The 72,089-nt window shown below is 35.9% G+C and overlaps 1 protein-coding gene across 2 annotated transcripts; it reads left to right on the top strand.

Moving 5' to 3' along the window:
• Window positions 1-13,287: 13,287 nt before the first annotated feature.
• Window positions 13,288-45,759, top strand: LOC140169643 (BDNF/NT-3 growth factors receptor-like). Of its 2 annotated transcripts, none has more exons than XM_072192922.1 (10): window positions 13,288-13,635; window positions 15,947-16,021; window positions 18,963-19,034; window positions 20,190-20,258; window positions 22,693-22,835; window positions 28,462-28,728; window positions 31,598-31,924; window positions 39,545-39,693; window positions 43,133-43,365; window positions 45,057-45,759. In XM_072192922.1, the coding sequence occupies exons 1-9, from the start codon at window positions 13,415-13,417 to the stop codon at window positions 43,346-43,348; spliced, it is 1,539 nt and encodes a 512-aa protein (XP_072049023.1). In that variant the 5' UTR covers window positions 13,288-13,414; the 3' UTR covers window positions 43,349-43,365; window positions 45,057-45,759. The 2 variants fall into 2 exon arrangements, with proteins under 2 accessions (XP_072049023.1, XP_072049024.1); XM_072192923.1 differs by having other exon boundaries at window positions 43,133-43,390.
• The last annotated feature ends 26,330 nt before the right edge of the window (window positions 45,760-72,089 follow it).

Here is a 72,089-nt window from a genome sequence, read left to right as displayed (position 1 = left end):
TGGCGTTGTCGTAATACTTGCCTTACTAAGCGTATCATGCATCTGTGCCATCTGGTTTCGGCGACGACGTTTAGTGTCCACAACATCAACACGTTCAAGTCCAGGAATTGAAATGACCAACCTCGCTGGCCCTATGTATTATCGTGACCCTGCTACTGGTAACTCACCATGGACATTTGGACCGACAAACTCAAGCACGTTGGTTCCCAACTATGGTGGAATTCAGGCATTGTACAATTCCCAGTATCAGCAGGTAAGAACATTAATGTAAAATTTGTTTCTCTTTTTAAAACGTCCTTCCATATTTCTTACAATCTTTATTAGCTATCCCTCTCTCTCCCTTCCCTCTCTCCACCCTCTCTCTACAACTCGTTCTTTCTTTTTGCGTTCGTTCTCCTTACTGTTTTGTTCTCTCTCTTTCTCTCTCTTTAACTCCCCCCTCTCAACTATGTCTCTCTCTCTCTCTTTAAATACGAAATATCATCGCCCAACATCGCTCAAAAAATAAAAGGTGCTCCTATACAAATTCAAATTTCCAATTTGAAACGAAACGAAACAATTGATTAATTTGTGTTTTTATTTATTTGTTTATTTGTTTATGTATTTATTTATGTATTTATGTAAATATTTATGTATTTATTTATTTCAGAATGACACCTATATCTACTGAACCGTATCATTAGAGCACTTGTTGTTGAGGACAATGGCATAAATTCTTGAATTGTTTCAATTAGGCATCTATGCCATTATTACGTCACGCAGACTCTAATGGTAGCCAGTTTTGTATAAAAAAAAAAGAAACTACTGAATTTATTTATTTTTTGTTTAGTTAAGTTCTTTTTTTTTCATTTTTATTTGATTTAATTTGATCTCCAATGACTTGATGTTTGGAATATCAAATTAATTTTTGATTCCCCGCTTTGAAGACTTTAGCTAAATACAGGGTGTCCCAGAATGATCTATACCGTGTTTGAACAAAATATCAAAAATATATAGTCAACAGTGTATCTAATTTTAATAAGTGCAATACAATGCCACACATGTCTCCTACTTATTCTGTGACTTTCATGGAAATAGCTTGATTCGTTTTGGGGTGACATTGCTATTACTGAAAATGGACAAAAACTGCATGTGTGTAATTTACAGTGCAAAGGCATCATAACACATGGATCCTTTATCACCATCATCCAGCTGCACTGTGCAATATATTGGAGAAATCGTACATTCTTTGATAGGAAATACACCAAATTTGGCCCAGATGTAGAGCTTACAATACTAAATAATTCTCGATATGGGATTAAGTGAAACATTTCAAAATGACATCAGATATTTAGGTTGAAAAACATACTTTTTATGTGATTTTTACCACAATTACAGAGGACATAACTTCCTCAAGGATCCTCCAAAGTAAATTTTAATCTTCTTCGTTACGTAGCTGTGGGTTTGCCATATATTGTGGACATAAATGCATGCTGTGACTCTAAGGACGAACCTTCTCAAGTGATGAAACTCACACACCTCAATAATTGTCTTCAAAACTGCCGCCAAAGAAAGAATAGTTTAATGGTCACACAAGCGTAGCAAAATCCTTTATTCCATACAATGATTGCTTCGTACATCATAAATAAACGATAGATATCGACTATTTAGTAGAAGTAAGAACAGGACACAGCAATATACTGCATAACAGTACTTTGTGCTGAACGGTTGGTAATTTTACAGATTTTCAAAATAGGTTGCTTTGTCAAAACTTGGAATTCACCATTTTTACGCAATCCTCTCTAACTTCTACTCGAAACGTCTAATTTTTAAAATTTAAAAAATCTGAGAAAGTTAAATATATGTAGAACTTAAAATGCAAAACAATGTGACCAATAGAACTGCCGTTCATACCTAAACAATACCATCTTTCTCGGTATAAATCATTCTGGGACACCCTGTACATACACGTCGTAGAATGAAGTAACTTTAGCATGCAGAGATGCAACTTTCAGCTACATACAACTTGTTACGAAATGAGTTATCATTTTTTGTTTCAGAAATGTTCAACATAATTACATGCTTTATGAACTTCGTATTTTCTACTTCCTGATATTCTTATATTGTGCTAACAATTAACAGAACTTGAACCGCTGATATCTAGAGTTTAAGGGTACACGAGGTATTGTTGGTCGAAGCAACATAAAAAATCGATTTTCATTATCTAGATCACTATATTATTGAAAAGTAATGTTTTGCAAAAGTTCATTCTGCAAATCATATACTTTGCAAACTTGCTTAATTTATTGTTGTTAATGAGTTATGTACGCTTTACAAAAGTGTTGTTGTTTCAGCCCTCTTTACAACGTAACTCAAGAACCGCAGCACCTATAAATGTATAATATTTTAATTCTTCTACACACTCGCTATGAATTGAGCAATACAGTTTTGCCAAAGCTCACTACCATTCGTAAGATGCTGTGAACTACCAAATCACAACAGTTTAAAATAATTAATAACCTATTATGTATGTATTTATTTATTTATTTATTTATTTATTTATTTATTTATTTATTTATTTATTTATTTATTTTTGTATTTATTTATTTATTTATTTATTTACGGGGGTATTTATTAATTAATTAATGTATTTATTTATTTATTTATTTATTTATTTATTTATTTATTTATTTATTTATTTATTTATTTGGTGTTTTTGGTCATGTCTTAATGAACATTATTTAAAATGTTCTTGTATGAAAGAATTGGGATGGTAGCTCCCCATATCAAAATGGAAATCAAAGCAGTAAAATATTGTGTCTGTTTATAAATGCTATTTGGAATAAATGAGAAACCCTGCTAAAGTTACCTTATTTTACTGCAAGTAACAATCAATGTATAAAGTATGTAAATGCAGCTGCACAGTGTTATCATTCTAAGTCATTTCTTTAGGACAATGATGTAATATTGTTTGAGCTGTTGAAACCTTGCAAACAGGTTTTGTAAACTGGTGACGGTAAATTGTATATGACTAAGTACTAGTAGACTAACAAAATACTTAAAGTAATTTGTTGTTTGACGTTTTTAAGCAATCTCAACAAGACTTGAATTACAAACTAATAAATCGTGGTGATTTAACGTGCACATCACCGTAGAACTATACATTTCGGCAAGATTTAATCAGCTGCCAATGAGCTACATCAGAATTATGTGCTGCAACAAGGGCACGACCATATCACAGCTTTTCGCTATAAAGATATAGAGCTATCTTCACCCAAAATAGCAGATAGAGCGTGTATACCGTAAACATTTGCCTAATGGCGCACATGGGCTCCTTTGCCTTAGGGTAAATTTCACGTACTACAGTAGAGAGCTCCTGCCTCTGATAATCCCAACAAGAATTAATGGTATGTGCCCTTATTTGCTTGTGGATTTTTCAGGGTAAGACACCGTTGGTTCTTACCTAAAATTCCAGTTTTATAAGGTACCCATAAGCCCCATATGGTGTATCTTTACGGTATGTATTTAATAGATAGGTGGGTGGTGTGGGATTTCAATGCTTAGCCATTAGTGAATTATCTCAGGAGAAAACTGGAACAATGCTAACCGCGTATCTTTAAAAGTTAATACCCATTTTTGTATTCCCATGGCCTGATTACGATTTTTTGCTTTAAACAGCATAAATTACTCGTATTTTCTTAGGGCTAATCAGGGGCTATCGATATTGTTTAAACATAATTATAGACAAGTAAATGATTTAATCAGCATGTTGATTAAAGAGATAACATGCATTTAAACAACATTTGTTGTTGTTTTCGGCGGAAACCCTATTTTACTCAAAGATTGATTAAAGGTGAACCTCATTGAAAATAAAGTTATATATCAATGGAAAGCTTATGATGTCAGGAAGCAGAAAAGAATATTTTTTATTTGCCTAACGTACCAGGCTAGACATAATCTCCATGCAAAGATTGGATATTGGCACCCCCTAAATTACAAAACGAAATCGTTCAAATTGGGCGCTTTCGTTGATGACGTCAGCCCGGGGACACACAGTTACTTCCGGGTTTGATTGTAAACACAATGTCCATGCATTACTGTGGCATGCATCGGGCCAATGCACGAATTCAGTCATTGTCAACTTACTTTACATGAAAAATATCTTCAATAAAATAAGAATAACATGAAGGAAACATCATGATCAAATCAAGAATGAAGTTCCTGAATAAAGTGTGTGGATTTAAAAATGGGAAAAGTGCTGAACGGGGTGATTTGGGATAGGCCAAGCCATCCACGATATCACTGATATGCCGATAGGGAATATTACAGTTACGAAGAGCAAAGATTCGCCGAAGAACCGGAATTAAAACAGATTGCAAAAAAATAACTGCTAGTGCTACCAGTTCAGATCGTCACACCAAGTTGAGATAAACTTATCTCAATGAGAAAATGAAGGAATAGAATAAGGTACATGTACAGGATTTTTTAATTATTTCTTAGCTTTACAACCGGTCATGTATGATAGGCGAACTCGTGAGATACATAGTTCACCACGTAAACTTGTATGGCTCAATCAGTTTGTGAATAAGGACATCGTATAAGTTCCTTGTACTATGAGATACATACGGGATGAACTCAGTGCGTGACTGACCGAGACTCAGTCGCCGAGTCCGGCGCCGAGTGTGCAGTATCCGCGACTGTACTGTACTTGCAGACAAAATGACCGATTTTATATTCACATTCTGATATTTCCAACTTATTGCTACTTCATCAGCAAAATTTATTCCTGTAAATGTTCCAAATATAAGATAACGATTGATCAAATATGCTGAAACACACGCAAGCAGGACGAAGCGAGTCGCTGTGTTTGTGCATAAACCCTGGAACCACCTGTCGGGTCCCTTCTTCAGCAGCAATTTACGCATCATATGCGGTAATCCATAAAACATGAATGGTTCACTTTTCAGTACCGTATACTGATTGTACTATCATTAAAGAATCGTGACACAAGTGACAATATTTTAGTTTTATTCAGATTTCAGAATTCCATCAAATAATGGTCTATCAAGCCCAAATTGTATTTATTTTATAATAAAATATCTGTTTCTTTCAATCGTGATTGTGTGGAAAGAATGTATTACCGCAATGCGCTAAATATGAAAACCAAGTTTATATGGGCTGGATTTGATGAAATCGACGGCTTTTTTATTAATTTTTTGATTACTGAAAGACGATATTTTTTTTTTAATCAGATATTTTAAAATGAATCAAGAATAGGGAATGTCACAAACAAACTTGTATTTAATTTTGATTTTGATTTAAACTTTTGATTCAAACACAAGGAATTAATTCCTACCTCGGAATTTTCAGATGGTACTCCATCTTTCATCAGCGAGTGAGTGACTGTATCACTCGCTGATGAAAGATGGAGTAGCCTACCATCTGAAAATTCCGAGGTAGGAATTAATTCCTTGTGTTTGGATCAAAAGTTTAAATCAAAATCATGATTTATACCAACACAGATACATTCATGAAAGTATTTAATTTGTTATTCGATCATGTTTATTCAGTCCATGACATGAACGGCAGCATGAGCAGCAAGCATTTGCGCATGGAATTGATCCCAGCGCGAAATTCAAACTCAATTACCTAATTATACCCAGCTAGTTATGACTGATTTTGTCAAAATTTACGGAAAATTTACGTGTTGACAATAATTCTATTATTTCTAATATATATAGAAGGAACCAGCAACTTGAAGATTCCTCTAATTTCAAGCTTTATTGTGAAAATCAGACTTGCCGGGCAGCTTGCAAAGTACAGGAAGCAAGTCTTGTTTACATGTTTCCGAGCAGGATCACGTGACTGCGAACCCTGAGCTTACGTCACGAGCATTCCCAAGGTCATAGACGATTGATTTGGGTGCTTTTTGGGCGCCTTAAAAAAGACCAAAAATTCATTCGTTTTTTTAATTTTTCAGCTTTATTGGCCATTAAAAAATCGGAAAAATAGTTTTAGTATCCTGACATCATAAGCTTTCCATTGATATATAACTTTATTTTCAATGAGGTTCACCTTTAAAGAGTACAATAAAATGGTCGAAGACATTGCGTGGTGGCTGTCGACCAATGATCATAACAATTGCCGGAATATCTACTTCAATTTCCATCTATATTTTTCAGTTGTGTAGCCAGGAAGCCTAGGATAATACAGAGTGAGTGAGTGAGTGAGTGAGTGAGTGAGTGGTGAGTGAGTGAGTGAGTGAGTTAGCGAGTGAGTGAGTGAATGAGTGGACGTGGGTGAGTCGTTGAATGAGTGAGCTAGCGAGTGAGTGAATTAGTATGTTTGGGGTGGAAGGAGTAAGTGCGCCCGGGTAAGTGAGTGACGGAGGGAGTAAGTGAATGAGTTATGTAGGAATCAAACCCAGGGGAGCTGTGTCACTTAAAGTTATATACCACTGATAGGCTTGAGCGATGCATGGAAATAAGAAAAGGAGATATTATTTGTGTTATGCCATCTGAAAGAGAGAAAATAGTTTTTAAAAAAATTGGTTTTGAGATTTTATGCTTCAAATGGCATGTTTTCGCTCATTATTTCGAACGTGTTGTGTTGGCGTAATTCTTGGGTTCCGAGGGCGAGGGATTTTTTGCCAGGGTGTCAAAACAAGAAAATCACAGGCTAACTTAGGTTGTATTTTTTGTTGTCATTTGGTCTAAATCACAGAGTTTCATTTACGATTGTTGTCTTCTAACTGTGTAAACCGTGTAGAAAGCAATAAGGCTAGCTTCAGACTCCATATTGTACGTACAATATTGTATGTACAATACTTTTCGTGACGTCAAAAAGTATTACACGTGCAATAAATATACGTGCCACGACGAGTTGAATCAGATTAAATAACGCGCTATAACCCTGACGTTCATTGTTTGCTAAATCCAAGCGAGGTCACCAGAAAATCTATGCAAGAGAAATTTCTACTGCTGCTGATGAAAAATCCTAGAGTGCGTTTGGAGGTTTTTTCTGCACTTTACCAGTAGGCCTAATAATAAATTCATAAAACAATAAAAATCAAATAAAGATTTAGGGCAAATGTTTTTACTCACTGCTCATCTGATCCACTTTCCCAGGAAACTAAATACCGATACTCCTTAGTTTTTCCCTGACTTTCCAGACATAATTATGAGTAAACATCAAATTTAATGTTTACAAAACAATCAAATATATATACATTCTTTTGCATTTTGTACATAAATATTGATATCAATAATGTAGGCCTACAAACATTAAAAAAGGGGGCCTAAGAGTATGTCTAATTTTAATCATATACTAATTCCGCCATGCCCAAACATATCTTATTATGAAATCGTGTAATGGAACCCAAATTCCAATCAAAATAAAAACAAATTTGTTATCAAATACACTAGGCCTATACATTGTATTATAGGAATTTAATAGATGGTTCATTTTAATAAATAAATAGATTAACACGGGTAATGGACAAGAGAAATATTTGGCAATACCGGATTTACCAGAGAGCCAGTGGATAAAGAAATTAATTAAAATTAAAACAAATTAAATGAGAAAATGAAAGCAAGGATATTTGGCGAAGTATTGTTTTAGAATTCGAAGGAGTCCTAAATGTTATCCTGGCCCCAGGACACTGATTAATGTAAATTCGACCCATAGTTATTTTATCTACTTTTGCCAGCATTCAACCTGTTCAATGTGATTTATGCCTATTTTTAACAAAATTCCGAAATCTGACGTATCAACGTTGTATCGTGCACAAATTATGATTCGAGACTATTTCATTTGACACGGTTGTATGGATTTCAGAAGATCGGTCCTATAATAGATATCGATTAGAGAATTACAGCAAGAGGCTTTGAGGATGCCGTAATCCTCTTGACCATCAACCAATCAGAGAGACATATTTCAGAAATATATTCGTAGGATGAAACTCTTTCAACTCTGAAATATATATTTCAAGTAATCTCGTTTCACACGTTGGCTTGCAATAAAGCCATGAAGGGGCGGTAATGTTAATATACGATTTCAGTCAAATATTGGTGCAAATATACGATTTCGGTCAACTATTTGGCTATCCTTTGCCCAAAATTATGAAATGTTTATTAGTAACAACAACTCTTAGGACGGTTTTCGAGTAATTTTAGCGAAATAATGAGGTTAAATAAAAGAAAACCCACTTACAATTTTGGACGCTTAACTGTGGTGTTCTAGGGGAATTAAAATATCACAATTAACATGTTTAATTCAAAATCGTTGTCCTACAAGCACATGTTCAGATTGTGTGAACATTACAAATACAAACAATAAGGTTGAAAAATAAATAGCCATTTAAAAATGATTTTAAAAGATCGTCTATTTTATAGCTTTATGACACTGAATAGGCCAAATATCTGCCTCTGACGAAAAAAAATGTTTTCCATGCTGATTTGTTTTTGTAACAAGTACCGTATGTCATTTCAAAAGAAAGAAAAAAAGGCGGATATTACTTTTTAAAAACTCAACGCATTACTATATATTAATACGCCTATAATTAATGAATGAAAAAGTATAGAAGGCGTTGCATCCGGTTCTGATGAGGGGGAGGGGCACAAGCCGTTTTCGGCAGTTTTCCTATGGGATTTTCTAATATTTCAGATCAATGGGGGGCTTCCGTGCCCCTAACGCTACGGTTACTGCATTAACACGTTTATGGATGTATTGTGATGATCATAAGTAGGACTATCATAACATGCCTCAACGATATCAATATGTAAAAAGGTGTTGCAAATTCATAACACAGCGTGTTATAATGTAACGAATACTATGCCAAAACTTTAAAAATTAACAAAAATATCAGTATCAATAAAATCAGAACCAGAATAAATACAAAGGCATACAAATAATACTTTTAAACTTTCTAAATCAATATATGACTAAATATCAGTATAAATGAATCTCTAAATCAATTAATCAATCACTTATCAATCAATCAATAAATAAATAAATAAATAAATAAATAAATAAATAAATAAATAAATAAATAGGTCTAAATAGATAAATCTATAAATAAATAAATAAGATCTGAATGTGCCATTTATATTATTATTACAATTTTAATATTATTAATATTAGTATTAATACGACGTATTATAAACTTTAAAAAGGTGCCCATTGATTATATAATAGTTCAAGTACAGTTGAATCATGGTAGGTATTATGATACCTACCATGGTTGAATACAAGAAGACATGTTCCTCATTCCGTGCACTCACTAAATTTAGAACTCTTAGAAATTTGGCAACTCCGTATCAATTAAGCAACCTATGATTGTAGCAAAATATATATATTTTCCCGGTACATACTATTTATTGCACGTGTAATACTTGTCGACGTCACGAAAAGTATTGTACATACAATATTGTACGTACAATACGGAGTCTGAAGCGCGTTTTAGTGGTTTTTAACATTAACTACATGGTTGCTGTTCCTGAAGAATGGATTGTATTCAATCACCCGTTTGTTATTGTGTTGTAATCCTGGCTTTGCCATGCACTTACTCGTATATATAATAATCTTAATTTGATAATAAAGTGTATGGTAATCTTAGTTTAATAGTATACACATTTTAACTGTCTATGATTGTGATGGTCGAAATATAATCACAAGGTGAAAGATGGATTGTTCCATTCCACGAGCCGGAACATCTTTCACCGTGTGATTATATTTCGACCATTACGCGAATGTAAGACAGATACTATTTGTTTTATATCACTAGTACATAAATTATATTACTAAAATACTATTTAAGGTCAAATACATTAATTCATCAACATAACACCATATTTTGCCGTGATATACTTCACAATTTGGGGTCCACCCCACAACTAAATCGGCGAGTCTACGGCGCAGCACGATTATGGTAAAAACTATCACACGGAGACGCTGATGGTAAAAATGATAAATGGCAATCAACCAATGAACTGTCTAGAATGTATTTATGAGTGATATAATAGCATATATTTTAAAGTAGTAGCTTAGGGTAATAAAGGCGTCATCAGCGATTTCACCTTGCAAGTGATAAGAACAAACACGACCTACTAAAAGGTCACATTTTGGTACTGTTTAGAAACGTGATCAGTATAAACAATAAGCTAATTAAAGACACAATTCATTTTAATATTCTGAATTTAGCGGTTAATGATGCTTTTTCTTCAAACATGAAGTAGCATTCGATGCAAGTTATGTTCGAATTTGTGTATGTTTTTATTACTTTTTCTGTGTCTAAATTTCATTTCAAAGCTAAATTTGGCCAACAACATATTGATTAAGAAGAAAATCTCGTTATAACATTTATAACTATCCATTCATGCATCAATGTTTCCAATAAACTTGGCGTCTTCTGCCTGTAAGTATGCAGTCGTTCTAATTGAATCCATTTCTATGGTGTAGCTTGCGTATTGAAGGTCTAAAGTGAAGTATTGATGTATCTTTCCACATGAACAACAGGCCTATACAGTAGTGAGTCATAAAAAAAATCCGACCGACCGACCCACATATATGGTAGTAATTGTATTTAAACACCTTAGAAAACCTAAGCAGCTGGTCTTATCATGCGCGTATTTTTTTTTGGGGGGGGCTTTGTGGGCGCCAGCCCCCCGGAGTCAAAGCAGGGGGCGGCCAAAACGAAGGGGCGGCGGAAGAAAAAGGGGCAGCAAAAGCAGGGGCGGCAAAAACGAAGGGGCGGCAAAACGAATTAGCAAAGATAAAAAGGGCGTAAAAAATTGAAAAAGTATAAAAGAATTTGAAAAAATGGTGCTAGTCCTATACATCGAAAAAAAATGGGGTCAACCTTTTCGGGCTGTTGGGGAAGGGGCGGTAAAATTGAATTTTCTTCAGCCCCCGGGATAGGAGCGGCCACGGTACGCCACTGCTTATTAGACTTCAGTCCCCCTTGGATTAACTTATTGGTTGCAGTTAGACTATACAAGACTAAAATGTTCTAATATTCTTAAATGTTTGTGGACCAATATCTTTTCAATTGACATTAGTGTGTGTTTCAATCAATGTTAGTACAAATTGATTTGTAATTCATTAATTTTTTAGAAAGTTGGTCCACAGACATACAGGCTGAGTCAAAAAGAAGTCTACTCATGTTTGAGGGGATGTAACTCGAGATCTGTAAGGAATCTGCTAAAAATGAAAATACCACTGGAAAGAGCAAATGCTACACGTCTAAATAAAAGAATTGTTGCAATTGCTCGCAGCAAACTTAAGTTATACTCATTTGAATACAACCACCCATGTTTTATTGAAGGGTTCCCGTCCATTTTGAGATCAACTAACAAGGTAAAGTAAAAGAAATCATACTGGTTATTTTGGCAGTTCTACAGGAGATTATAAATTCATAATGCATGAATTTCACTCTGCTGAGCCAGAAACACATCAAATGTGGCTGATTCCATTTAGGGAGTGTTCATAAATACTGGGGGTGAAAAAATTGGAACCTCGGACATCAAAAATGTTTGATCCCCCCTAAAAAAGGGTGGATTTTTTTTGATGCCACCTTTTTATGGTCTAATTTTGTTTTGATCCCTCCCTTCATGTCCTAAAAAGATACCAAAAAGATACGTCATTAATAGTGGCATAGAGATCTTTTTGACATTGGGGTTGGAGAAAATGTCTTGAAGTCCAGTTAAACTGGTGCTGGAATGAATTTGCGCGAAGCGCAAAACAAATAGCACTTTTTAGTTTGAAATGGCCAAATATGTGGTTAATTTTGGTCAGAAACCCATCTACAGGCGTCCACATGGGGGAGGATTTTATAGACCATTCCCCCTATCAAAATAATGGGGGAATTTCCCCCCCCCCCCCCCCATCCCCCGCGATCAACGCCTTTGGTCATATTAGATATTATATACTTCATTAATATATTCTTGTTCATTGATTGGTTAAAAGTGGATCACATGACCAAAAATAGTTCTACCATCAATACTCCTATCCGTAAATAGTACCTCTAAGCCGTAAATAGTATTTTCAATGTCCCGGATGAGCCGTAAATAGTACCTCCAAGCCGTAAATAGTACTTTTGACCATGCGTTCCGCGTGCGCGCATTCGATGCGACGGAACAGTTCACGCACGCGAAACTGCCATAGCGTCATTTCGCGCTGCTGTAATTGGTTAGCCCGATTTTAGGCTATTCGATTTTTTGAAGGGTAGGTTGTGCTTAAATTGGTCGTGCTGTTCACTCAGGATAGAAGCGGGAGAGTCAAAACGTAAAATGATTTTCTTTTAACAAATCAATGAACAAAGAACATATTAATGCAGTATATAAAACAAATATATACTGCCTTTATTCGAAGTTCTGGTTAAAACTATGGTCCCTCGTTGAGATCAATTAATACTATTTTCCTTCGGGGCTGCGCCCCTCAGGAAAATAGTACTATTGATCTCACCTCGGGCCCATAGTTTTAACCAGAACTTCTCATGGCAGTATATATTTGTATAACATTACCGTTTGGAGTTATTACTCATTGGAGTCATAGTGTTACACCCAAATTGTAAAGTGCGCACATTTTGTTGATTAAGTACACAATTGAATACTTAATATTCATGCGCAAACATTTTGGAATGTACATGCCTTCTCGTACATTTTACCCCGGACTTTTACCCTCAAATTTTTGATCCCCCCCCCCTATTAAGGACTGATTTTTTTATCCCCCTTTTGAGGACCCAACATTTTTTTGATCCCTCCACCATATTTTCCAACCCCCACCAAAGTATTTATGAACACTGCCTTAGGTGCGAGTTTGGACATGTCTAATGTCTAAATTCACCGCTTAACAAGAGATATCCGCAATATCTGAAGCAATAACATTGACTTGCTCTGCTTAAATTAGTTCAGTTACATTTTTAGCAAGCAATATTGACTGACTGAGGGATACATTGGTTTGTGTTTTTAGTGTGTTCGTGTTTGGAGGTGTGTCAATCAAGGTCGGAACAATTTATGTTGTTACACATGTACGACGAAGATAGTAACATTGTGCATTTTGTCTACAATAGGAACAACACCATCCTCCGATTTTATGTGAAATCGTGAAATAAGCTTTGAGAAGAACGTTGTGGAATAAAATCATTTAAAACCTTTTACCAGATACAATTTTGGAGGATACATTTTTAATTTTGATTGATTTTTGATTTGGATACATTTCAATAAAATGCGACTTGCATGCATCTTTCAATATTATTATAACACGCGATATACATTGTATTTTGCTACGTGAGATGGTTAGAAATGTTACACTGCATTCTTGATAAAGGCATGCAGTGACTTACCTCATAAGAACGTGTAACATCTTATGTTGCTTTATACTTAATGTGAATACAAAATTGACAGAACTTCGAAAATATCAGCAGCGTCATATCAAAATGTATGATCGACAGAAGATACACTTTCTTATATTGCTGGTGTTTTGGACTGAAGTAAATATTGCTATAACAGGTTCAAGTAATATACTACATTGTATGGACCAATGTGTGTGTATAAATAATAGTACAGAGGTGAAATGTGAGCAGCCCAATTCGTACACTGTGTTGCCTATATTTGAGGAGGACATTGGATCATGGGGAGCTGCTACCATCACAAATTTGTAAGTATATATATCAATGGTGAAGCCACAAGGGTGATATCGAGTTTGATTTGTGAATGTGTGCCAAAATCTCACCTGGATGAATCTCCGGCTCTGAAAAGGGCCAAATTAATGATTTTAATTTTATTTGGGTTTACCTCTCTATGTTAGTCTGTTTGTCTCTCTATGTCTGTCTGGTTGTCTCTCATGCCTGTCTGGTTGTTACACTATGTCTATGTTTGTCTCTCTATATCTGTCTGTGTGTCTCTATATGTCTGTCTCTGTGTCCTATGTCTCTCTGGTTGTCTCTCATGTTGTCTGGTTGTTTCACTATGTCTATTAGTTTGTCTCTATGTTTGTCTGTGTGCTTCTCTATACCTGTATGTCTGTCTCTATGTCCGTCTGGTTGTCTCTCATGTCTGTCTGGTTTTCTAATGCTGTCTAGAGTAGATAGCATATTGAGGTAATTTCTCTCTATGTTTGTCTGTGTGCATTTATTTCTGTCTGTCTTTCTATATCTGTCTGGTTGTATCCCATGTCTATTTGGTTGTTTCTCTATGTCTATATGGGTGTCTATATGTATGTCTGTTATCTCTCTATGTATGTCTGTTTGTCTCTCTATGTCTGTCTGTGTGTCACTCTATGTCTGTCTGTTTGTATTGAAATAATTATATTTAAAAATGGGTAAAGAGCTCATATCATGCATCCTTTATGCTATTTATCATCATGCCTTGCAGACTTTTTCCTTTATTCCACTAGGCATCAATCAATTACCCTCTAAAGCTGTATGAGTGCTCAATACTTACGATTGAAAAAGAGCTATTCATAGCGTCAGAATCACTACATGCACACATCATACATTACATATGTCAATGGGCTATTCCAGAAAATAGATGCACACCCCCTATAGAGGAGTTCGGATATCCGGACTTTTTGTCCAGTCGTGACTGTTGGAAATCCAGACTTTTAAAGTGCCCAAAGGCAAAAAATCCGGCAGAACAATAGTTCAAAATCAGAAATCCGCAAATTGAGAGCTCATTTTTAACATTTCCGTGCTTTTTCCTTCATTTGATTGGATTTCCAAGCTTTTTCCAGTAACATTGGCAACTGGAATTCCAGTCGTTTTCAGAAAGCAGACTTGGAAATCCGGATATTTCTTTGATTGAGGGGTGTGCACCTATTTTTGGAATAGCCCAATAAAGCGCTAACTTAAAAGGGCATTCGGAGATTATTCAATCCAAAATACGTGCACATCATACACATCTTCTTCCCAGTAACTAATCCCTGCAATGGATTTGGCCATAATCTGAGACAAATTTGAAAAGATTAGCTTTTGACGTCATTGGAAAAAAATAAAGAATATAGCGAAAAATAACGTTACTTTTACAAGGTAAAAAGCAACGTTGATATGTATTGATGACACGGTACGCGGTGCCTTCATTTAGTAAGTTTCCAATACTAAAACCTAACTTTTGAAACGGTTTGTGTAAGGCACCTGCACTGTTTTAGTGCCACGCTAAAGTATATCAATCATCACGACAATTAGTAAACAAATCGTTTCTGAATTTGATTGACATGTGACGTCAGACGCAAACTTTTTTTAAATTCTGCCTCAGAGTATAGACACTGCATGAATTATGATGTCAAAAAAGACATAATCTCAAATCTCTTAAGGGGGTACTACACCCCTCGATAAATTTGTGTCTATTTTTGCATTTTGCTCAAAAACTAATAACACAGTGGTAACAAAAGTCAGGTGTATTATAGGGGCAAGGAAGCCAATTACTACACTGGAATTTCAGTGACCCAAGACAAGCGGTTCGTTATTTATGATAAGAAATAAGGTACCGCTAGGATGTACCTCATTTCCTATCATATTTACTGAACCGCTTGTCTTGAGTCACTGAAATTTCAGTGTAGTAATTGGATTCCTTGCCCCAATAATATACTTAACTTTTGTTACTAGTGTGTTATTAGTTTTTGAGAAAAATACAAAAATAGTCACAAATTTACCACAGGGGTGTAGTACCCCCTTAATCGTAATATTTTAATTTCTTCGTATTAATTTCGATAAGCTGAAATGAAAGTGGTCTAAAGGTATTTTGTCGGCCCATCATTCATTTTTAAGAGACTTTGTGATAGCCACATTCGAGGCTGATTTATAATGCGTTAGTATTATAAATATTAAGAAATATTATTTCTTAAGGTGCATTTACCACTGGATTTGAATATGGATTTATTTTTAATTGATTAAAATAAATGAATATTTATTCTTATTTGTGATACCTAAATTAATTTGATTAAAACATTTCCTTTAATTATACTTTTACAGGACCGTAACAGGGCAACGGGGGCTAATAGATATCAGCAGTTCATCATTTCAATACCTAACAGGACTTGTTACACTGTAAGTAGAACATTTACAGGACTTTTTTTCTGAACGCATGAAGAACGCGTTTTAGGGAAGTCTTTTGGTATAATTTTGATATTTCATGTTCTAGCATGTAAGGGCATATATCGAAGAATCGACATTAGAATAAAAGCGTCCAATTATTACATATTAATTACATGTATTTTATAATCTTTACTATTTCCGCTATCGACTGAAGATACCGTTATAGCGACGATTTAGGCTTTTTAGCGTCCAATTAATACCTCCTTGTCATCATCTGTTTACTACATCAGAGTACAGAAGATACAGATGAGAACTGCCTGCCGATTGGTCAAAAAGAAGTTAACATTATCAATGGGACCAATCAGCAACATTGTTAGAATAACTACACCACCCAAAAACATTGGGGTGAATTATTTGCAAAGCTCCATTCTGATTGGTGATTAAAATTAAGATATCATGTAATTGACCAATCAGAGGCATTGTTAGATCGGCAGGTAGAGCTTAGGGGGTTAAAACTTGAGAGGAAGATATATTGAATCAGTCTGGTCGCAAAATAAAGGCAGTATCTGCTATTATTAACAAAGCAGAGCAGATAACTACTTCACTTTATCTCTTATATGTTTTAAGGGCTGGGGTATGAACGTTTGGACGGTATTTATTTTGGGACATTAGACATCAGACATATCGAATTGCATTCTGAATACGAAGAATGTCATTCTGATATCAAATAATTTTGATTTTTTGAAATTCGCAATTTGATACACATTTTATGGCAAATCATTAAAATTGATATTTTGATATTTAACAGTACTTGAAGTAAACTTTATAAATCTGATGATTTATACTTAAAGTGTATGTAGGTGGGATGAAAAGCCGACGATCAATTGAAAATTTTGACCTTTCGTATTGAAGATATGGATTTTTTTTCCAAAACACCAAAAAACAAATAGGTCTTTTTGGGAAAAAATGCATATCTTCGATATAAAAGGTCAAAATTTTCAATTGACCGTCGGCTTTTTCCTCCCTGCTACATACACTTTAAGAATATATCATTAGATTTATATAATTTACTTCGAGGACTGTTATATATCAAAATTTGAAAAACATCAAATTTTTATAATTTGTCATAAAATTTGTATTATATTGAGATTTAAAAAAATGAAAATTATTTGATATCAGAAAGACATGCTTCGTATTCAGAATGCAATTCGATAGGTCTGAGGTGCTCTCATGTCCCACAAAAATACTGTCGAAACGCAATAAACGCTCATTTTGGATCCCTTAAGTAAAGAAAATACATACAGAAATGTATATCCTTTAAACACAATTGAAAAAAAAACCAGTCACGTTATAAACGTATTTTGGGTTTATTCAAAGGGTTTCACTAACATTTGATTACGATATATAAAGGTTTTTAAAATGGTTTTAAGACGTCTTTTATATGAAAAAAAGAACACACTTCAAACCATATCCTACACATGCAACGTACTTATGTACAAAGCAGTCATTTAAAAGACAAATTATCATCTTTCGTAATTAGAGTTCTTTACATGTGGCAAGTAACCAATTTACTTTAATAATCATCAAAAGGAGCGATTTTATAACAGAAAATATCATTTTGCAAACTCAATTTCAAACAATTCAAAAGTATCGATAACACCCGATTCGTCATCACAACCAGCAGCAAGAGTATCACTAGCACAGCAGATTCTCGATTGAACGGGAAAGGGGATGGCTAACACGAAACAGAATTACGTTTATGAACTTATTGTGATTTTACATCAATTAACATACAGATCAAAATAACAAATGTTATTAATAATAAATTATAATTTGTCATTGCCCAGGATTCGCACCCGTATGTAGCAATTGAGAAGACTGTTGCACGAAGTAACCGTACTTTAAGGTTAATTGATAAACCACGACTCTTCCAGATCTTTGATTTTCATATTAACCTTTATCAAAAATGTTCATTCTCTATAAAAGAAACATACAGATTTGTGGGCAGGTTATTCAAATGTCGAAAGGAAGTGCGTGCAAATTGAAGTGATGTGAATTACAGGGATGTAAATTGTGCGAGAGCGGGGAGCAAATATGTGTGGGCCAAGAATGGAAGGGGAAAAAAGCCTGTGTCCCACCAAAATTCCGATAGAGCCCCCCTTTTAAGCTCAAAGACTTTACATGTGGAGTCTCTCTAAAATACATGCTATGCTACCATTCTCATCTTTTGAAGTGCATAATAAAGCTATTATGGCTGGCTGGTATGATTGAGGAAATCTTGAACTTAAAAACCTTGCTCCTGAGGAAGAAATCACAATTTGCACCCCTTGTGAATTACAAAATATTCAGTATAAGGTGGACATATTGCCGGGAATAAATTGGGTTAGTGTGAGGTATGCAGGAATTAAGTGATGTTAGAAAGTTAGTTTGTACCGAATGAAGGAATTGAAAGAACGCTCGAATCAACCTTGAATTAAGATTAAGTCAGTTCCAGATGTGCTGTTTTTATTGTGCATTGTGTGCTCTCATCCAAAATACATGTTGCCTCATGGACAAAAGGTTGAATTTGGTATCGCAGTAAAATGACCCATGCAAATTAAACAAGTTGCTATTTACTACATTGTTTCACAAAAGGTGAGTATTGGGCGTGGCATTTATAATAATAATTTATTCTTATATAGCGCATTACATCAAAGTAAAAAAATTATTTATCATTTTATAAAAAATCATTTTATAAAAAAACGTTCAACAATAGGAAAGTTCAACTTGGTTCTCACTTAAATTTCGATTCTTTGCTAGATTGCACGTTTTTTGACTCATCCTGTAGTGCATTATTGATACCCTTGGCATTAGAATGTTCGACTCTAAATGTCAAATGTAGTCCAGCTTATTTATGAGAAGATGCAAGTAATGTTCAGTAAGTTCTGATTTTATTTTTGTTTTTTCATTGCAGAAATTTGGCAAACAACAGCATCAGAAGTATTGCCAACACTGCCTTTGTAAATAACATGCAATTGAAGCAAATGTAAGTATGGGCAGTAATAAAAAATGATCCCGTGTCACAAACTGGGGTACCTTTGTGTTATATAGTAAAAAAATGAAATGTTTCAAACATTTTACCTACACGTCTCATTTGAAGTGGTTCATCCTCCTGTGCATTTTGGAAATCGGTTAAAAAAATGAGAGAATGCGGACAAAAACAATCACAAAGAAGGGGAGATTTAACCCACCTCTTTTGTCCACATTTACAATCATTCGGAGCAAGTATTAGTCTTTTAAATGACCTTCTGTATTTATTTACTTAGTTAGATGTCTGGGAGTTCATTTAAACTTTTTTTACTAGATTCAAATTTTTAATGGGGGTTTTAGATCAAATTTACGTTATGAATCCCTCCCCCTAATCCTCCTCCCCATAATAATGTAACCTTTTCATATAAAGCATATTGATTCTTCCATTTCAAAGCCGATGTTTGATATTTGCATTTCAGCTACCTGAAATAATTGGCAATAAATCACAAGTCCTCAAAAAGGAATGACAAGAAAAATTCAGTTTATCAATAGGATAAATAATAGGATTCTAAAACAGATTGCCATGTTTGTCATGAATTTTATCCTTGTTGTTCCTTACGCTGTATTAGGCAGTGTTTGGTAATCCACAAAAAGGATATCCCATGCTGGAAAAGGAATGCAAAGAAAAACCGAGGGAAAAAATGGTACAACCAGGAAAACTGGGCTCGGTGTTATTTGTAATATTAATTTCATGGCGTAATTCCCACTTATGAAACCACACCTATCAAACAATCAATTTGACTCCATCAATCGTCATTTTGAATCGTAATTGTTTTTACATGATGGATATTTTACATTTTTCGGTTGATATGATAATATGAGAAACACAGCTGCTGCATTTACTTGGCAAGAAACATAAGTTTAATGTTGCAAATCTATGAAAAAAAAAACTGAAAAAAGAAAAAAAAAAGGATTTGCACATCTGCATAAATGCTAGCCGACTGTATACATGACGCAGCCCAGGATAAATGTCAATTTGTTGCAAGAGGCATATTTTTACTATGGAAATTACGCAAACATGCGGTTTTACATTATAGTATTGACTGTCGGAAGTACTTGAACATACTCAATTACCCTTCATATATATCTCACATTTACTTTTCCGTTACAGAGATTTCCGGAACAACAATTTTTCTACGTTTCCATGGAAACCCTTCAGGAACGTTAAAGGATTGAAACTGTAAGTATATAAATTGGTGTATGAAGTGTCTGCGGTTTTCAGCTTAAAATCTTTTTTATATCACCTATGCGACTTAAGATGTTAGGATTATTCTATGTCACTCGCCTTGCCACATTCAAACATGATCAATGGTAGGAACCTAGTATAGCATGTTTTTATTTTTTTATTTTAAGTCCTTTACAAGTGATCACATGCTATAAATATATGTGACTATCCACATCGAAACGCTCGTAAAGTCGGCTCCTGGTCAATTTTGCTTTCTTCCGTGTTTAGAAAATGTATATCATAAGCTTTACAATGATATATCATTTGACTTCAAACGATATCCAGAACTTCAATTTTGCTCCTTCAGTAAAAGGGTACATTATTTTGGTACTACAATATTTCTCTTTTTCTTCACTGCTGGTATTAAATATTAACTTGATAATTGGCGGTCACTTCAAATCATCCCCAAGTCAACGAGGTTCAGGAATGTCCTCTCATTGTTAATTGTTGGTTAACCCACCACTTGAACAGGATTTAGCCATTGCAAACAAAGACTAAAGCTATTTACTGTAAGTATAAGCTTATTATCCTCTTCAACAATAGGATTAAAGATTGATGTGCGGACTGGACTGAAATGAGAAACTTGTAGGACAATTATTGGGTACATTATGAATACAAGCTTGATGCACATTTTGGACTATAACTCGAAATACAATTTGCCGACTTTACGAGCGGTTTGAGATGGATGGTCACATATACATTTTCTTTCGAACGAAGAGTCGTAGTTTTTCATCTCTTCATGTCAGCTTAATCAATCGGAAGATACGCATTGGGCTATTCCAGTTGAAATCCACACTACCCCTGTGGAAGATTTAGCCAAAGTCTTCAACAGAGGGAGGATGAGTTTCGAATAGAATAGACAGTCGGGTAAATTCCATTTGAAATACCCCCTCCATCTGTGGAAGATATAGGTAAAGCCATAATGCAGGGGGTGTATGGGTTTCAAAATGATTAACCCTGACCAATTACATTTGAAAAACATACTCCCCCGTGGAAGGTATTTCCAAAATCTTCCACAGGGGTAGTGTGGATTTTAAATGGAATAGGCCATTTGAAGCATTTATAAATCAAACATGATTAATCAAAACACCTCAAAATAAATCTAACAAGGTCAAAACAAATGACATCACTGTTTGATGGGAATTCATACTATCAAATTCAATTTTGATGACATACCTTGTTACAGTTTCATGCTGCTAGCACACAGCACTTCATCAGACTGGCAACCGTGCTTTTTTTTCTTTCCTGAAGTTGTTACCGGTGGCGGCGCTAGAAGCTGGTCGAAAATAATCGATAAGAAATAGTTCCTTTCGTCTCTGTTCATGGTGTCTGCCAGTCCGTAACAAGGTATGTCATGATACACATGATAAATGGATCTGATAGTATAAGTCCCATCAAATCAGTGTCCAGATGAACCTAATACGACAAATGACATCACTGTGTCATCAGAATTTTAATCTGGTGGCATAATTTGGAATCATTAAATTCCGGTATCATATCCATAAGAGGTTTCGACCACCCTTTTTAAACAAACGAGTCACGTAAACAATAAACATAGGTAACAAGAATATCCTGAAAAAAGGTTTGATCCCAATCAGCATTTTACCCTGTTACATGTGCATTTTTTACGGTAATTTTTATTTTTACGGAATTGTTTGGGCAACTTTTATCCTGTATTACAGTAAATTTCCATAAAATGATAGCACATTTAATAGTGTAAAATGGATGAGTCAATGTTGTGGTACAGAAGTACCAAGGATTTTGTCTTTAAATCCAAATTCGTACTGAGCTAGGCGTCGAGATCATGATATCTGGCCAATGACATACCGTATGAGTGATAGCCATTTAATTTTGCTATGGAAAGAACACACTCAACATTGTTGGTAAAAAATCCAAACTATCGCTATCGAATTGAATGTATATTATGCAGCTTAACCCAAAACGTTACGTTTATGTTGCTATACTATATATTAGAGGCAACACTTGCTAGTATGTATCTTCCCTGTATACAACATATTATGTAGCCTATATCAAAACATTGCATCCATTACCGTTTTACCTATTTACGAACTCCGCTGACTGATTCACTACTTGCTTATCCAATGTCGTTGTCATCTCCAGAATGGATATCGAGAGGGCGCAACACATTCATTTCTTAAACATTAACTTTATGATAGAATGTGCCTAGAGCATTATTATGGTTTATTATTTTTGACGCCATACAAAAAGCATTCAACCTTGCAAGGCATTGTAACTTTTTTTATATGTATACTAAAAATCCAGTAGTTATTTTAACCAGATAAAAATAATTGGCAGGTGATTACATCCTTAGGCAAGTATTTGTTTTCTTTAAACCTATATACCATTTGTTTATTTTCTTATCATATAGTTTAGTTAATGGTAATCCTTTAAAAGATGACTGCAAAAATGCTTGGTTACGGGACTTCGTTGACGACCCTGAAAATATACCAGGCATAGAAAACGAAAACAGTGGACAGACTTTGAAGCAACTCTTTACTGAGTGCATATATGGTACGTACGTTTCAATGTCATGCTTATTGGGGGAATAGTCTGGGAGTGAAGAGCCCTTCTCTTTTCCATGAGCTTCCTGTGGGCATCGTGGTAGTGTGTTTTTTTATCTGAATTACAATCCAGGAATGTTACAAAGTATTAAATTCAATGGTGTCCTGACAAGCACCCCAGAAAGTTACCCAAGGGGAGTGTGCCTACCCGTAGTGAGTTTTGAGAGACTTGAACTGTAATTGCGCCCTACTCACGTAATCTCAATCGATAACGCGAAATTTGGCGATTGGAGCTCGTGAAAAAAAAATTGAGCTACTTGTTTCACTGAGGAAGGAACTAAGGCACCGCGTCTTATTTGGTCCTATAGTAGTTGAATCATTTTCTTACGATCCGTGACCATTCATAGCATACCTTTGTTTCTCTGTGGATTTGACTAGATGGACATATTCTAAGAAAAAATAGCTCTTATGTCCCTCTCAAAAATGGCGGGAAAATCTATTTATAGCTCATTTTTCAAAATGGCCGCCGGTGACATTTTGAAAAACATAAATATCTATATACCATGTTCTGGATAGGCTATAATGACAAATAATATGCCATTTTCCACTGTCTTTGGCATGCCCAACCTTTTCAGATAAAATGCAAAGTGTTGAGAGGTTATCTTGACCCCTAAATCCAAGATGGCCGCCAGTTCGATATATCATGAAGTGGATAGGCTATAATAACAAAAAATCGTCGGCCGTATCACATACTGACGTATTCGACATTTTCAACATTTTTGAGAAAATTGGTATGTTAGTTTGTTATGTTCTACTCTATATATTCACCAAAAATCATGCCTCAAAGTGGCTTAATTGGTAAGATATTAATGAATTTAATTATGTCGTATTTACAAAACCTTGAACTGTCTGCATCACATAGCGACGTATTTGTCGATCACCTATACTGCGCAAGCCCAGTATATCGTATCTGCAATTTGAAGAATTTGCCGTTTCACATACTGACGTATTTGCGCGACGTATTTGCGTGACTCGGCAATATACGGCAAAATTGCTGTTTTGTCCTTTTCACATACTGACGTATTTGCGCAACTGTTTCACATACTGACGTATTTGCGCGACGTATTTGTCACTTGACCGGCAAAATTGACATTAGTCCTTTTCACATAGTGACGTATTTTATTTAATATTGATTTTTTGCAGAATAAGTTATGCTCTGATAGTAATAAGTGAATAATAATGAAAATATGGTATATTTGCATCACTGTTAAACTGGTTTCAATCGACAATAATATTTTAATCAAGATTATGCAGCAAATGAAAATCGCTAGATTTTCAAGTTCGATTTTCTCGAAATGCGTATTTTGCAAATACGTCAGTATGTGATGCGGCCGACGAAATGTGTCGTTTTCAACTATATTTGGCATGCAAAACCGTTTAAGATAATATTCAAAGAGTTTGGGATCACATTGACCCCTAAATCCAAGATGGCCGCCAGCGCCATATTGACAAAAACATGAAAATCTATATACCATGAAGTGGATAGGCTATACTGACAAACAATGTGTCATTTTCCACTATTTTTGGCATGCCAAATCTTTTGTTGTCATATTCAAAGTGTTGGGGGTCATCTTGAACCCTAAGTCCAAGATGGCCGCCAGCGCCATATTGAAAAACATGAAAATCGATATATCATGAAGTGGATAGGCTATAATAACAAACAATGTGTCGTTTTAAACAATTTTTGTCATGCAAAACCATTTAAGATCATATTCAAAGAGTTATATTCCACTATTTTTGGCATGCCAAACCTTTTCATGTCGTATTCAAAGTGTTTGGGGGCATCTTGACCCCTAAATCCAAGATGACTGTCTAAGCCATGTCGAAAAACATGAACATCGATATTTAAGATGTGACACACATGAGGCCAATACTTATTTTACTCAATTACTTATACTATAGATTTTGAAAGTGTTACTTTTGAAAGTGAGACTGATAAACTAGCATGCATGCTGAAAGATCATTGCCCTGTAAAAGACAGTTTAGAAAAAGTAGAGAAATGGGAGAACATTAAGGACAATTTTTTACAATGGAAGGGCCTTGATAAATTTCAACATGTCAATACAACAGTGGAATGGGATAAAGGACCTAAGGGTTATCATATGCATGCTACTTGTTGTACCACGATGTCTAACACACACGCTCGCTGCCAAGCCACAAAACCCAAGCAAAAATCTGAGAAAAAAAAAAAAAAAAAGGCTGGGATGTCCGGTCAGCAATCATCTTTCTCAGGACCTCCTCCCAAGAAACTTCGTTCAAGTATAGGTGTTCTGCATGATAAGGCATTGTGCGTCCATAAAAGTCTAGTAACCGGGACAAAAACACTTTTGTTACTTTTGACACAAGATGCATGGAAAAGGTTCAAGGCACACACTATCTATATTGCAGATGAGATACAAGAGAGCGGTTAGATATGTTAATACCGTCAATCCCAGACGGGCAAACAGCATTTGGCTTGGAAATCAGATACCACCGTCATTGCTGGCGTCAATATGTCAGCAATCAAGCGAGAGATAATCTCAGAGAAAATGCTTAATTCTTTCAACATATCCAACAAGTCGTATTTAAAGATCGTAAAATACGCACCCTTGAAGGACTGCTCCAAGATTACATTCGCATTACTTCAAACTACGGGCACTTTTCCCAAGTAAGGTCCAGCTTCCTCAAGGAACTTCTGATCAAAGAATTTGGAAAAGACATAGGGTTTCACGTACGTATTCAGAAGAAAGTTAGTGAGCTTGTGTATGATACAAGCACTTCCGATACAAACATCGAGGTCGCGCTGTTATCACTGGGAGTAACGCTTGATTGCTGACATATTGACGCCAGCAATGACGGTGGTATCTGATTTCCAAGCTAAATGCTGTTTGCCTGTCTGGGATTGACGGTATTAACATATCTAACAGCTCTCTTGTATCCTCATCTGCAATGTAGATAGTGTGTGCCTTGAACCTTTTCCATGCATCTTGTGTCAAAAGTAACAAAAGGGTTTTGTCCCGGTTACCAGACTTTTGTGGACGCACAATGCCTTATCATGCAGAACACCTATACTTGAATGAAGTTTCTTGGGAGGAGGTTCTGAGAAAGATGATTGCTGACCGGACATCCCAGCCTTTTTTTTGATTTCTCAGATTTGGGCGTGCGTTTTGTGGCTTGGCAGTGAGCGTGTGTGTTAGACATCGTGGTACAACAAGTAGCATGCATATGATAACCCTTAGGTCCTTTATCCCATTCCACTGTTGTATTGACATGTTGAAATTTATCAAGGCCCTTCCATTGTATTAAGTTGTCCTTAATGTTCTCACATTTCTCTACTTTTTCTAAACTGTCTTTTACATGGCAATGATCTTTCAGCATGCATTCTAGTTTATCAGTCTCTTGGTTGCTCTGTAGCTCTTCAGTGTCTGTTCTGTTCTGTTCTCCATCACATGCTCTTAACGTGCAACTTTCCTGAAAGAACAAAGGTAACACTTTCAAAATCTATAGTATATGTAATTGAGTAAAAATAAATATTGGCCTCATGTGTGTCACATCTTAAATATCGATGTTCATGTTTTTCGACATGGCTTAGACAGTCATCTTGGATTTAGGGGTCAAGATGCCCCAAACACTTTGAATACGACATGAAAAGGCTTGGCATGCCAAAAATTGTTGAATATTTGTCAGTATAGCCTATCCACTTCATGTTTTTGTCAATATGGTGCTGGCGGCCATCTTGGATTTAGGGGTCAAGGTGACCCCAAACTCTTTGAATATGATCTTAAATAGTTTTGCATGCCAAAAATAGTTGAAAACGACACATTGTTGGTTATTATGGTCAATCCACTTCATGATATATCGATTTTCATGTTTTTCAATATGGCGCTGGCGGCCATCTTGGATTTAGGGTTCAAGATGACCCCCAAACACTTTGAATATGACAAAAAAAGAGTTGGCATGCCAAAAATAGTGGAAAACGACACATTGTTTGTCAGTATAGCCTATCCACTTCATGGTATATAGATTTTCATGTTTTTGTCAATATGGCGCTGGCGGCCATCTTGGATTTAGGGGTCAATGTGACCCAAACTCTTTGAATATGATCTTAAATGGTTTTGCATGCCAAATATAGTTGAAAACGACACATTGTTTGTTATTATAGCCTATCCACTTCATGATATATCGATTTTCATGTTTTTCAATATGGAACTGGCGGCCATCTTGGATTTAGGGGTTAAGATAACCTCTCAACACTTTTAATTTTATCTTAAAAAATTGGGCATGCCAAAGATAGTGGAAAACGGCATATTATTTGTCAATATAGCCTATCCAGAACATGGTATATAGATATTCATGTTTTTCAAAATGTCACCGGCGGCCATTTTGAAAAATGAGCTATAAATAGATTTTCCCCCCATTTTTGGGAGGGACATTGGAGCTATTTTTTCTTAGAATATGTCCATCTAGTCAAATCCACAGAGAAACAAAGGTATGCTATGAATGGTCACGGATCGTAAGAAAATGATTCAACTATAGCGTTGTCGGTGCCCTGATAGGTACCGATGACTCTTGATATCATACCCTGAACATTTGCACAGTGATTTCGTATTCTATTTAAATGAAAAACGATAACACTATGCAAATGTTAATAATAATGCTTAATAAAATTGATTACATCACCAGGGTATGACAAAAAGAGTCCTAACCGGACATCGTTAGTGTTATAGGACCAAATAAGACGTGGCGCCTAATTGCTTGTTTAATATGGTGTGAGATTCACAGCTGCAAGTCCCTGTTTCTAAGTGGTTTGTATGAAGTATGACCATAGTGGTTTGCGATTTTTTTGTAAAATGTGCTGATGGTTGTGGGTTTGTGCATGTGTTTATAGCGCACTATAAATCATACAAAATACAATACAGAATTAGCTACCACACTATATAATTCATATATAATTGAATATATGAATACAAAAGCCACCTAAGTCCATACTTTGGCCAAATTGAGTTAAGCATGGGAAATTGTTGCTATACATAGGCCTGTCATATGCATGAAAGAACAACTCAAATTCATTCTCTGTGTCTATTGGGCATGTGAAAAATAGCATGTATGAAAGAATCACCCAATTCCATAATTTGAGTCTTGTAACACATTGATTGAAATCCAGTATGTATAAAAGTCCACTTGTAACACATTCATTGCTAGAGAATGACTTTTGAACAAAAAATGGGTTTAATAAAGGAAAGTGTGTGGTTTATATTACATGGCAGAATGCTTATCAACATTATACATACTTGTGTGCTTTATTTTGTATTATCTTACTAGTGGTAATCTCATTCTAACATTGTTGTCTTTGTATATGATTCAAAAACCACCTAAGTCCAAAATTTAAAATGAACCCCACGAAGTCCCTGAAATGCTAATCGTCATACCTAATACAGGTTAATCCACACATTTGCACGTAAAACTTACCATATTGACCAGGTAAATCTAACTGAAGGAATTAAAATGATGCACGGGTTTTTCTCTCAAAATAACTTCGCATGGACTTAGGTGGCTTTTGTATTCATGTATTCAATTGAACACTTTACCTGTTGCAGCCAAACCGAATATCAGATTGAGTCCACCAGCAATAAATGTAAGTGGTTCCGATAGTTTTTCGATAGATTGTATGGCTAGCGGAACACAAGCCCCCGAAGTAGCATGGGATAGGTCACGACTACTCTCCAACCATTCTATTGAAACTATTCCGGGAGGACAGCGTTTGGTCGTTCGTAATGTATCAGTAAAAGACTGGAAACATTTTGTATGTTCAGCAAAGAGTGAGACCGGAAGAGATTCAAAACACTTGGATCTTAATATATTACGTAAGTTCTCATGTACTTTCATATATTTGATTGCGTAATATCATGCAGTTATTGTTAACTACATGTATGCACACAACACAGGGGTACTCTCAATAGACAATTGACCCCTACTGGTAGCGCTGTGTTGTAGATATAGGATATGAACTAGTTCGCGTCATATATCAAAAAGTATAAAAGCTATGGGAAAGAAAAAAATCAAGGTACACCAACTTGATGTGGGGAAACAAGTAAAATGCAGACTAGACAATATGCAGGGGGACAAAAACAGCAAATGTAGGCAGAAGAAGTAGGCAAAGTTCGATAGCCAAAAATTACCAGTTCCAAGGCCCACAGAAGTAGCTGATTGAAGACAAGACGGATTTGGGGATGTAGACGAGAGACAAACGAGAGGAGTCCTAGGTCCGGAACCATGACGGCTGCAGGGGATCACCAGCAAAATCAGAAAAAGTGGGTAATGGTGAATCCAACGGAGGACACAAAACACATCAAGGATCAATAAATGATACAAGAGGATACCTTGAATAATAACAACAGGAAAGAAAAAAAGCAAGGTACACCAACTTGATGTGGGGAAACAAGTAAAATGCAGACTAGACAATATGCAGGGGGATAAAAACAGCAAACGTAGGCAGAAGAAGTAGGCAAAGTTCGATAGCCAAAAATTACCAGTTCCAAGGCCCACTGAAGTAGCTGATTGAAGACAAGACGGATTTGGGGATGTAGACGAGAGACAAACGAGAGGAGTCCTAGGTCCGGAACCATGACGGCTGCAGGGGATCACCAGCAAAATCAGAAAAAGTGGGTAATGGTGAATCCAACGGACGAGGACACAAAACACATCAAGGATCAATAAATGATACAAGAGGATACCTTGAATAATAACAACAGGAAAGAAAAAAGGCAAGGTACACCAACTTGATGTGGGGAAACAAGTAAAATGCAGACTAGACAATATGCAGGGGGACAAAAACAGCAAACGTAGGCAGAAGAAGTAGGCAAAGTTCGATAGCCAAAAATTACCAGTTCCAAGGCCCACAGAAGTAGCTGATTGAAGACAAGACGGATTTGGGGATGTAGACGAGAGACAAACGAGAGGAGTCCTAGGTCCGGAACCATGACAGCTGCAGGGGATCACCAGCAAAATCAGAAAAAGTGGGTAATGGTGAATCCAACGGACGAGGACACAAAACACATCAAGGATCAATAAATGATACAAGAGGATACCTTGAATAATAACAACAGGAAAGAAAAAAAGCAAGGTACACCAACTTGATGTGGGGAAACAAGTAAAATGCAGACTAGACAATATGCAGGGGGACAAAAACAGCAAACGTAGGCAGAAGAAGTAGGCAAAGTTCGATAGCCAAAAATTACCAGTTCCAAGGCCCACAGAAGTAGCTGATTGAAGACAAGACGGATTTGGGGATGTAGACGAGAGACAAACGAGAGGAGTCCTAGGTCCGGAACCATGACGGCTGCAGGGGATCACCAGCAAAATCAGAAAAAGTGGGTAATGGTGAATCCAACGGACGAGGACACAAAACACATCAAGGATCAATAAATGATACAAGAGGATACCTTGAATAATAACAACAGGAAAGAAAGAAAGCAAGGTACACCAACTTGATGTGGGGAAACAAGTAAAATGCAGACTAGACAATATGCAGGGGGACAAAAACAGCAAACGTAGGCAGAAGAAGTAGGCAAAGTTCGATAGCCAAAATTACCAGTTCAAGGCCCAAAGAAGTAGCTGATTGAAGACAAGACGGATTTGGGGATGTAGACGAGAGACAAACGAGAGGAGTCCTAGGTCCGGAACCATGACGGCTGCAGGGGATCACCAGCAAAATCAGAAAAAGTGGGTAATTGTGAATCCAACGGAGGATACAAAACACATCAAGGATCAATAAATGATACAAGAGGATACCTTGAATAATAACAACAGGAAAGAAAAAAAAGCAAGGTACACCAACTTGATGTGGGGAAACAAGTAAAATGCAGACTAGACAATATGCAGGGGGACAAAAACAGCAAACGTAGGCAGAAGAAGTAGGCAAAGTTCGATAGCCAAAATTACCAGTTCAAGGCCCACTGAAGTAGCTGATTGAAGACAAGACGGATTTGGGGATGTAGACGAGAGACAAACGAGAGGAGTCCTAGGTCCGGAACCATGACGCCTGCAGGGGATCAACAGCAAAATCAGAAAAAGTGGATAATTAGCGCGCTTTGATTATAAGCTCTAGATACCGGGTTCAATTCACGATCTTGGCTAGGATTTATTTATTAAATTTCACTTTAAAATGTACATATTGCATTGGGAAATATATTTTCTTTCCTTTTTTTTCTGAATCGGTACTACGTGGGTGCAAAAAAAGAGCCAAAACGCAGCTTGGATAAACAAAATTAGCGTTCAACGTACTGGCAGTGCAGCATGTGGTCACTGTGTGTTTTGCTTTCGATATTGGCTACCGTAAAACCTCGTCTACAAGCATATACAGTGCTCATGAAAGCTAAATTAATCCAGGCGCCGTTATGGAATTTGAGCAAATAAATTACAGGTCCAAGCATATGCAAACAGGTATTATTGTAAGACCAATCTATTATATTGGCATATTTGTGCATGTTTTGTATTAGTTTAGCTTTCATCAAAACAATATTATGTGCTTGTAGACGAGGTTTTACGGTATTACCATATCTATTAAAAATGATAAGAGGAACTTGAATAGAGGCACCCCTTCAAAACTGGTAGTGGGGAGTGGGAATTCAAATGTTGTTTAGCGGACCAGAATGTAACTCACGCGTAACAACGTATTGGATAGCTATTATTTTGTTATTTAATCACATTTACTCTTTTGTTTTGAATATATAGTTCCTGCACGGATTCTCGTTTTCGGACCAGTGAAGAAAGAATACGAATACTGTATACAGTTCACTGTCTCCGGCAATCCGAAGCCAAAACTGGAGATCTACAGAGATAAAGACAAGTTGAAAGTAGTTTCGGAGCCCTATACTATCAAACATCCCTTTACAGAGTTCAAATATAGAGTAAAAGACGACGATCAGCCTCAGATTTACACTGGATGTCTATCCTTAACAACTCCATCTCACTTTTATAATGGCGAGTACACCATGAAAGTATCGAATGCCTACGGCAATGATACTAAGACTATGTATGCCAATTTTATTACGTCACCGGGTAAGTACAAGTTATACATATAAACATCTCAAAAAAAGTAACTAACCCCCTTAAATAATGGCCATTATTTAAAAAAAAAAGACTATTGTATTACAAATCTGTAAAATGCGTGGGAAGCAGAATTTATTTCTGCGCATTTTGACACCTCATTTGATACGATACCCCAGAAAACAATAAAACACCGGTCAATTTGATAAAGTGAGGTCCAGATTTGAAAGTTGCACTTACATACAATTTTTTACAATACAAAACACCCAGATATCATTACACAGATTTCTTTCCATTACACTGAATGCAAAATCAATATAATTTACTGCAACTTTCAAATCTTGGGCCACATTGATTTAAATGTACGCTGTGACGTCAATATTTAGTCAATTGCTACAAATGAGATGTCAAAATGTGCAGAAATAAATTCTGCTTCCAACGCATTTTACAGATTTGTAATATAATTACCCGTTTTGAATAATGGTTAGTTACTTTTTTTGAGATGTTTATTTTCATAATTTTTGGAAAAAATTCTCAACATTCTTTTGACAGTTAACGCACTTGACACGTAAAAATAACGACTTCATAATTGTAATACCGTATTGGGGTATTCCACCCCTATAGAGGATTAACGTTCCCAATAACTGAAATGTCTGGATTTCCAAGTTTGTTTCCTGAAAATAAATAACTGGAATTCTAGTTGCCAATGTTACAAGAAAAAGCTTGGAAATCAAATAAAATTAATGAAATATCACGGAATTGTCCAAAACAAGACTCTCAAATTGAGTATTTTTTATTTTAAACTATTTTTGCTGTTCGCCTTTGGATGCTCAAAAAATCTGGATTTCTAACAATTTTGACTAGATAAAAAGTCTGGAAATCCGCATTCCTCTATAGGGGGCGTGCCTGTATTTTGTGGAATAACCCATTACATACTAAGTATTTATTTAAATTTATAGAAAGCCCTATTTATACCCCTCAACAACTAACAAAATAATAATAATAATTAATAAAAAAATTGAAATTTCTTTTTGATATACACAGCTTTTATATTTACAAGAAGCAAAAAAGCAAACTAAGATTACGAGCGTGTCGCCACCACTGATTTAGGGAGTGATTGTTATTTATGGCAGGGGATGGGAAAATGTAGGGGGGAACATAATTTTTTGGGGGTCTTGAGGGGGAACCTGAATTTTTTAGTTGAACCAGGGGGGGTGTTAAGTTTTAAATGGAGAAAATTAGGAAAACAAGAGGGGGCGTGAACATTTTGAGTGGACGCGAGGGCGGAACGTGACATTTTTTGTCGATATTTTTTCCAAAACAGCCATCCCCCTCTGCCGTAAATAACGATCGGTCACTTACCGTTTAAAATACCACTGACGTACCGTTTAAAGATAACAATCTAGACATAGTGTCGCAGTCAGGGGCGGATCCAAGTTTGAAAGGGGGTTCATGAAATATTATTACTCACCTGCATACCATCGGGTAGAGGGATATTGGAGTCGGAAAATCAAGATCAAATGGCCAAAAAACATCGTCGATTGTTTCAGAAGAGGAACCGGGTCTCGGCCCACTGGCGTTAAAATTATACACTTCCTAATTCACTTAATGGGATACGCCAAAGTTGTACAATTAGACCATGTATGTTTGGAGATCTACACTGAATGGTTCATTGAATTAATACATGATTCGTGTCAGTGTTGTCGTCAATGTTGCTATTTTATATGTATTGGATATCACATGAGTTCATGTTATGCAAAATGAGATAAACAGAATGTGATAATTCTTTAATTCAACAACACGGACGATCGTTAACATGTTCTCACGAGGCTATGCTGGTGTGCCTTTTTTGTGTCAGTTCCTGCAGAACTGACACCTTCTCCTAAATGTTTGACGATCACGTGACAATTCGAATCATCATATCGAAATATCACGTGGGTAAAAATATCAATATCGATATCAATACTATTCGTCAATTCAGCCCCAAACCAATTCGCCCACATGCTAATTCGAACCCTGTATATTGATGTACAAAAACAGTTGGCCAATTTTAACTATTTCGTGATTTTCTCCATAACCGTTGTTTTTACACCATCTGTATAATGCCTTGATGTCTTGCATTCGGTCATAAACCAATTCGTTGTACTTTGTGCACTTAATCCTCTATCTTTTAAACCACATATCCTAAAGAGTCGTGTGATATGTCGAACTTTTCCTCTGGTCATAAAGAACAAAAAAAGTCAGCGTTCGCGTATCTGTACGTAGCCGCAGTTTGTGGCCCTCACAACACAGGCTTCCAGTGAGCTGCCGGTCCTAAGAAATGGAATATTACTGAAAAATATATAAAGATGGCAAAATCAGTAAACCAGTTTAAGTTAAATAAAGAAATAATAAATAAATACTGGTCTATCTTGGGGGCTATCTCGATTTCGCGAACAATCATGACAAAGACGTGATTTTAGACGCATCACATACTGGTCTATCTCGCAATAGACCAGTATGTAATGCACTTTCAATACGATATCGGGAAATTAACGATTTCACATACAGAACTACAACTTCAGTGTAGTTTTAAACAATATTACTTACGTAAATATAATTAAAGATTCCACTTAAATAAATTTGTTAAGTATATGCTTTAATTTAAAACCACTTTCATGAAAATCCATAGTCTAATTAAATTACAGAAAGGTAAACTTAATACGAAGATTTTCAATTGCGATTTTCTAGAAATGCGTGTTTTTTCGAGATAGATCAGTATGTGAAAATACGTATTTTGAAAAAATCATAGATAGTTTAAATTTAACATTTTATAACTAATTATCTAGGAAAAATTGAGGTCTGTAATTTGTTGTATTGGAAGAGCTCAGTAAAAAAGAACTATATACCAATTTTCTCAAAAAAGTCGAAAATTCAAGATAGACCAGTATGTGATGCACCCGACGAATTGTATGTTGTAACTTAAGGCAGTGTAAGGGGGTGCTCGCTTCAGGCCTTTTGAGCATCTCCTCATTCAAATGTTGTGTCTTTTTATATATATTTTGTATGTCGATTTGAATGAACATAAAATGATGATGTATGATGATGATGATATACATCATTCATTTCCTACAGAGTCGTGAGATATGTCAAACTTTTCCCTTGGTCATAAGGAACAAAAAAGTCAGTGGTCGCATATCTGTAGGATCATTGGTTAATAAGATATAGTCACTTTTTTGTAGTTTGTACGTTGTGCACTTAACCCCCTTGTTTTTTTACTTCTGGATATCGTTTGGAATCAAATGATTTTTTTTTTTCATTTTAAAGCTTATGATATATTTTCTAAACACGAAATAAAACAAAATTGACCGTCAGCCGACTTTACAGCTGTTTCGTGATGGATGGTGATTAGGGTGATTCACAAAAAATGAAATTGGTATTTTTCAACGGGACACCCCCTCATTTTGTTCATTTTGGTAATAAAATTATACCTGCAAAATATGAAAAAAAATTCAAAAAAGTTTAGGGGGTGCTACCGGTCAATGAACTTTTGTACACAAAGTCAATGGGATTTTTTGTCAAAAATTTCAAACGCTTATTTGAGGGCCTAAAAAGTCTACCAGGCTTGCAAAACTGAAGTAAATGTTCAATGATATACCTAACTTTGTGAAAACATGGGTTTTACCAAATTAAAGTTCATAGTTGACTGTAATAATAAAAATGTTTCAAAAGTGACAGAGGGAGTGTAGCTCAAGAAAAGAATACCCTGGGATATCCCCTGGAATCCCACCAGGCACCCCAAATTTATACCTTATTGAACTGAACTGTTGATAAAAAAAGATTAAAATTCTTCACATATTAGTTTACCCCAATGGTGATACCAGCTTTTGAAATCTTATGTAATAGTAACTATCAAAATCCATACATCTGTATCAGGGGTGGTCATTATGGCCATACCTGATGAAGATTTGTATTGTTTGAATTGAATGACCACAGGAAGGATTAGATTCACCATGAAGAAATGTTTATAAATTGGGGTCACAACATTGGATAGTGGCCAGTTCAAAACTACACCTTGTGCAAGGTACCATAATATTTTGGCTGTTCCAGCAACTGCCTTGCCCCAAATGTAACAGTTTTCACAAAAATGCAATTTTCTGGAAAGCGGGTTAACATTTTTACAATTTTCTTTAGCATTTATTTTAAGGACATTACTCACACTATGATCAAATATTTTTGACACAATCAGGGAAAATTAACATGGCTTTTTTGTGTTGTAAAGAAAATGGCTCATAAATCCCATTGACTTTGTGTACAAAAGTTCATTGATCGGTAGCACCCCCTAAATTTTTTTGAATTTTTTTCATATTTTGCAGGTATGATTTTATTACCAAAATGAACAAAATGAGGGGGTGTCCCGTTGAAAAATACCAATTTAATTTTTTGTGAATCACCCTAATGGTGATATATATTCATTAACATATTAAATCGCTTATCCCTTTTGGTCAATATCGAATTTGTTTGTGGCTGACTTAGCTTGGGGCCAATGCATGAATTGGCATATGGCCAAGTCAACTGTGGACGAATTGGTTTGGGCCGAATCGACCTGCTTCCATGCTGATACCAGGAAATGGCGAAAAATACGTACTTTTACAAGGCAAAAAGCAACTTTTCTAGGCATTGTTGGTGCCTTCGCTAAATAAAGTTTCCTACTATAAAGACCTAACTTTTGAGATGGTTTGTACGGTTTGAAGGTGCAAAATTAACAATAAGCTTAAAATAGGCGCCCGGTTTACAATCGCTGTCTTGATAATATCGACATGGACTAATATATAGAGCACGTAGTGTGATGGACTGGATCTGAGGACAGCTTTCAAACATAAGTCTTGATAGTAATACGCTGTTTTACTTAGCCTATATCTGGTGGCAGCAGCATTTTTCTACAGTCACGTGATAATGGCACCGGCGGATAATACACGGGGGAAGCCGACGGTGTCCACATCTTTTTTTTTTCCTTTTTCAGCTTTTTGTATTTTATCTGTACTTGGAGCTGGTGGGGGAGAGAAAGCATAAAATACATTCAGGAAAAAATACAATAGAGGTCATTTTTAAAGGTGTTGAAAAAGGCACACAAGCAACAGCCAGTGATAACAACAAAAAGACACACAAGATGGAAAAAAAGACACACAAGAGGTCCGTCAGGCGTCCGTCACGTGTCCGTCAGGTCAAAAAGACACACAAGAACAGTCACACAAGTCTCACAGACACACAACTATACATTCTCGAGTGACTCTGTTTAATCAGGTCAACTACACAACAGCACCTATATAGACTTTGAAATGTACGTTTCCTAAAATGACCCTTTTATATCCCGCATATAATACAATATTCAAGTGGACCGGGTCCTCTCATTCCTGCTCGACAATTGTACGTGCGCCTCTGAAATCCGACATTCCGAATCCAACATTCGAATACCGTCTGCGAGAATATTATAGTGTTGAATATGTATCAAAATGATTGTAGCCATGCAGTTCTTAGTGTAATGGACAACACTGCCAAGAATGCAAAAAACAGATTTTACAGATTAGAGTGGTAAGTGGTTTATGAATTATGGTCATTTCAAGAGAATCCAATACTACACTTGGAAAAAACAGGCTTTTCAATAAACATCAAACCTGATGGATCCCAATCATTTTGATACAGGCTGTATAAATAATTGCATCTACAGGTTCCCATAATAGATCGCCAATAGCATCAAAGTTAACACGTTAACATATAGGCGAAGTCATTGTGAAGTACTAATAATTAACTCACTCTGTTTAACGACTCTCTTTGTTTCAACCTTGAACAATTACTAATTAGGTTGTTGTCATTTGCAATATTATGATGAAATTACATACAGCCAGAATTCTTCATCTTGCATAAGGTATCCCTACACTGTTGAAATGGTGGTAAAAATCCGTTGATAAATCCGTTTGTTACCCAACATTGCGTAAATTTTACCCCCCATTTGTTACATTCACCTTTATTTTTTATCTATTGTTGGTTAAACTTTGCCCAACATTGGAAAAATCAATGGGTTGTTCATATGGTGCCCAGCAGCACTAGGTAACTGGTTAAAAATTTACCCAAATTTAAGGATCTCCGCCACACGCATAAAATTGTGTATGACCGTCCCACACGCTACGTAGGCCCTACGTACTGAGTTATGAACACTGCGAACGCGTTCGACTAATATTTGTGTCTTTAAAATTAAAGGACGGTTCCTGTGCTTTATACAAAATTTCAGATTTTGAGAAAACTACACCACATTAACCAAGTCTTGATTTTTTGTAGGGTATGTTAGTTTAATAAGTACATAACAATGGTGGAAAACAGAATTTTGAAAAGTATTGAGGGCTTTCTCAGCAAATGTTAAATTATGCCTCCAAAAGTTGCGAAACTACTCTATAGCATTGTGCTTGTTTCAGAACCTACAAGTCTTATACTCTTTGCCACAGCTGTTTGATATGATCATTTATTAGTTTTTCAAACAAAACATCATGTTGAACCCAATTTTAGGCTTAAACAGTTTAAAGCTGTATCATACTAATGTATACAGATGCTTTTGAGTCATTTTCAACTTTAATTTCCCTTTATTTACAACATTATTCACTTTCACAGCATTTTTAAAGCTTTTTTGGATATAAACTGTATCTGTTTATGACAAGATAGGTGGCGCTATTTAGATACTGTAACTTACCCTTTCAGGCTTTTAATTAAAAAAATTCCTTTTATTTTTTGATGAAATATGTTTATAAAATTTCTTTGTTGTTTGTTTCACCTATTCCACCTGTTTAAATGGCAGGATTGATTACCTAACCCTTGCAAATTAAGAAATATGAATTCTGATAAATAGCGCCATCTATAGTTGGCATTTTCTTAATAATGAAGCCAGTTCTATATACATCAAACAACCGTGTTGCATAATACAGTTATCATAATTACTGGGCAATAATGGAAGAATACAGTGATACTTAGATATCCCTCTGAATATTGACCCAGAGTAAAGAAGAAACAAACAAACAAATGTTATTATGCTGTTTGGAGAATGGTTTGTATATAATATAGGACACTGACAGTTACTGACCCATAGATTCAAATGGATTCTGGCTTATACTTAAAACACAATTATCCTGCAGCATTTATATTAAATTCTTAAACACTTGAGAACGTTCCTGCAATCTTACTGGTTCTTACCCAGCTTTACCCGTGTGATATGACACGATATCACACGGGACAACGCGTGTGCGTCGACGCGATACGCGTACTCGCTATTTGGACCAATCGGATGCGCACAGCAACAACGGGACTGGTCGATTTTAAACCCTTGGTAATTCCTTGCAAAATGTAGGATTTAATTTTATTAAAAATTGTATGATATTTTATTTGAATTGAAGTGTTTAAGAATGAGAATAAAGGTATTGTTTTTATATCTATCGTCTCTATCTATCGCTTCGCCTCGTTGTTTAACTTGAAATAATGATGCCGCCTGTGTTTTATGAGACGATATATGCACTCCAGCGGCTAAAAACAATACCTTTATTCTCTAAATCATGCACATCTTTCTCTTTCTGCGTTTAACTAATTTGCATCTTGACAACTCTTTAATAGGTCCTGGATTCCCCGATCTATTTTTGCAAGGACCATCAAGCAGAGCTCCAAATACAACTCCTAATAACTACGCCATAGATAGCCCTACCAACACCCCAAATGAAACAGGTGGTGTGCAATGTAAACCTAAACAAGAACATTTACAAGCAGTAAGTATGTCATGGGACAATGAAAATGCCTGTAATTTCCTCCATTGCAGAACCAATCCGCTCTTTACCGATCATCTACAAGATTCCTATCATATAGTGTTTGGATTCTGTTTAATTTGTGATGCGATCAAGCAAAATCAGTTGGAACTCGGAAATAATAAATTTTCAGTTTCTTATAGGATAGAAAAAAGCATTTACAAAGCTGCATTTTGCAGAAAATCCCATTGAAATTGAACAACCAGTTCCAAAGATATGAGCAATTAAAGAGTTGCCAAAACAATAAGAAACAAAAGGAACTAGTTTCTTTGTCTGGCTATATCTCAAAATCAATATTGCCGAGTTCCGACTGATTTTGCTTGATCGCATCACATTTTATAAAATGACCGTGTCTGCAAAATGGAATTATGCTTGCAAAACCAATTGGCAAATGTCGCAGTCAATTTATACTTTGACATTGTTTAAGGTACATGTAGTTTAATATATGTGATGCGATCAAGCAAAATCAGTCGGAACTCGGAAATATTGATTTTGAGATATAGCCAAACAAAGGCAACATTTCCTTTTGTTTCCTATTGTTTTGGAAGCGCTTTAATTGCTCATATCTTTGGAACTGGTTGTTCAATTTCAATGGGGGTTTCTGCAAAATCCAGCTTTGTAAATGTTTATTACTATCCTATAAGAAACTGAACATTTATTATTGCCGAGTTCCGACTGATTTTGCTTGATCGCATCACATATTATTAGTTATTAGTTGAGGCGGAGGTATGGTACGGGAAATTATTATGCGCGTAGTGTCATACTGGTTGAACCTAGTAAGACACTGAGCGCACGATAATATCCCACACCATACCGACGCTGCACCTAATAACGCGCCACTAAGCCATTCTAAATAATGAGATAACAATAATAATTCGTCTTATCATACCACTGAAGGGAAACATCAAACAACACCGCTAACCGTATATATTTTTGTATCTAGTAGTGAGTGCGTATTTACGCTTTATATCTAGTTAGTGAGAACGAATTGCGTAAGCACGATCCGCGTATACGGCGAAGTACGCGTATAAAAGAAATTCGCGTATAGCGGGCGCATACAATACACGCGAGACGTAATACGCGGAACAGCTATGTGATTTTTGTAATGGTTTTCTATTTTGCATCAATTAGAATGTATAAAAACCTAATTATTTCAATATTTAGAACGACTTTGTGGTATGATAAATTCGTTATTAGGTACAGCGTCGGTTTGAGTTAGCTCCAGATACTCTAGTTAAAATACAGGTTTACATTTACTATCTTACATTATCTTGCTGTATTTCAGCTAGAGCTCCAAACGACAAGCTTCCGGGTTTTTTTGGAGAACAATACTGTTACGTAAGATGAAGAAGAACCCCGCCTCGGAGCCCGCCCTACTCATTATTTCATTGTACTTATTGCAATTTGCCTCCACACATTACGTAATCAACACAAAGCTTTTGTGAGGATTAGTGAGTGGATAAGAAATTGACAGTGGAGGATACGAAGGACACGCCGATTGTTAGTTGTCAATCATGAATTGCCGCAACGTATTAATATTTTACTGCATGGCATTCCGCAAACACCAAGACAAATTATGCCGTATTTTTCCAAAGATCATCTCATATGAAGTAAGCTGAATGCGATCTGTACTTTTGTAACATTCCGATCGCTTTTGATCACCTATTATCGGCGAATTTGCTTGAAAACACGTGAGTTCATATTGTTCAATTTGAATGCGCAGCAGATCTATAGAAATAACGTTGCCCGGTTTTATGCAGAATTAGACCCTGTCTGGTTTGAGTCGGGAAATTATCTTGCGCTCAGCATCCTACTTGTTTCAGCCTTCGGCTTCACCCAATATGACACTTCGCACACGATAATTTCCCGTACCATACCGACGCTGAACCTAATAACTAATAATATCGATATCGATCATTCTACATTATGTAACAGAACCACCCATCCCAATCATCATAGGCCTACCATCTCTCTGCATGGCAACCATCACGTTTGTTTTTGAAATCATGTACTAACCTTTGTCATTATTTTGAATGAACGTCTCACTGTTTACACGCCGTTGCAACTTCGCCACCACGCACTTAGTTGTTCAGTGATTTTAAGTTCAATTATTTGTGTTATTGTTTGTTTGATTTCGTTTATACCCTGCCAGTCAATAAAACCACGTGCTTCATTCTAAACAACGACACAGAAAATTCAACATATTGACAATAGTAGATGTTCTTTAGAGGTAAGGCGATAGAAACAAATTAGTTCGATCTTTCGATCGACCATCGATGCTTGGTCGATCCTTATTATTTATGAAATCAATTAATTTACTATTGTTAATTGCAATAAAATAGTAATATGTGCCTGTACAGATAATAACCAATATAAATCTAGCATTAATTCTGATTAATTAGTTGATAGTTCATTAATAACAAGCATCGAAGCAGCATGGACGGTCGATCCAAAGATCGAACTAATTTGTTTCTGGTGCCTAAGTAGACAATTTTTAAGGGATGACTTCAAAACACATTCAGCAAAATAGTATGAAATGCACAGAACCACAAAACCTACTTCGGGTTCTACTTCTGCAGTGATGCTTGTTTATTATACTGAGCTCCGAACTTGATAAGGAAGATTTTAAGCTATGACACTAATACTTCGCCTAGTCGGACGTCCAGTCATTGAAGCCATCAACTGTGTTTGAAGCCATCGACTGATTGTCGACTGCATGGCTCATGACCTTCCCTTTGTTATAACCTACTGATGTTTACGCTCGCTATAGACCACTTGGCATGTGACGTCATTGCCCGGCAGTATGCGTGCGCATTATGACAATTTACATTGTTCTTTGCCCTGCAGTGTGCGTACGCATCATAGTCTGCTAAGGGCACGTGCATTTTAAATCGCCCGCCACATTTCATACAGTACAAGAAAGCCATTGATCAGTGTAGGGGCTCGTTCGAGCATATCGATAGACGAGTCCCTCGCCTTTGTTGATAAACAGTGATGTCAAGTGGTCTATATCAAATTGTAATTTTATGTTACTTGTATAAAACTTTATCACAAAATCATATTTCCTGTCGTATTGATGTTACATTTATTTATAGTCGCGTTTTTCTAGATTATTGCGAACATAAATTAGTTTGACAACTTCTTTAATTTATCTGTAAATTTTGATTAGAAATTAATTTGAAAACAAAAGGAAAAGGAGAGGGGAATTGCAGAGAGAAAAGACAACAACAGAGCACAAAGATACAAAACAGGTGAAGAGACAGAGATAGAGGAAATGAAAGAGAAAGAAATAGAGAGGGGAGGAGAGAGGGACAGTGGAGAGAGGGTGATACTTAGTAATATTTTGTTATTCAAATGAAAAGCACTTATTTAATGTAATCTCGAAATCATTTTCCCCCCTCAGATCCTCATCATATCCTGCATCATGTTTCCAACACTAGTGATCTTTTCCATTATTAATCTGTGTTTACGATGTCGTCTCAATAAGAGACAAGGTCGGCGATACCACGACATGACAGATGGAAGTACGGATCATTACGCTCAAGTGGGTACCTGTATCGATATCAGGCGTCTGGATTCAGAACTAAACATTACACCAAATCCTCATTATCAGAAATGAGAAGCGATCTGCAACGAGTAAGAAAACAAACCTTATCTGACGGTATGATGAACAGTTTGATGCCTCTCCTGTATGAAACCTTCAGATGTAATATTCATAATTAAAATGGTCTGACCTATGAGTTTTAAATAAACACAGCCAAATTAAAGAGTCGCCACTAGTTCCATCCCCATTTAATCAGAGTCTGATGAGTTTATGGCAAAATAATTTATATAATAATTTTCTATACACTTTCCTTCGAAGGTTGATACCAACTTTGATATCAAAAGTTTAATCATCGTGAGCATAGGAACCGTTGTTTGGAAATTAGTGCAATTTTAAAAATGACAAAAGCCAATGCATGATATCAGCATATTATGTGGCCCGAAGCAACCCGTACAGGAATCATTGTACACTTGCCTGCGCACAATTGAAAGAGCGGGGTATTTGATTTGCATTTTGACATGCATGGGTAAACCTTTAATGGCAATGAAATTAGACTTCTCAGATGCGTGTAGATGTTGAGAAGAGGTGGTTTATAATCGAGTAACCTGCCGGCCTATTCAGGTGACGTAATTCTTGGTACTCACGCTAGCTCCGAATTTCCAAACAACGGATCCCATGCTCACGTTGATTAAAATTGGTATCACTATCAACCATCGAAGGAAAGTGTATAGAAAATTATAATATAAATAAATTTGCCATAAACTCATCAGACTCTGATTAAATGGGGGATGGAACTAGTGGCGACTTTTTAATTTGGCTGTGTCTAGATATAGAAAGGGTTGTTTGATATGATCATTTATTATTTTTTTTAACAAAACAGTATAATAATGTTCAATTCTAGACCTGGACAATACACACAGTTATCACACTAATAAATATACACATGTGTGACCCCTCGGCACAACTGAGCCCTGAAGTCGCCAATCATCATTTTTGAGATATTCAACCAAAATATTCTGCTTGAAATTAGCTTTAAAATGATGTATATCATGTCTATAGTACTTGACATTTAAGTAGTGCAAAATCAATAAAACAGTCAATAAATCCTTTGTTTTCTATTGTTTATTGTTACGTTCGATGGAGCATATCTCAATAGTGGCACTGGCGACATCCGGGCTCAGTTGTGCCGAGGGGTCACATATGTGATGCGATCAAGCAAAATCAATCGGAACTCGGAAAATTGATTTTGAGATATAGCCAAACAAAGCAAATATTTCCTTTTGTTTCCTATTGTTTTGGAAACTCTTTAATTGCTCCTATCTTTGGAACTGATTGTTTGTTTCAAATGGGGTTTTCTTCAAAATCCAGCTTTGTAAATGCTTTTTAGTTTCCTATAGGAACTGAAAATTTAATACTTCCCGAGTTCCGACTGATTTTGCTTGATCGCATCACATATATTTCACAGCTATTTTTTAACATAGATCGTTTCTATATCAAATTATTCATATTTTTTCTGCCTTTTTGTGGTAATTTTTATTCTATAAACTACATATGTGCGCAAATTGAGGGTGATTTTTACATACATTTGAATTATCCAGACGATATGAGTTACTCCTTACATTTCATGATATATTTTTGTCGTTGAAAATTTCATTGCCATTTGTTCGTCTTTTTTCTTATGTTCTTATGCCATTTTACAAGTGTCTACCCTTTCTAAAGATGCAAACAAGATTTAAGATAAATACTGCCATCATTGTTCATCTTTTCTTAAAATTGACTACAGTTTACATGCTATCAAACAACCGTGAGGAGCTTGAGGCCTGATTTGCATTAATGTCACGGCAGCGATAGTGACATTAATGCCTACCGTGGTTGCTGTGAAAACCTTGAAAGATGCATCGATGGAATATGCCAGGAAAGATTTCAAAAGGGAAGCGGAATTTCTAACAAACTTGCAACATGAAAATATTGTAACATTCTATGGAGTACATATTGAAAAAGAACCTTATCTAATGGTAATGTAATAACAATGTCGTTTTTCCTTGGTGTTACACGCGTATACTATAATAACTGCCTAAAAGCATAAAAAGTTTGCTTACTACTGAAGTTCTCATTACAAATCCAGATACTCAAAATTAGTAGTGACGTTTCGCAACCATACTGACTGGTTAATTCCTCTTGACTGAGCTGTATGATTAGAACTTGCTGTCACAGCTATAGTGTTGCCAGTATTTCTTGAATAACCTGATTGCCCCCCCCATTGTTCTTGCGCCTCTTCATCCAATCGAATCTCTTGTCCATCTTTTCCGATGACGAGTTTTGGCCCCTCCCAGTTTATGATGTGGTTGTGATCACGTCGCAGAACCTAGCCAGGTAATATAGACTGAAAGGGGGCAAAATTCTTCATCGGTAAAGTGATTGGCTTTTTGTATGCGTAAATTTTAACACGTCTATATTTCCCTGAATCACATTCGATATTCAGTAACTACGGTATTTTGTATAATTTATTTTACATCGTTTGTTTTTGTTTTTGTTTTTACATAACGTGTAAATGTTTCTCTGTTTGTAAAGATAATAAATAAATAAAACATCTTCCTTCGAAAGCGAATTGGGCATTTTTATTTAAGCAGTTTTTGCCAAAACTACTGTTACAACTTCATGCAATCCAGAAGGGCTATTTGCATCATAGATGTCCCTGAGCATAACCTCAGCTCCCATGCACATGTACTGGGCCATATTAGAGCAGAACTTCGGAGCAATGGTCTGTTATGCCAACTATTCTGCCAGAGCATCTCACATACCCACCCCCACACTTACACACCCCAAAACACCTACATACCACATCTACATACAAACACCCCTACCTACACACATTAATACATTGTAGGTCCCCCGACCAAAACAATACAAATTGGTCAAACATTTTTTAAATGCTAATAAAGAACTTGATTATGGCAATTGGAGAAACAAAGCTTTAAATAAATCTTCTCTTGACGACTACAATAGTATAGCGACCATCTCTAGAACCATATGCCTACATATTCCACTGGAAACGTTAATTGGTCACCCTGACTAACGAAAAGTTAGTCCAGATGGTGCTCATAGATAGTTGACATCATGGGGCTACAGCAAAATGCATAATAGCAATTCAACTGGAGTAGTTTTTGGCGAGAAAAGGTCTCCAAACAGTGTGTTAAAACCATACCAATGCATTCCCCTAGTCATAAGGATTTAAAAAATATGTACAGTTTGAATTATCTGTAGGATGTACCATTCTTGGTATATTAACAACTATCAAAGGTCATGGGGGTCAAAAACATCAACATATTCCGATCTATCATGAAAGTTCATCTGTGTTGGTAATCAAATAAATGAAGAATTGAACTTTTGTTCACAACACATTAAGTTGCTCACCTGAAATTTTCGGTTGTTATTACTACAACCTTCTTCAGCAGAATGATCCAGTTCGTTGATCGATTTGACGACTCTTGACTTGTGACGTCAGAACTTCTTCTGACACGGGCAATTGCACACGGGCAATACTCAGAACTGGATCATTCTGCTGAAGAAGGTTGTAGTAATAACAACCGAAAATTTCAGGTGAGCAACTTAATGTGTTGTGAACAAAAGTTCAATTCTTCATTTAACATATTCCGATGTTAACAACAGAGGTGTCAAATATTTGTTTTTGTATAGCAATACAAATAAAGATAGCTTATAAACTAGGATCTTTCCTTACCTACGTGTTGCATAAAAAAAGTCACTGTTAATATTGGCCTTAATGGGGTTTGCCCTATTTTGCCGTATATAAGATTTATGAACAGAGGCCCACTTTTTCACATAGTAGGTTTTGCATTTGTCCTTTTTGCATTTGACCTTTGAATTGTCAAAATTCTCTGATTGAAGCGAAAAAAGGTATCACAATATTTAGATTGACTCAAATAACAAAAAGGTATAGTCTTTCATCAATATGAATTCTAATATTTTAATGCTGGATGGTATACAGGGTGACTTAAAATGAACTGTACCCAAATTCAGAAATTAAAATAAAATACTTACCGACATTTAAATAATTTGTGTTTATAAGCTGTAACAAGATAGTATGTTTCCTATGATTGGTGAAACAATCATGTATTTACAACAATTAATGGTTTTGAAGAAAAATACATTTTTATAACACACACCAACGTTGTTACTGCTGTAGAGAGCACGGATAAACTTAGCTCCATGTGTTGGTCTAAAAATGGGATGGTAAATTGAAAATGCGATATCTTCTGACTAAAACCACTTATTATCAAAATACTACAGAACAATTACCACTGCTTTCTATGAGAGTTTTTTGATATGTACAATCTCCGCAAATATATATAAAAAATGGGTAAAGTTGGGTACAGTTCATTTTAAATCACCCTGTAATATGGTCAAGGTGACCGTGATGACATAGAAACATATGGTGCTTTATACTGGTTGACCTTTGAATTGCAGTTTTATAACCATTATATACATTTTAGATATGCAAATTTATAACCTTTTTTTATTCTTGTGTCAAGCTGAATAATTGGAGACAATTTTCGTTTCAATCAGAGAATATTGAAAGGTTGCCCATGTTCAAATGGTCGTTGACCTTTTGTATATTTAACCATGTAATTATTTAACCAATCTTCCTAGAGATGTACGACTATTGGCTTTTTGATTAGAGCCCGGATTAGAGAAAGAATTCGAGGTATTGTACACCGTGATCGGACCATTATTTATTTAACTTAGCCGCCATCTTGGATTTGACCCTCTTAATCCCTTAATTAAAAACGAATTTTAATAAAATTGCGGCAAAAATCTAAACAACGAGTGTTTGATTTTCTACTTTTTAGTTCTCAAATGATAAAGTATAACATTACTGGGTACTGAATATTCTTAATCAGTGGGAGTGGTCTTATTTATACTACATAATCTGATTGGATAATCGCATGAATCCGGGTGCTGTCTATTAGGCCGTAGACGACCCCACGTCATCATGAGTGTTGATAACGCGTAACACGCTTGTATAAGTGCTAGCAGTAAGATGGAATGCAGTTTAAAATTCCCGCCAAGGCTGAATCATTTCACATTTTGAGTGCATTGTAGCCGACGGCTACCCAACTAAAGGCTGCTAGTCAGGTGTAGGAATGCGTGAATTTAGATTCGTCTATACATGCACCATTGGTGTTTATCCATATCGGGAGATACAATACTTGCTGATTGCCACTTACTTTAAAACAATTCAGCCTCTTGTCAGAAATATACGGAATTGATTTTTTGGTCAAAACAATCCTAGAAAAGTGAAATGCATAACAACCATGTCAATCAAAGCAGACACTTTTTGCCAGTAAATTGATACTCACTTTGAAACTTCCATTAACATTGTCAGCTGGCGATGCTTGTATATTTTTGTTACGAAACTTTTAAGATGTGATGCATTGTTTAGTAGAGGGAAAGTTGTATTGATTAACGGGAAAGCTAACTCGATTAAAACAACTTGACAGCTCCTGGTCTTAAAACATTTCTCACGGATGTTGATTTAAACTTTCAAAATATATAATTTTACAGTATTATTTACAATATCAAATTATTGAAATTTATATTCTGCAGATAATAATCCTGGAAACTTAGAAAAGATTTTCCAAGATCATGTCTTGTGTATAGGCAAGTAACAAGATCGAATCCGATTTCAGGTGCAGATCTAGGAGCAGCCGGCAACCCTCCCCCGCCTCCCCCAAAATATGTTAAAAGAGAAGAAAAGAGAACAAAGGAGAAAACGAGAAGGAAGAGAGAGAGAGAGAGAGGAGGGGGATTAAGTGGGATTAATACTGAACAACAGTTATCGGAGTCACATCCGCCCCACCCCACTTTAAGGGAAGGGGTATGAACGTTTGGACAGTATTTATTGTGGGACATTGGAGCACATCAGACACATCAAATTGCATTCTGAATACGAAGAATGTCCTTCTGATATCAAATAATTTTGATTTTTTGAAATTTGCAACGTAATATACATTTTATGACAAATCATAAATGAAAAAATTGATATTTTTGATATTTAACAGTACTCGAAGTAAACTTTATAAATCTGATGATTTATACTTAAAGTGTATGTAGGTGGGATGAAAATTCGACGATCAATTGAAAAATTTGACCTTTCGTATTGAAGATATGGATTTTTCTCCAAAACACAAAAAAGAAATTAGGCTTTTTTGCAACGTAATACACATTTTATGGTAAATCATAAACAAATTGATATTTTTGATATTTTACAGTACTCGAAGTAAACTTTATAAATCTGATGATTTATACTTAAAGTGTATGTAGGTGGGATGAAAATTCGACGATCAATTGAAATTTTGACCTTTCGTATTGAAAATATAGATTTTTTTCCCCCAAACACCAAAAAAAAAAAGGCTTTTTGGGGAAAAAAATCTATATCTTCAATATGAAAGGTCAAAATTTTCACTTGATCGTCGGCTTTTCCTCCCAGCTACATACACTTTAAGAATATATCATTAGATTTATAAAATTACCTCGAGGACTGTTATATATAAAAAAATTATTTGACATCAGAAAGACATGCTTCGTATTCAAAATGCAATTCGATACGTCTGAGGTGCTCTAATGTCCCACAAAAAATAATGTCGAAACGCTCAAAACGCTCATTCCAGATCCCTTAAGGGAAAAGAAAAATTAAAGAAAGAACAGACAGAGTGGAGATCATAATTGAGAGAAAAGCCAAAAGAAAAAAAAAGAAAGCAAACAAGAACAGATAACTAAGACAATATACGAGGGGCAGTCAGTATGTTTTAATATTTGACTCGTGACGTCATATGTAGATTGTTTCATGGCATTTCTCAATGATTACATAAACACTGTACCTTTGTCTTTCAAATAACACATGCAACAATTATATCATTCATATGATTACGTAATAGCATTAGCATAAAATCAATTGACTAGGGACACTGCAAAATCACGCAAAAAGGCGGGCATTTTAAATTGCAGCAAAGACACGTGTTTAAAATGTCCGAGAACAACAAAAGTACAAGGTGCACATGGCTAGTTTTAGGCAGATATAAACATTAGGTCCTCAGTTTGCATTTGGTAAAATATGAGACTTGCCATTAAACTTTGGTGGAAATGGGACGTCTGGAAACTTCAACAACTTTAGGGCTTGAATGGAAGCAAAATTATTCTGCAAAAATGACGAAAATGAAAAAGCAGTTATTACAAATGACATTAATGACTGGTCACGTGTGAGAGCTGGATGATAACTGGTGCAAATAAAACAACAATCTGCGCATGCGTAGGTAGGATTACCGATACAACATGCTGAAAATGCACGAAAATTGCAAAATTCCATGTAAATAGGGCCTAAAATATTACAAAATGCTATGAAAATTTTAATTTAAATATTCATATGAATTTTTATGGATGATCTCAACCTGAAATGAACAGAAAAGTTTTAAAAATAAATTTCTCATTCAAACGATGGCCTCTCTCTCTCTGTACCACTACTTTTTGTATAAATGTAACAATGGTAGAATAACAGTTATATTTTAATCACAGATTCAAATATTTTCTAGGGAGACTCCCGTTTTAATGTTTGGAGATTAGTCAACAGAACTGGCAAAAAAACTTAAATTTCCACGTTTGCTATTTTTGGCAATATCAAGGTTTTTATAGAAAGAAAAACCTTGTTTTTGTCAAAAATAAGACATATTTGACCACACATTTCAAATAAACTAAAACATTTACAGCCCAATAAACATGGTTTAATGAACTGATAGTTTGTGTTCTATTACCCTTCCAAAAGGCAGCATTCTCCATACTTTAATTCCCGAGAAAATATAAAAAATACAACAATACCTCATTTCAGCCTCTTATTTCCCTTAACAAAAACGACTCAATTTCACCAGGTGACTCTAGACCATTGATTTTATGCTAATGCTGTTACGTAATCATGTGTGTGATATAATTTTTACATGTGTTGTGTGAAAGACAAAGGTACAGTGTTTATGTAATCATTGAGAAATGCCATGAAAACAATCCACATATGACGTCACGAGTCAACTCTTAAAACATACTGACTGCCCCTCGTACTATAGTTTGATCAGATTGTAATCGTCGGGCCATATAACATCGCGGACTGCTATCAATATATTTTATTTTGAGAATTGTTTTCACTGACATCTCACATTTCACTTTATCAATTGAAGCCCTGTCTTTGTCCACTTTATTTTATTTATTTAAAAGTTTTTGGCGTAGAGGTAAAAAGCGTAACAATTCCCGCCGATTACGAGCTTATCAAAGCATTTACCAATTTGTACACACATGTCGCGAACCTTAGCCAAGCAGCCCATATGACCTAATACACGTGTGACCTTTAACTCCGCGACTGTCATCATGATATTTGTACTACAGCCATTATCAGTCCAGAACAACGCCAAATATGGATTAAAAGACCTTTGACCTTGGATGTACAACAGCATGTTATGACCTAATGGGAAACTGTTCACATCAACAAACACCATTTATATCAAAAAGGCAACGGCCGATATAATTTGAAACCACATAAATTACTAGAGTTGGTTCTTCTCTTGGATTTGGACCAAGCTTTAGAATATCGAATGTTGCGTTTTGAAATAAAACAAACCAGAAAGTTATCACCCATTGTAAAAGATATGGCACATGTACCGAATACATGTACATACATTGGCTGACCTTGTGGATTTCCTGGCCCAGCCATGCTAGCCACATAAGGAGATTATACGATTAACCTAGTGCAGCTATTGTCATAGCAGGGTATTATTATGTAATACTCCTGATCCATATTTGGCGTTCTCTTGGACTGATTATTCCTAGTGACAAAGTGGCATCATTGTATCTTGTCGGAAACGACTCCTTAATGCCATTTGACCCGATTTATGTATTTACGTTATAGACATTGGGTATCTGTGCAAGTGCCGTCATTATACTATTTGGAAGGAGTAACATAAAGTTTAATGAAAATCACGTTTCTTTTTTGTTCAACAGAAACTACCCCTAAAATGGCCTTTGATATGTGTACAACATATAGACATACCGTCGTTTTATCTTTTCAGTTTCTGTTTCCGTATCCGTAATAGTTTTTGTAAGTCATTGTTATTTTGAAGTGGTTGTCTCCCAGGTGTGACCAATCTTTTATTCAAGCCTTTTGTTAGTTACTGAAAATTTGAAGCTCGTGAATTTCAGTTTTCGTTTTGGTAAGTTATATTGATTTTTTTACATAAAACATTGAGATGTGCGGTTGGGTGCTAATCTAGACAAAAGAAGAGTCTAAATTTTACGGTCCTAAATTCGCGGTAAATTGTACGACTTCAATTGACTTGTGTTTGGTGTATATGCACTTACGCCTAGACGTAAGTAGCTCCTAAAATAGTCTTGCATTGAAATATATACTAACCATGTTGCCATGTTATAAGCAAAAGTCTTTCATATTGGCGATGAAACGAGCGTCTAAAATAGTCAAATATCTCCCGATGAGGCGCGTACAAGTGGTGATTTGGTAATCATGTTTTATATTGAAATGCAATACAAAAGAATTGCATTGGAGCAAAGATAATGTATTCTATTCATTCGTACCATTGTGAAGCTAATCTGATAATTGGTTGGGCTTATATGCAAGACTCGGGTTTATTTTAAATGTTTATTTTTACAGAGCTTATTTTCAGTCATGGATCGTACTGATAAATTTCGCAAGGAAGGGGGAGGGAGGGAGGGAGATACTTGAGAATGAACAAGTGAGAGTGGGAGGGGATGAGGAAGACAGAGGAGAGGGAGAGACGGAAAGACTAGAAAGGGAAGCACTCGAAAGGAGAGAGTAGTGACCGGGGAGGGAGTGGGGAGACTGATCATGGGGGTTGGGGGTGGGGGCAAGGAGATGGACATTGATACGAGGCACAGTGTCGACTTCCTATTCGATAAATATAAATTTAATACTCCGTTGGTGAGCGACGGGCGACTGGTATTTCACCGAACGCAAGAAAAGGAGTTCTATCTGATTGGCTAGCAATCGATCGCTTAGGTCGCTTAGTAGTCAACTACAAACTCAAAACTGAGCATCGTATTCAATTCGATTGAAATCGATATTCTATTATTGCCGAAGATAAAGAGAGTGATAGTGTGTCAATAATGTACATTGTATTGCAGCTGGATTTTACATGCATTCTTTTATATAAATTTTTTCTCAAAGAGTTGAATATGATCAAAATTTTTACTCAGGATTTCAAATTTTTTACCCGCAAATTGCAGTTAAACATATCCTCAGCAAAATACCGGTCCTCACTAATTAGTGTATTTAATTTCCAGTTAGTGTATTTAAGATAAAACCTGACAAAAAATAAAATTTTCTTGCAATAGAAATATCATATGGGATACTGATATGGTAGGCCGCAACCGCCACAACGTGGAGCTGCTACGCGTAGCTGACTTTTTGCTCCGTGGAGCCAAATTGACCAATCATGATCATAGAGTTTTTCATTACTCGGAGGTAAAACTGACTAATTAAGTACGACTTACTCATTACGTGAAGCGAATTTATTCATTAAGAATTTGCCAGACGAGCGTCACGTAGTTGCAAGATATCCTCGGTCACGAAAGTTATGATTCAAAAAGTAGTTTATGAAAAGTACGAACTGACTTATTATTAAGATGGACATGCACTCATAAGAAACTCATACAGTATTGTATAACTATATAGCTAGGCAGAGTGGTGGTAAACTATGCACACAGTTCTGCGATCTGCAGTGTATCGCCGGGAGCTAATTTGTATAACTTGCGCGGTGTCCCTGCGGAATTCGACCTTCAGCAAACTGCAAACCAGTTCGGATTTACTTTATATACTAGTAGTAGGCCATACATACTGTAGTTACTGTCCGTTTTCCTATACACAATACTCAGTGCGCTCACCATTGACGCGTGACCTCTACAAATAGTGTATGTTAGAAGTATAGGCCATTGCCTAGTTGACGTCACTACTGTGTAAAAAATAACCGGCCAATATTTAAAGTATTCTCTGAAATTCTAGAAAATATAGTTTTGTAACATGTCCTAAATTTTAGCTAATTTAGGTGTTTGGAAATATTGGTACTTTTGTACCAAAAAATATGAAGAAATTATTTCTAAACCGTGTTAAGTCATTAAGCTTCTCATTTTCAAGAACGCTGGTTAACAATAAGCAGACTATTGTCTCATTTCGTAAAAGCCCACAGTATTGTTACCTTGCGTTCGCTTTATAATCGTTCACCCAACTGAAACTATAATACCAGCTCATTGCTCATTGCACAGGTAAAACAGAACACAAGTGCAGTGTGTATTTAACCAGAGAAGATCTGATGTAACATAGTTGAGCCGTTTTCATTGAGTGTTATCTTGGTTTAATAGCTTTTAATAGGGTTTAAGTCCTTCAAAGGTCGTGGTGAGTTCAACTGTAGACATGACTGCATCATGATTATTTTTAAGTCAACAACATTCAACAATATGATCACCGTGAGAGTATCAGTACCGTGGGTGTCAGTGATCCTGGCCTGACACAGTAGACAAACAAACAAATAAACACGCCACACACATTACACATGCATGCAACACGATTGTTTGATGGGATCATTTATTAATTTTTCAAACAAAACATCGTGTACAACCAAATGTTGGGCTTAAACAGCTAGAATAATATCATGCTAATGTATACAGATGCTTTTGAGTCGTTCTCACCTTTAATTTCCCCTCTTTTACAAAATTATTCACTTTTATAGTATTTTTTAAAGCTTTTTCGGATATAAAATGTATCTATTAATGACAAAATTGGTGGCGCTATTTAGTTACTGGAAATTACTCTTTCAAGCTTTTAATACAAATAATTCCTTTTATTGTTTGATAAAATATGTATATAAAATTTCCTTGTTGCTTGTTTTACCTATTCCCGCTGTTTTAATGGCGGTATTAATCACCTAACCCTTGCAAATAAAGAAATATGATTTAGGATAAATAGCGCCATCTATAGTTTGCATTTAGTTAATAATGAAGCCAATTCTATACACCTCAAACAGCCGTGGCAAGGTAACATTGACTATACACTAATCAAACAATGGTATTGATCGTATACAACTGGTCGTGGTTTATTTACAATCGATTCATTTAAAATCCCCATAGTAAACATTAATTTTGGCAAGAGTTTTCTCTCTCTGGAACGAGGATGCATCCACTGGCTCCGCGTAATGAAAAGATCTAACATGATTGGTCAATTTAGCTCCGCGAAGCGAAAAGTAAGCTACGCGTAGCAGCTACACGTTGTGGCGGTTACGGCCAGCCATATATTGATCATGCGAAAATCGTAAAACATAGAATAGAAACAGTGTGGCAGGCGCTCAAAATCTCAAATTGTATGCTTAGCCTGAGTTGCACGGCCTATCTCGAATAAAATCACCATGCGTAGTTGTTGAAAAACGTGAGGATTCATCGTACTATCACGGCAATTTTAACACGAAGATATAGGGATGATGACGGTGTGCGAGGGAAGGGTGACACTGTGGCCCTGCACAAGTGCATTGGGATGCGACAGGCTCATAATCGGACCTTTTATGATTTAAGGGCTTATTTTCAACGTTTTTATAGAAAAACGTGGACTTTGTCATTCGGATTGGCATACATTTTGTCAAATTAATGTAGATCAATTTAAAAATGTCAGACGAGAGTGCGCTAGACCATTAAAAACACCGGTGCTTACACCGGTGCTTCATAACCTTGTCTCTCCCGCTTTTATTGACATAGGCATCCTCTCTATTGAAATAACCTGATTGGTACTTCAAAGTTAACAATAAAGTCAGATTACAGTAAACTTACTGAATCCCCTGCGTTTTCGTATCTGAACAATAGACTGAAAGGATAAAACTGAAAGGATAAAAAGACCCATAGGCTAAAGTAGATGTGTAAACGACATAATTGTACTATTGTACATTTAAGGTAATTGGCTACATACCAGCCCAATGTTGAGCCCAATTTTGTGTTAACTTTATACTCCGGTTAAAATTCATGCACTCCCATGGAAGGCATGGCCCTGATTTTTCACACAGTGTGAACTGCAATAGGGTTACCTGAATGGATGACTCTGTTCAAAATTCGAATGCCTAGTATGGAAGCTTAATGTCATGTCTTCCATAGGGGTTTTATGGATTTCAGGGGAGAGGGAATCTGTTAACGACTAGTATGCCGGTTGAAGTACAAGGGTGTGTATACCGTCGTTGGGTGGGGAAATTCTCCCATGTGTCATTGCACCTGAACAGGTTTAAAACAAAACCTCCTATGTAACATGTTGGCAGTTTTGTTTTAAACATGTTCAGGGGCCACAAGCACATAGGAGGTATTTCCTGCCCAACGACGAATTATGCATTTTGAAATCCCCGTGTTTTCAATAGCCATTTGACGTTTTAATTTCAATTATCGGTTATTATTCATGAGTTTGATTGGCATTTTTTGATTTTACAGTACGAGGGTCAGTCAGTACGTTATAAGAGTTGACTTGTGACGTCATGTGGATTGTATGGCATTTCTCAATGATTACATAAACACTTTACCTTTGTCTTTTACACGATACATGTAAACAAATTATCACACACATGATTACGTAACAACAGTAGCATAAAATCAATAGATTAGGGACACTGCCAAATCACACAAAAAGGTGGACCTTTACAGCAAAGACACGTGTTTATAATGTCCGAGAACAGCAAAAGTACAAGATGCATGCGGCTAGTTTTGCGCAGGAATAAACACTAGGTCCTCAGTTTGCTTTTGGTAAAATATGAGTCTCGCCATTAAACTTGGGTGAAATGGGACGTCTGTAAACTTCAACAACTTTAGGGGTTGAATGGAAGCAAAATTATTCTGCAAAAATGGCGAAAATGAAAAAGCAGTTATTACAAATGACATATTAATTATCTCCAAAATGAAACATATTAAAATATAATGATTGGTACTCAGTGTGATGATAGCTGGTGCTAATCAAACAATAATCTGGGCATGCGTAGGTAGGATGACCGATACAACATACTGGAAATGCATGAAAATTGCAAAATTCCATGTAAATAGGGCCTAAAATATAACAAAATACTATGACAATTTTAATCTAAATATTCATATGAATTTTTATGGATGATCTCAACATGAAATGAACAGACAAGTTTTAAAAATAAATTTTCCATTCAAACGATGGCCTCTCTCTTTCTCTCTTTCTACTACTTTTTGTATAAATGTAACAATAGTAGAATAGCAGTTATGTTTTAATCACAGATTCAAATATTTTCTAGGGAGACTCCTGTTTTAATGTTTGTAGATTATTCAACAGAACTGGCAAAAAACTTAAATTTCCACGTTTGCTATTTTTTGGTAATATCAAGATCTTTATAGAAAGGAAAGCTTTGTTTTTGTCAAAAATAAGACATATTTGACCACGCATTTTAAATAAACTAAAACATGTGCAGCCCAACAAACGTGGATTAATGAACTTGTACTTCGTGTTCTGTTACTGTTCCAAAAGGTAGCATTCTCCATAATTGAATTCCCGAGAAAATATAAAAAATACAACAATACCTCATTTCAGCCTCTTATTTCCCTTAACAACAACGACTCATTGTCAGCAGGTGACTCTAGACCATTGATTTTATGCTAATGCTGTTACGTAATCATGTGTGTGATATAATTTTTACATGTGTTGTGTTAAAGACAAATGTACAGTGTTTATGTAATCATTGAGAAATACCATGAAAACAATCCACACAATTATGACGTCACAAGTCAACTCTTATTACATACTGACTGACTCGTAGTCCGTGCATTTTTTATTTTTGACCCCTGTATTATGGATTAGTCCCCTTTCCTTGAGTTATCCCAAACTTTCGGAGGGAGATTTATGCGCTTATGCATTCTAATTTATCTCCAAGAACCGATATCACCCCTCAATCATTCTTCTGGTCTCGCGTTCAATGCTATAATAAAACATAACTTTCTTATAGGCTATTAAAGGCTCCTAGAAGTCATTTATATCCTGTAACAAGTAGGAATACGTAGCCAGACAAACGGCAAAAGGGAAATGACATTTTGACACTTTAGCGGAGATTATGTCCAAATATGTTTGAAATAAATAAACTTTATAGACTATATGGGATTATTCATGTTCCGTTATTTAAATACATATATCAAATATATTTGAATTATAACAATTCATAAATATAATTAATAAATATAATGGAATTCACAATTAGGACACACGATAGTAATGCTAAAAACTTTGTAACAAATAAAGTATAATTTAATTTTTGGTCCTAAATTTTGGGACTCACCAGACTATACTCTATCCTTAACACTAAATAGTTTCAACATCACTAGCAACAACAAGTCTTCAGAGCAATAACATTCGCTGAAGATACCGGTTGAGTCTGTGAAAGCGCTCCGTTGAATGTACATACCAATGTGAGGAAAGTAGAAGTTTCAGTTTACTTTATATTTTGTTTGAAAAATATAAAAAGTAACTAATTTCTAAACCTTAACCAGTCAGCCACCTGGACAACCGATTCTTTAGAAATGCTTAGTCGCGCTAAAAGTCGATCGATACATGTTAAAATCAGCACAATTCAGAGATACACCTTTTTGCTATGAAATTTATTTTCTCGGTCAAATATAAAGCATATTTTTTTTTCTTCAGTAATGTCAGTTAAAAACTTGGTGCTTGGATATATATATTTTTTTTAAATCCTGGTGTTAAAATTAAGCATCAAATTGTGTCTTTTAGTGTGATATTTTTGATTTTATAGGCCTTGAGTTCGCCTGCGAGCTTTTTACGGAATTGTTTTTTTAGCGTCTCAAACTAAGATAGTTTTCTAAAAAAAAGATATTTCCCACCTCTGTAACGCACATCGTGTGGGTCTATATATTATAGTTTTGTCAGAATTTCCGTTTTTATGTTACCCTTTTTCCCTTCATGCTCCGAAAATGTCAAACTCAGTACTTTTATCTCGTGAGCAACCAGCAGAAATAGTCGATATTTTCATTGTTGTCATCCAGGGCAATTTTCCATTGAAAAGCAAATATTGCCCGACCAGCGATCACGGATGTTTGATGTATATAGAATTGGCTTCATTATTAAGCAAATGCAAACTATAGGTGGCGCTATTTATCTTAAATCATATTTCGTAATTTGCAAGGGGTAGGTAATGAATACTGTCATTAAAACAGATGGAATAGGTAAAAAAGTATCAAACAAATTTTATAAACATATTTCATCAAAAAATAATAGGAATTATTTTGTATTAAAAGCTTGAAAGAGTAATTTCCAGTATATAAATAGCGCCACCAATCTTGTCATAAATAGATACATTTTATATCCGAAAAAGCTTTAAAAAATGCTTTTAAAGTAAATAATGTTGTAAATAACGGGAAATTAAAGTTAAAAATGACTCAAAAGCATCTGTATACATTAGCATGATACCGCTTTTAGCTGTTCAAGCCTAAAATTAGGTAGTGCATGATATTTTGTTTGAAAAACTAATAAATGATCACATCAAACAACCGTGCGATTTAGTAGCTCAAATCCCCAATTGGGTTTTCTGGTAAATGAGGTGAATTTTAAAAATTTGCTCCCGTGATAGCCTGCAATTTCAATTTATATGGATTTCATGATTATGAAAACCATTTTGTCTGTCTGTTTGTTTGTTTACCTAGGTTAGTCCGTATTTTCTCTTAAAAGAGACGCACGCTTGAGGTCCATGGGAAAATCCACGGTCCAAACCTAGAAAAATTAGCGTATTATTATACGGGATTTTAATATTCTGTCCCTCCTATCTCCAGGTGAATTTTGTATGACCTACCACCCCCCCCACCCCCCCCATCGCGGGTTGCCATTTCCCCTCTCCCCATTCCCTCCCCCAAGTGCAGGGAAATTTGGTGGATTTGGGCCCCGCCCCATACAGGCTTGCCCCCCCATGGAAAAAAATCCCAGCTACGCCGATGTGATCAGTTGGAGCGCTATTAGGCCTGGGAATTTCGTTGCTATATTGAAGTTCTGGCAACACTGTACCCATGCCGGTATTCCTATTAAACCCAGGGATATCGATCCACAATGCTAGTATTAGCCTTAGATTTCACGCGTTGATTTAAAAAAAATTTCAGGCGGGAGTAAAAAATGGTGAAATCAAAACGGAAATTCTGACAAAACTATGATATATCGCTCACGGTGATGTGCGTTAGAAAGTTGGGAAAAATCCTTCATTAGCGAACTATATTACTTTGAAAAGCTAAAAGGTTGATCCAAGAACAGGCTCGCGGGCAGAGTTTAAGCCTATCAAAATCGAAATGACTGAATTTCACGCCTAAGTTTAACACTAGGATTTGAAAAAAATACAGTATCAAGCACTACAATTTGACCTGACATTTACTGAAAAATGAAAATGATTGCTTTTTATTTGGTCGAGAAAATAAATTTTACATTGAAAAGGTGTAACTCAAAATTTAGCTCATTTCAACACCAAATTCGATCGTTTCTATTGCCTCATTAAATGACTGAGTGAGCCTTGTAGAACAAAAGAATCGGTTGTCCAGGTTGCTAACTGTAACTGCTGCCTTTTCATTAGCTTTCCGTTTTGACACTCTCGAGCGTTATCGACCCAAGGGCTAAGAACAAAATTGTTATAATTGATTGTTGGGAGTTGCCTTTTTTGCTTCTTTGTATTCCTTTATTGCTATTTATACTTCCTTTTAACTATATGAGCTGGCATGCTTTTTACAATCTATAATAGCTAGCCTGGCTTATGCATTTTTCATATACGCTAGAGCGTTTCACAGTGAGAGCGTTTATCAATTAAATCTAATAATAAATTGGATTCTTGATTATCGAGTCAAATCTGACTAGAGAGTTTGCCAAATACATTTACTTATAAGTTAGTTACTTGGTCGTCGAAGTAACTTTTACGTTACTGCGCACGCTTCGTTTGAATAAATTCGGTGGTCTACAAGACCATAGCATATTGTGTATTACACAATGTGTAACGTAGTCCTAAAACTGCTTGGACCACTTTGGAATCTTTGTGAAGCAAAGGTTACTGAATTATGAACCATCTGGTTGGTGCTCTTATGATGGGTCATTTTAATACATGGGGCATTTGAAGTGGTATATTAATTTATATTTTAATTTTTACTATTATTACTATTTATTACAAATTATTTTACTAATTATTACTAATACAAACATAGCAAAGCAATACAATTAATATCTTAATCCTAAAATGTTTTTAGGATTTCTTCTGATGCCAAAAGGTATGGCAAAATGGGGATATTGTACCTCAATCAGTTTTTGCAAACTTCAATCAGTTTTTGCAAACTTCAATCAGTTTTTGCAAACTTCAATCAGTTTTTGCAAACTTCAATCAGTTTTTGCAAACTTCAATCAGTTTTTGCAAACTTCAATCATCAAACTTCAATTTTGCAAACTTCAATCAGTTTTTACAAACTTCAAACACTTTTCGCTAACTTCAATTGTTTTTGGTAACTTCAAACAGTTTTTGCTAACTTCGATTGCTTTTGGTAACTTCAAACAGTTTTTGCTAACTTCGATTGTTTTTGGTAACTTCAAACAGTTTTTGCTAACATGTGTCCCATGAGAGACAGTAGTCTCTACCATAGACCTGGGGGGGGCTGAAAAAATGACCACACATTTTCCTGGGAAAATTGAGTTTATATGCTTTTCTATGGGGTTGACCCATAATTTTCATGTCAAAAGGCGGGCCCTGAAATTTTTTAGATCTGAAAAGGGGGACCCGAAACATTTTCGCGACTGATTTTTTTTTGCATCAGGCCCCTAACAATTGTTTGTGAACGGTCCCTTACATTGTATGATACTCATTCTGTCATTGATCACATCATCAATAAATGTGCTGATAGCTCAGTGGCTTCTTGGACATTTATCCAATTTTGGTAGCAGATTATGAGGAACATTAGTCACTTTAAAGTTTGCCTGATTTACATAATTCTAAATATAGGTACTAAGAGTAGTAGGTACATGCACAACTCTCTCTCTCTCTGGTGCCCTGGTTATGTAACCTGTGATGTAACACTGTGAGGACTCTGCCTCAAGCAGCCTTGACCTAGCTGCTATATCATTGCTGTGTATGTAATATAGGCTGAGCCATTGAACAATGTTGGTGTCCACCAAGCATGTCTCATGGGACCTATCAGGTTTTGTAAACTTCAATCAGTTTTTGCAAACTTCAACCAGTTTTTGCAAAGTTCAACCAGTTTTTGCAAACTTCAATCAGTTTTTGCAAACTTCAACCAGTTTTCCCAAAATTCAATCAGTTTATGCAAACTTCAATCACTTTTTGCAAACTTCAAACCCCTTTTCGCTAACTTCAAACCCTGTTTATGCTAACTTCAAACCCTGTTTTTGCCAACTTCAAACCCTGTTTTTGTTAACTTCAAACCCTTTAGAAGACAAATGGTATGGTGTACCATGAGGGACATGCAAACTTCTGTAATTATTAAACCCCAGTACAAATTTTCGTTGACATGACACTAGGTAAGTGGTGCCAGTGGCGGCGCCATGAATTTTTTCGGAGGGGGGTGCAAAGTGAATTTCGGGGGGCGAAATCAAAAATTGCAGCAGAAAGTGTAAATTTTCGTAATTTTGGGTTTTTACTGGGGAACAGGGGGTTCTGTCCGGGGGAATCCCCCCATGGCACCGCAAATGAGTAGCGCGCATAGGGGGAGTGGGTCAGGAGGTATTTAGTAGCCATGCCCCCCACACCGCCAAATGAAACCAGGTATAGTGTCTGTCCTGACGGTGCTCCCCCAGACCCGGGGGGTAACTCCCATTGTGGCCTGTACACCATCCGCGATAATCAACTTTAGAAAAGCACCCTAAACAAGGATTTAACCCTTGGCTAATACCCTCGGGTAACACGCGCCTGTTTTTACACCCTAAATAGGGATTTTATTCCTTGCATCAAATTCCATGCCCTAAATTTCATTTCCACGTATTAGCAATTGCAATTTGCTACCATTTTTTCATGTTTTTGACACCCTAAACACGATATATGTGTATCGTGCCTACCCACGAAAAACTACGCGTTTTTATTATCGCGGATGGTGTACAGGCCACATGATGGGAGTGACCCCCGGGCCCCAGACCCGTAACCAGGAGTGGGGCTGATTTTGAAAAGTGGACTTTTTTTCAAAATTGTTGACCTTTTTTGAACCAAAAGGCATAAAAACTCCGATTGGAGACTTTTGGGTAAAAACAGGGGTTCTTTTGGGACATTTGGGGGTGCGTCCGCCCACCCCACTGGTTATGGGCCTTCCCCCACATCATCCTTCCCCCTTCCAACACCACTGGACCCTAGAGCCGGCAGTGGCAAGAACCAGAAAGGAGCATTTACACTCAGAAGCCATGCCCCCTGATGCCCTCACCAAAGTAAGTAACTTCAATGTAGCTTATGTACCGGTAGTTCCACCCCATCCATGTCAGTACTCCTGCCCCTGCTGCATACCCCCATGAAAATATCTGGTTACGGCATTGAGAACCCCCAGGGGCACTCACATACCATTATGTGTTGTCATCCTCAAACATCCCCCTCAAATTCCCAACCCTAAACACCGCCCTTTATTGTGTGAAAAAAATTATTACTGACCTTGGAGCAAAGTAGGAACCCTTTTCACTGATCAACTAAAAATATGTACACCCTTTTCACAGATACAATAAAGTAGACTTAAATACTCGGGTTTATTGCTGTGTATGTAAAATACCAGCTGGAAAACGGCTTCCGACAAAACATGGAAATCACTACCCTTAAGGGGGGGTCGATCTTGTGTGCGTAATTATAGAGGGCCAGGGGATTCACTCTATCATTAAAAAAAATATTTGAAGAAGTCAAAGAGCCCTAGGAATAAAAACTGTAGTGTAATTCACGCCAGATACAATTTCTTTATACGACAAAAATTAAATTTTGTAATCGATCAAAAAACAAACGTTTTATATCAATTTAAAATTTAGCCTGAATCCGTAAATATGGTACCTCTCGCCCTTTTTTAGGTCAAGGCTATTTTTACCATTATGCAGCGAACCATTGTTGAAGCTATTTCACATACATGCACAAAACATTCTAGAGAAAGAATGAGGACATATAGTGTTGAAATATCTTTTGTTGATTTCGAATGATAATGTCATGAAGTCGTAAATTTTAAAGTCAAATTCCTAAAACCAAAACAAAACATTGTGACGCAGATAATTCCCGACTTACGCAATTTCATCATCACATCAGTGTCTTTATTATTTGTTTGAAACCTTTCCCAAACGTTCGTGCTATTTACGCATATATAACGGCTAATCTATCTTTACAAAACGCGCCTTTTTTAGTAAACAAAAGGCTAAAGATGGCATTATGAGATTTATCTTTTATCATTACACTCATCAGCTCAACTGCCACGGTGGCCGAGTGGTAAAGCGCTAGACGCGTAATCGAAGGAAGTTTAGAATCGCTGGTTCGAGTCCCAACGAAGCCTGTGGAAACTTTTTTTTCTTCAAAATTCATGATCGCATTCCGAAATGAGTCACTTGCCGGTAAATCGTGTATCGTATCCTTAATGCCGACTTGTAGGCCCAAGTGGCTAAAAAGGCTACCCTTTTTTGCAAAAAGCTTGAAATTGATACCCTTATCGCGGTTCGCGCGGGTGATTAAAGTTAGCAAAAACAATTGAAGTTAGCAAAAACAATTGAAACTAGCAAAAACTGTTTGAAGTTAGCAAAAACAATCGAAGTTAGCAAAAACTGATAGAAGTTAACAAAAACTGATTGAAGTTACCAAAAACAATTGAAGTTAGCGAAAAGTGTTTGAAGTTAGCGAAAACAATTGAAGTTAGCAAAAACTGATTGAAGTTAGCAAAAACAATTGAAGTTTACGAAAAGTGTTTGAAGTTTGTAAAAACTGATTGAAGTTTGCAGAAACTGATTGAAGTTTGCAGAAACTGATTGAAGTTTGCAAAACTGATTGAAGTTTGCAAAACTGATTGAAGTTTGCAAAACTGATTGAAGTTTGCAAAACTGATTGAAGTTTGCAAAACTGATTGAAGTTTGCAAAACTGATTGAAGTTTGCAAAAACTGATTGAAGTTTGCAAAACTGATTGAAGTTTGCAAAACTGATTGAAGTTTGCAAAACTGATTGAAGTTTGCAAAAACTGATTGAAGTTTGCAAAAACTGATTGAAGTTTGCAAAAACCTGATTGAAGTTTTCATGTCCCTCATGGTACACCGTAGATAAGACTGTTAATCAGGTACGCTATTCATCTTTAAATTATAAACACAACATCGGTTGGCACACCTACGTTTTCATTGATAATGAATAAGTTCGACACATAAAAATAAAATTCAACATCAGATCCAAATGATTAGTAATTTTAAAACAAGCCATAAACTATACATTCTGGATAATGTTGGAAGACACCAATGTTGCATTGGGAAGTTGTAGGATCTTCAGTAAACATAAAATATGATGGGTACGGACAATCACTTTGATACAGCCTGTATGCATAATACCGTTTTACGAAAAATCATTTCTTTACGTTGTCACTTGCATTTGGGTGTGTCTGTTTCCATATATTCTACGTACCCCGCTTTGTTATAACGCATACTCGTTGACCAAATCACTGCACTACAGATTCTATGCAAATTAAAGGTATTAGAGAATAATAAATACTACACTTCACTATAATTGTATGTCACCTGTTTCGTGGGTGTGTTCATCTGCGTATCTTATTGCGAGTGCGCTAGTACGACACTTTCATAACGAGTCACATGGTGAAATCCCTTCACGGACTTGCTCCACCATATCTTGCCGATCTTCTTACTACATATCAACCAACTCGCTCGCTTCGTTCTGCTACTCAATTTCTTCTGGACCCGCCTCGTCGTATTGCAACATCTTACTATGGTGAGCGGGCCTTCTCCACTTCTGCACCCAAGCTTTGGAATAACTTGCCACAGTCCATCAGGAAAGCCACGTCTCTTGCCATCTTCAAAAAACACTTGAAAACTCATCTTTTTAATAATCCAATTGTGTAGTTTGTTTATGCCACTTGGCAAATTATTTATCTTTGATTATATTGAGTGAGATGCCGACCATCAGATAAATTTTTGTTTGCTCGTTCCTTTTTCGTGTTTGCTTTGTTTTTTCTGCGTGGTCCGCATCTCACTCGTTGCAATATCTGCTCATTATGTGGTCTGATGTGTTTTAATGATATTCGTTACCGGGATTTTCCCATGGTTTAAAGTGTTTCTTGTTATTATAACTGCTTTGCTTTTTTATGTGTACTTAAGAATTTTGGGTGCAGGTCACTCTTTTATTGTACTTTTTAAGAGTTATCTTTGTAAATATTCCTTGCGTATCGATTTTATTTTGTATTTATGTAAAGCGCCTAGAGGCCTTTTTGGCATTGGGCGCTATATGAAACGCCTTATTATTATTATTATTATTATTATATATTTAAAAAGAAAGTATCTACATGTCATTGTCTTTACTTTATTGTCTTCAGTTAGACCTTTTACCACGTGAGGGATATTGAAAAAAAATGGAAGTTACCTGTTAGGGAACTAAATATACGATACACCCTTTTGGTGATATCTATGCTATGTGCCGTGCTCTATGACGCCCCATTCTCATTGATCCAATCACCTTATCTATCTGTAACTTGATATAATAGTGATAAAGTATGCGAAGCGCGGACACGCTCTTACAGTTTAAATCCAAACACCCACTATGAGAGACATATGACCTTAATCTTCCACAGAGGGAGTGTGAATTCCAAATGAGGTTACCTGGATGTGTGACTCCATTTGAAATCTACTGAAAGGAGTTGAGATAATATAAACTCAAAAGAGCCAACACTCAAGCTCATTATGCTATTGCTTATGTACCAGAGTTTAATTTATCTTTGCTAACAACGCATACTTTTCAGACGAAACTAGCTCACATTTATAGCATTATGAGAGACTTTGGACGATAGAGAATGACAATTGTGATATTAAGTTGTAAATATATTTGCAATTTCTTCGCACATGAATGAAACATTCCAGGCACTATTGTTTCATCCGTCTAGTTTTGAAGCTTGCAAAGTTTGCAGCATATAATAGTTGTAATATTTTTTACCATCTGTCATACTACCATGGAATGAAGGATATAATCAAAATACGATATAAGTCCAATAGCACGGGCCTTTAACTTTAGGTACACTTTCTAGGAGACGCGATAATTTAATTTGTGCCTCGGTCACGGGTAAGAGTTGACAACTTTTAATACATTTCTTGGTCAAATTAAACTCGACCATTTGGCAGATTATATCGTAAAGGAAGTCAAGATATATTTTGTAGGAATATTGTGACTTTCTCAGAGGAAAATTTACATATCGAGAACCTAAATAAAGAAAGGCAGATTTGAACGGTGGCAATGTCTTCAGGCAAAGTAGTGTCTTATGACGAAAACTATATCAAGAGTATATAAAAATAGATACATGACATTTGTTTTGTAGTAGTAAACTGATTTATTACTACAATAACATTGTGGAGAGAGCCCTTATCACGATGTCCATTTCAACAATTTTGCATCTGATTCCAAAGTTATGTATCATCATCGCTGTCATATCAGTACATAATATTACATTACGGAATGGATTGATAGTATCAGCCCAAGTGCTAGTGAAACATCTGTGGGACATCTCTTCCAATGACACGAATCAATGCATTGTGAGCAATGCCAGCGAAGATGTGACACTATTCACAGGAAGTCGTAGTCACTCATGCAGCCTTCAAGTAACATCATCTCAAGAAACTCGGATCCAGCTGCAGATTAATTTACCATCAGGGAACGACTTTCCTAACCAGTCATTCATGTACATTGAACGCATTGGGGACCGATATTGTCCTAATAAGTATGTAGTTTTCAATGAACTATCAAAGCCATGTATTTCTACTATGATCGACAGGAATATTCAGATTACAGTGCAAGGTATTGTCAGTCTGTCCATATATGGTAGATCATCAGATGGTATAATGCAACAATGTCCTGAATCTGATACAGGTATCACGGAAGACAAAGTAAGTCAGAATTCTCTCTGTAAAAATGTACAAGGGTACAATAAGACTTTAACGTGCGAGTCGTATTACTCTGGTCACTGTTACCTATTGTTTCAGACTAATTGTAGCACAATACTTGGCCCAAGAGAAGTAGTGTATCACTGTAGCGCGCATAATGTATCTCAGAACCACAGAGCTTTGATACTATATCCAATGGGTATAATAGTTAGCTTAGGTATACAAGAACTTGATATTGTTTATACTAAACAAAATTTAATAGAAATAAAGGAAGGTAGTTTTCAAGTTTTAAAGGATATTGAGAAGATTGATGTAACTGGCAATCAGTTAACCAATTTACATTCAAATTTGTTTCAAGGTTTAAGAAAACTTGTACATCTTAACCTCTGTTTAAATGTGTTAAGCAATTTACCGGAGGATGTATTTCGGAATCTAAACAATTTGACAAAATTGGATCTTTCTTTTAACATGCTCAACCATTTACAGGAAGGATTATTTCACGATTTGACCAATTTGGAAGATTTATTCCTTAGTAACAATCAATTAACCAAATTGAGTACAAAAAACGTTCCAAAGTTTGAACAAGTTAAAGTTTCTTTATCTGTCTTACAACATATTGAGTACTTTACCAGATGGGTTGTGTCAGAATATGTACAATTTGAGATGGTTACTACTTCAACACAATCCGATAACCACATTGAATGCGGACTTGGTACAAAATTCGAGTAGCCTAGAATGGCTCCAGCTTTCTCACAATATGTTGAGTGCTTTGACATTGAACTTGAATATGACCGACTTGGACAGTTTAGACTTGGCTTTTAATCAACTGACTAAATTGGATGAAAATTGTTTTCAAAGCTTGGGTCGCCTAAGACATTTGAGCCTTAATAACAACATGTTCCAAATTTTACCAAAAGGTGTATTTCAGAATTTGACAGATTTGACCACTCTCGATATTAGTAATAATCAGTTGACCAATCTGCATTCCAGATGGCTTCATAGCATAAGCCTACTGAATCTGAATCTTGGAGGAAACATGTTTAGTAATTTACCCGAGGTTATATTTCAACATTTGATCAAATTGTATACTTTATACCTAAGTTCCAACCATTTTACCAAACTGGCTGCAGGATTGTTTCAAGGAACGAATAGATTAAAATGGCTGCATCTTGATCACAACAAGTTGAGTGTGTTACCTAATGGCATATTCCAGAATTTGACAAATTTGGACACTTTAGACCTCAGTCACAATCAGATAGTACAATTAGATCTGAGTATAATAATTGGCTTAAACAACCTCAAATCTCTATTCCTGTTTAACACTATATTCAAAGGATTGCATGTACCAGAAAGTGTGTATCAGATCTGGGATAATTTGGCTGGGTTTTCCCTTTATTACAATCTTCCCCCTGGTGAGGACAGTACATTGAATTGGAACATATTGAATAGATTGGGTTATCTTACACGACTCCAATTTGGGATTAACGATATAACTCTGCTACCTAAAATATTGCAACACAAGCCTAACCTGAAAAAACTTACACTTACCAATATGAATGAGTTAAAACAGTTAAAGTCAGGAATGTTTCACGAATTCGGAGACTTGATTGAGCTCAATGTTTCAAAAAATAGTTTGATAGAATTAAAAACTGATTCATTAAAAGGTTTGTTTAAATTAGAGTTTTTTTATGCGCAGCAAAACCGATTGAAGAGCTTGGATAAGGGTGTATTTCAAGGTTTAGATTACTTGGTCTTGATATACCTCCAAAATAATCATCTTACGCAGTTAGATCTTGACACTTTTCAATACGTATATTCTGCTATGCAACCTATAATTGATTTGTCAAATAACGGAATTGAAGAAATATTAAGTAATACAACTCTAAGTACTGCATTAAGCTTACGTCTCGTAAAGAATCCATTAACACATGTTACTCATAACAGCTTTTCTGTCCTGGTCGAATATTCAAGATTAACTATTAGCCAACATGAGATTTGTGAGTGTTATGCACCCAGTGGGGTAACGTGCGTAGCAATAGATGAGAGATCGCCATACCTAACATGTGACCGATTGCTTTCTGATAAAGTCCTAGTTGGTGTTATGTGGCTTGTTGGGTTGAATGCTTTTGGTGGAAATCTGTTTGTTTTAATTTGGAGAAATAAGGTAATCAAAAGGGAGAGAAAGTCAAATAAAGTAAATGATCTGTTCCTAAGCAATCTGGCCATATCTGACTTGCTTATGGGTATATATATGTTAATCATAACATCCGCTGATATCTACTTTGGAAACCATTTCCCAATGCAGTCTGATAGGTGGAGATCTGGCATTACTTGCAGAACTGCTGGGGCATTGTCAATAATCTCCATGGAAGCTTCTGTGTTCTTTGTAACACTCATTAGCATACACCGATTTATAAGCATTGCATTCCCATATTCAACCAGAAATATTTCAAAAGGTTCAGCAACAACTTTGGTGATAGTTACATGGATTATTTCATTTGCTTTGGGCATCGTTCCATCTGCCTTAGCTGGAAGGAATTTTAAATTTTATGATAACTCACATGTGTGTATTGGTTTGCCTCTCTCTTTGGTGAAAACCTTTTCCTCTTATACAACTTATTCAGTTTTGTTCAGTTTTTGGGGATTTGTTCTTATTACACAGCAAAACTTTGAACTTGATGGAGTTGAAGATGGCTTGTACTTTTCAATAGCGGTGTTTTTGGGTTTGAATGGTGTATGTTACCTGGTTATATTTGGCTGTTATATTGGAATAGTCAGAGCTGTTGGTAAATCTGCTGAAAATGCAGGGCGTACTCGTGATATGAGCGAACAGATACGACTTACTATGAAGGTAACAGCCATAGTTGGTACAGATTTCTTATGTTGGGCTCCGACAGTCATACTCGGGATTTTGGTACAAACAAAGTTGATCACCCTACCTGCTTCTGTGTATGCTTGGTGTGTGACTTTTGTGTTGCCTTTTTAATTCGGCAATAAACCCATATTTGTACACTATAGCTGAAGTCATTTCTAATTGGAAAGAACAAAAAAAGGCTGAAAATAAAAGCTAAATTCTTCTGAGAATGCATCCTCATCTTTTAAATGACGAATAGGCTCATAACTTTTAAAGGTTACTTCGCCGTCGTAGTGTGACGTCATAGTCGATCATTGTCAGGTCAGCTGGTTCAAGCTATCTGTGTATTGAACAACGATCTGATTACAACACAAAGTCAAAGGGTTGCTAAGTACAAAGCAAGGGTGAACCAGTAACTAAGTAATGCGCATGCACTACGACAGTGAATAGACATGATATTGAGAGATGTGATGTTAAATATTGTGACTTAACTCATTTTAAAATGTTGATACATTCCAAAAATACAGATGATTCAGAAGTAACACGAAATAACTTTAATTCACTGTTGAAGCACTTGAAAATGAGTCTTGTCAGGCAATTGTATAGCCCTGTACAATATACACACGATAGTACACAGCATAATTATTTAAATTCAATATGTATGAATATACCATAGATAAGTTTACAACATTATTTGTAGATAGATGCTAGGTGGAATGAGATGAAAACGACGCGGCAAGTGTGATCACCGCGTACTGACGAATCACAGAAAGCTATG

The sequence above is a fragment of the Amphiura filiformis genome, chromosome 14, assembly GCF_039555335.1.
Source record: "Amphiura filiformis chromosome 14, Afil_fr2py, whole genome shotgun sequence".
NCBI lineage: Eukaryota > Metazoa > Echinodermata > Ophiuroidea > Amphilepidida > Amphiuridae > Amphiura > Amphiura filiformis.
Note: the sequence above shows the minus strand (reverse complement) of the source record. Positions and strands in the feature narration are given on the sequence as shown.

Coding starts and splice junctions, on each gene's coding strand:
- LOC140169643 (XM_072192922.1), top strand. CDS start 13,415: ATGTATGATCGACAGAAGATACACTTTCTTATATTGCTGGTGTTTTGG. Junction 22,836..28,461: donor CTTTACTGAGTGCATATATG/GTACGTACGTTT, acceptor TACCTGTTGCAG/CCAAACCGAATATCAGATTG. Junction 28,729..31,597: donor CTTGGATCTTAATATATTAC/GTAAGTTCTCAT, acceptor TTGAATATATAG/TTCCTGCACGGATTCTCGTT.